Raw genomic sequence first — 65,556 nt, forward strand, 5'->3', positions numbered from 1 at the left:
CAGTTGAGTGGGTAAGAGCACCCGGCAGCTCTTAGCTCTTCTGAAGGTCCGGAGTTCAAATCCCAACAACCACATGATGGCTCACAACCATCCGTAATGATCTGACGCCCTCTTCTGGTGTGTCTGAAGACAGCGACAGTGTACTTACATATAATAAATAAATAAATAAATAAATAAATCTTTAAAAAAAATGAGGAAACTTTCTCAAAAGGGTTACCGGATGTGACAGGAATAGATGTTGTGGAAAGTCTCAGGTATTTTAGGCTCATTTAACCCTCTACACCATTTTAACAGCTCTCTTGCTCTAGCCAATTGTATACTTGTTTTTGCCGCAGTAACTTTACTGGCTGTAAATGTACTTTGGCTTACTTGTTTAAGGTTGGGAAACCAAATGGTAGAGAAAAAGCTGTATTTATTGTGAGGATGCATAAAAAAAACCCTTAACGTAAAGAAATGTAGCTTAAACAGAAGGGGAACGGTAGCAGAGCCATCGTGTCAGCATGAGTTCCAGTGACTGACAGCGCCTAGGCTTTAAAGTAGCCTTTTCTCAGTGATTTTTTTTTCTGACATTTTATGGGCTTGTTCTTTTGGCAGTCTTAGAATCTTTTCATAACGTAGTTTCAAGACATTCCTGACAAACCAGGAAGTCTCATGGCTGAATGTTGCTTAGGGATAAGTCTTTCAAGACAACTCATCAGATACTCTGATATTCAGAAATTGACCTGCTCAAAGTGCCGTTGTGTGACAATAAAGAGCTTCAAGGAAGCTGGCAGCATTCAGTCCTTGGGAGGCTGACTCGCTGCTGCTGAGAAGGCTAAATTCATCCTGCAGTGTCTCTTTTCTTTGATAACTCCACCCATACGACTCAGAACACAAAGAGGTGCACTTCTTGCAGGCACCGAACTGCGCAGTCCCAGCCCTCTTATGGGAAGATGGGGGTGGAGACAAGAGAATCTCTGGCAGGCTGGCTAGCCTAGTGTACACAAAGGGAAGGAAGGATAAAGATAGAAGGAAAATTTGTGTGTGAATACTGTGGGAATATAAAATGTAAAATTTCATAAGATTATTAGATGTGTATTGAGATTGGGCATGGAGATGCATGGCTGCTGTGGAGTTCAGGGCCAGCCTGATACACACAAGATTCTGTTTCAAAAATAGAACTAAACAAACAACCCCACAGTGGATTGCACCAAGGCTTAGACCTGTTGGCTGGAGCACTGGGTCCCCATTTGGTGATGACTGCTCCCTGGTGCAGCATCTTAGGGAGGTCTGAGGGTTGTGTGTGCGGCCCAGAGCTTGAGAGTAGAGGGTCAGTGCTGCTGAGTAGCACAGAGCACAAGATGGTCCTCACACAGCCCAAGACAGAACAGTTGTGTCAGCCAGGCTGAGGTTGAGAAACCCAGCTCTAAGATCAAAAGACCTAGGACACCCCTAAAGAATTTAAAATAATTTTGTGCAAAATATCTCATAATATGGAAAGAGGGAAACATATCAAACTCACCTCCTGTGACAGGATGTTTTACAGCTAATTATCTCCATAAAGGATCATGGCTTAATTGAGATGACGTAAGCGTTATCATAGATGAGGGAAGGTTCTCAGGAGAGTGGTCCATGGTGCACAGTCCCATTCACTAACAGTGGGCACAGAATGCTGGACGCTGCCTGAGCATCACAGCTGCAGCCCCTCCAGCCTCGCTGTGCTTCAGCCCTGAGTTTACACAGGAGGGGCCGCCTGGATGCTGTGAGCCCCTGTGAGCCTTGATAGGTGGGGTTCCAGTGTGAAGATCTGAGCTCTGCGCACAGTAGGAGGAGCGGCCCAGGTGCAGGGTGAGCTGGAGCTCAGGGTGGAAGATGGATCCCTTCTGCTGGCCTCTTCTGGAGGAGTTCAAGGCAGACATGTTTGTGCCCTGCACTCCCACACTGCCCCCTTGGCCGTGGGTTGTCTGGGTTAGGGGGGGATTGGCTTTGTGTAGACTCCTGTGTGCTTCCAATTTGTGTGTGGGAGGCTGTGAGCGGTGGGAGGGGAGAGAGTGAGTGGGGAGGCTTGAGAAATAAGTGTAGTCGATGACATCACAGTGACAGAAGTCAGCCTGGGGACATCAAGTCACAATGCAGTGAATGGCTTTCTTTTTGTCCCCCAGGGGAGGAAGCCTGAAGAAGAATGGCCAACTCTAGTTCTCAACACATGGTCTGTGTAAGTTGTTTTTCTCTCTTGGACATAGGGTGACTTCAGGTTAGGTGACTCCTGCCCTCTTTCCCTCTTGAAGCTTCCCAAGGATCCGGAATCCCCCAGCCCAATCTGCCCCTTTCCAGTGAGGGCTGGCAGGTCTGAGCACTTCCTGTCTGTGCCTCTTCCCAGCTGGCACTGCGGTTGACTTTGAATGCGTTCCTCCACGTGTGCTCTCTGCTTGGTCTGTGCTCAGGGAGGACTGTCCCTGCAGTGGAGGTGACAGTCCCACAGGGAAACAGGGGCCTTGGGGGCTTCAGAGCTTTGAGGGGATGGTCTCATCGACTGCCCTGGGAAACCTGATTGGCATCTGCTGTGTTGTCAGACTGATGACACAGTTTGTGTGGATGAATGTCCCCTGTGGGTGTGTGATGAGGTGACCTGCTCGAGGAGGCTTTAGGAGGGAGAGAGTTCAGGTGTCAGAGGGAAGGGTCATCCAGGCTGTGATAGAGAGGGGATTGCAGTCTCTAGAGTTAGGGAAGGCCTGACAAATACTATCATCTGGAAAGAATTTTTTTTTTAAAGTAGGAAGAAAAATTAAAACTAATATACAAACAATATGAACTCTTACATAGCTTACAAAAATAATTGGCTTTTTTGTTGTTCTTTTTGTTGATTGTTGTTTTGTTGATCTTTTTTGTTTTTGTTTTTGTTTTGTTTGTTTTTTTCGAGACAGGGTTTCTCTGTGTAGCCCTGGCCGTCCTGGAACTCACTCTGTAGACCAGGCTGGCCTCGAACTCAGAAATCTGCCTGCCTCTGCCTCCCAAGTGCTGGGATTAAAGGCATGCGCCACCATGCCCGGCATTTTTTTGTTTTTTTGAGACAGATTTTTTTTCCATGTAGCCCTGGGTGCTTGGAACTAGCTCTGTAGACCAGACTGTCCTGGAGCTCAGAGAGGTTCTACCTGCTCTTGACTCTAAGCTCTGAGATTAAAGGTGTATGTCACCAATGCCTGACCAAAAATAATTCTCATGACAACAAATCTTAATGACATCATGTGATAGTATGATAAACTCAAGGACTCACAGCATTCCTTATGTGTTTTACCCTGACCCCAGGTGACATGTCCCTTCTGTGGGTATAGCCTGAGGGAAGTGGGTGGAGTGGAGAAGCACAGGTATTGGCTATGTAGGTGGGCACAGTCGTCGTTTATGGGGGGCTCGTGCAGTCAGGTGCCTTGAGCATTTCCTTATGGCTTCCTTCCCACGCTGAGTCCTTTCCCTTCTGGTTTCCATCTTGAAAGCTTCCCCAGTTTCACTCTCCTTGTGTTTGCTCTTTCAGGGGTCAGTGACATTTAGGGATGTGGCTGTTGACTTCTCTCAGGAGGAGTGGGCCTGCCTGGATGCTACTCAGAAGGTCTTATACAGGAACATAATGTTGGAGACCTACAGCAACCTGGTCGCAGTGGGTAAGCCTGTGCCCCATGAATGGGGGATGTTTCCTCTACACTGTGGGCTTTCTTCATGTGAATTAAAAGTCATGGCTGTCTTTTAATGTTTAATTGAAGTTGGGTTTGGTGTCCCATGCCTGCCATTCCTTCACCCAGACAGCTGATGTGAGAAGATTGCTGTGAGCTCCAGGTCACTCAGATACACAGTGAGTTCCAGGCTAGCCTAGTCTACATGCTGAGTTCCCTGTTTCAAACAAAACAAACTTATCTAAATGAAATAAGTAAGTAAATATATCAATAAATATAATTGCGTGCTAGAGAGATAACTTGGTGATTAAGAGAACTGATTGCTACAGTGGGTTCAATTTCCACTGTAGTACAAACAATTTAAGCTAATCCGTTACTAGCTTACAAATAAACGAGACTTAGTCTATGGTTATTTTATTTGGCTTTGACAATTACTGGGGGTCACCCCTAATTTTCTCTTCTAATCGCAGGCCTGGCTACTCCCCAGTGGTGTAACCCCAGATACTTGCTATTTCTCCTGTTCGTGTGCTCATAGTTCCTCTCCCCTCATGGTGGCTTCTTCCTCCACTCCCCCCCTCCCCTTCCTCTAATCAGGTCACTCCAAGCCCACCTACCTCTCATCCCTCCAGTATTGACTGTACCCAGTTTTCTTTAATGGATAGTTTTAAGTCAAGGAACAAGGTTGGTACTACAAAAGCTTATAAACAAGAGAAGCCTCTCATAGGCCCAGACCTTTGAGTGACATTTGGGTATAGAATTTAGCATTACAGTACATAGTAGTAAACAAAACCTCAATATTTCACCACCACAAGATTTCTGAAAACCGTCTCTAACTCCGGTTCCAGCAGATGGGATGCCCTTGTGTGGATTCCACGGACATCTGTGTGGTGCTCAGTCATACATGCAGGCAGATCCTCACATGCACACAAATACACTTTAATCAGTAGACTGAGCGAGCTGAGCTCCTTCTCCATACCAATGGAACAGTATGAGATCTGCTGGGTTGAAATAGGACTTCACAAAGCACCTGCTTGCCCACCCCTTGTTGGCTCTCTCAGTGAGCTCTAGGTTCACTGAGAGACCCTGCCTAAGATCCAGAAGTAGAAAGCAGTCAATGAAGACACCAAACACTGGTCCCTGCCCTGTTCATACATGCATGCCTGCACATACCTACACATACCCTCATGGACACATATATACGTTGTACGAGCATACATACACAACTAATAAAAGATATGAATAGAATTAATTTTAAAACCAGAACTGGACATATTCTATTTCCCTAAATGAGTACTTTTCACCTGCTTTTAGTGGAAGTTTCAGGCTGTGACTTTGTCAGTTTCATTAAGCTAATCTGTAAGAGTGAAGTACTAGTGTGAAAGAGTCAGTGATAGTCGTGAAAACAGGTTTTATGGCTCAGGATGTAGCTCAGTTGCAGAACACTTCCCCAGCATGTTCAAGGCCCTGATTTCATCCCCGAGGTTACTAAATAAATAAATGGAAATAAAAATAAAAATAATCATTTTTGTGTTACTATAGGTCAGACTGTGCAAAGTATTTGAATATAGTATGTAATCTTAGCATCAACCCTATCCAATAGATAATAAGTCACTCTAAGTTATTATTATTATTGTCTACACTGGGTTTTAATTTGTAGCACAAAGAGATCTGTCTGCTTCTTCCTCCCGAAGTGCTGAGGTTAAAGGAGCGTGCCACCGCAGCCCAGCATTGGTGCTGAGGGCAGAGGCACACACCACCACGGCCCAGCATTGTCGTTACTATTATTACCGATATTTGGTTTTAGAATGACCAGGTCTTATGTAATGCAGGGTGGCTTTGAACTTGCTATGAAACTAAAGGCAGCATTGCACTGCTCATCTGCCTGCTTCCACTCCTCAGGCACAGTGATTTCAAGTGTATCCACCATGCCCAATTCGTAGATATGAAAAATGGGCATAGAATCTTACAGGTCTCACCTAAATGAATGTCACTATTAGTGAGCTGCAGCGCCGAGGTCTACACTAGGCAGTATAGCCTACAGATCCATGTTCTCACCACTCAGTCATACTTTCCTCTCTCCATTTGAAGATTGAAACCTTTTCCTGAAGCATCTGGTTTCTTACTTACCCAGGTTGCTTTTCCTCCTCTCTTGAAGTCTTTCTGCAGTGTTATTTTAGCTCTTAGAATTTTTTCTCTGTTTTTTGAGACAAGGATCTTGTGGAGTCCAGACCTGGCTGGCTCATCCTCCCACCTCCTGTGCTTGTAGGCTGATGCACCATGCCAAGCTGTATAGACCTTTATAATGAGTCAGTCTGTACTTTTAAGAATGTATGGCAGGGCATGGTGGCACACACCTCTAATTCCAGCATATGGGGAGGCAAAGGCAGGCAGATCAAGTCAGTTCAAGGGCAGCCTGGTTTATGTATCATATTCTATGATATTCTGGCATAATTTGAGATACCGAGTCTCAGAATAGCTAACAGTCTATACTATGATTCATTTCTTTCTTTCTTTTAAGTGGGACGTTGCATTCCCAAGCCAGATCTGATCGTCTTACTAGAGCAGGAGAAAGAGCCCTGGATGGCTGTGAAGAAAGAAACAGGCAGGCCGAGCCAAGGTAAGTAAGAGTGAGGTGAGCCTGCAGCCCTGTCAGGCACAGATGTGGTCAGAGAGGCTCCACAGAGGTGGCACAAGATGTGGCAAACTTTCTTCAAAGCCCCAGGGCCTGTGGGAAACAAGCCTGAGGCCTCAAAGGAAGTCAGAGTCACAGAGAAACTATCAGATGGGCTTCTGTTTCACGAGTCACTTTAAGTTCTTATTTTCTTCCCGTGGAGCAGGCGCCCTCTTTCTATAATTTTTAAAAGTATTTTATTATTGATTATGTGTGTGAATAAGTATGGATAGAGTAGGCAACCTTGTCCTGTTCCAGATTTTAATGGAACTGCTTTCAACTTCTCTCTATTTAAATTGATGCTGGCTATGGCCTTGCAGGATGCTACCTTTGTTATGCTGGTGTGTGTCCCTGGGATCCCTAATCACTGCAGAACTTTTATCAGGAAGTGGTGTTAAATGTTATAAGTTGGTCTTTCCCACACTTAATGAGTTGATTCTGTGGCTCATGTCTTTAAGTTTGTTTATATGGTGGATTGCATTTATCAATTTATGTGTTGAATCCATTTATAGATACACACATATTGATACACACCATCCTTGCATCTCTTCTTGATCATGGTGGACCATCTCTTTCATGTGTTCTTGTATTTAGTTTGCAAGTATTTTGTTGAAAACTTTTGTATTTAAGTTCATCAGGGAAATGATATATAGCTCTCTTTGTCGGGTCTTTATGTTGCGTGAGTATTTAGATGCCTGTTGCCTCGAGAACAGAGTTGAGTGATGTCCTTCTGTTTCTCTGTTGAGGAATAGTTTGAGGAGTATTGGTATGAACTCTTCCTTGGAAGTCTGGTAGAATTGTGTGTTAAAACAAGGACTTTTTTGGGGGGATGGGCAGGAGACCTTGAATTATTGATTGTATTTCTGTAGGAGTTACAGCTTTATTTAAATTGCTTCTCTTGATTTAACTCTGGTAAGTGGTATGTGTCACAAAAATTATGACTTCCTTTTAATTTTCCAATTTTGTAGAGTACAGGCTCTTAAGGTACATCCTTATAATTCTCTGGGTTTCCTTTTCATCTGTCTTAGATAGGGCTTTAGTACTGTGAAGAGACACCATGACCATGGCAGGTATTATAAAGGGAAATATTTAATTGGTGCTGGCTTAGAGTTTTGAGATTTAGTCCATTGTCATCATTGTGGGAAACAAGGTGAGTGCTTAGGTAGATGGTGCTGGAGATGGAGCTGAGAGTTCTACATCTTGATCTGCAGGCTTCAGGAAGAGAACTGATGAGCCATAGGCCTGGCTTGAGCTTCTGCTATCTCAAAGCCCGCCCCATTGGCACTTCTCCTCCTCCAAGGCCGTACCTAATGGTGCCACTTCCATGACCAAGCATTGGAACATATCAGCCTATGGGACCTTTCCCTTTTACACCACCACATTCCACTCCTTTCCCTACCACCCCACCCCTCCACTCTTGTAGCCAGCCTTGTCATAATGCATTCAGTCTAACTTCAAAATTCCCCATAGCCCTAACAGTCTCAGACTTGCTTAGATGTCTGAAGTTTGAAGTCTCTTCTGAGATTTATGCAATCTAATGCTAATCCCTTGTAAAATCAAAATCAAAAAGCAGATCACATACTTTCAACATATAATGTCACAGGATATATATACACTATGGTTCCAAAAAGGAGCATTGTAAGGAAATACTGGACCAAAGAAAGACAGAAAATCTGATGTCAAAGCACTGTGTTCAGCTCTCCAACTCTTCGTCTTCGTTGACTGCAACACATTTCCTTCTCTTGGTCTGGTTACACTCTCTGTTATCGGATCTCCTTGACAGGTTTCCCACTGCTCCGGCATCTCCAACATTTTGGAGCTTCCAAAGGCAAGCCAAGCTTCGCCTCCACAGCTTCACACAGTGGCTTCTCTAGGCCTCCATGCAGGGACACCAGTGACACATGTCTGGCCTCCGTGGCTTTCTTTAGTTGTGGAGGGAGATCCCATAACCCTTTCTATCCTTGACTCTAAAGCCAGAACCAAGTAGCCGAAGCTGCCAAGTTCTCCTGCTTGCTGCGGCTGGAACAAACGCGTCCTCATTCATTCAGTTACATCTCATTAGCTGTTTTTGTTTTCAGTGGTTTTCTTCATTGTCTAAGCTTGGCGGTCCTGGAACTCTCTCTGTAGACCAGGCTGCTTTTGAAATCGGAGATTTGCCTACCTCTGCCTCTGAAGTGCTGGAATTACAGGTGTGCACCACCACTTCTAGCTCTGAGCATTCCTTTAATTCCTTTTTACCTGGTGGAGGCTCAGCTGAGTAATATCTTGTCCCGAGGCCGCCATTCCCTTTATTCCCTCTAACATCAGACTTTTCCTTGTTTTCTTTATCTCCTTGAACTGAGGATTAAGCTCCACTCCACTTCCTGGTGTCCCTTTTCTCCTTGAACTGTACATTTTCTGTTTTCCCTTGTTCAGGTGGCTCCTTGTCATTAGAGATCAGCATAAATGTGAGCATTAATAACCACATGGCAGGCAATATGAGGCTCTTTTGAGATTTCCTCTTCCATTGCCATTAATCCAAAACATATTTTAGCTTCAGGAATATTTTTTCAGACAAGAGCAAAGACACATTCTTCATGAAAATATCTCGAGACCAGTCTCTAGGATACATACTAAAAGTCTCCTCTGAAACCTTTTGGGTTGGCCCTCAACATTTCAAATTACCCTCAGAACCACTGACTCCCATGTTCCTGCTAGGATGGTCCATTAAGTTCCACTTAAAGCATTCAACCATCTGTCTGTCTGTCTGTCTGTCTTTCTCTCTCTCTCTCTCTCTCTCTCTCTCTCTCTTTCTCTCTCTTTCTCTCTCTTCCTCCGTCCCTCCCTCCCTGCCTCCCTCCCTCCCTTTTCTTTCTTTTTTAAAAAACTTATTTATTTTATTTCTATGAGTACAGCATAGCTGTCTTCAGACACACCAGAAGAGAGCATCCGATCCCATTACAGATGATTTTGACCCACCATGTGGTTGCTGGGAATTGACCTCAGGACCTCTGGAAGAGCATTCCAAGCTCTTAACTGCTGAGCCATCTCCCCAGCCCCTCAGCTGCTTTTTCTAATCTCAAGTCCCAAGATCCACATTTCTCTAAACAAAAACTTGGTCTGGCCTATCATAGCAATACAGTGCCTGGTTACAACTTCTCTATTAATTAGAGTTTTATTGCCAGGAAGAGATACCATGACCTTGGCAACTCTTATAAAGGAAAGCATTTAAGTGAGGCTGGTTTACAGTTTAGACGTTTGGGCCGTTATTACCATGGCAGGAAGCATGGTGGTGTGCAGGCAGACGTGGGGCTGGAGGAACTGAGAGTTCTACATCTTGATTCAAAGGCAGCAGGAAGAAAACTGGTGAGCCTCTAGGCCTGGCTTGGGCTTCTGAGACCTCAAAGCCGACACCCATTGACACTTCTTCAACAAGTGCCAAGGCCTCTGACCAGCATTCAAACATCCAAGTCTGTGGGAGGCGATTCCTATTCAGATTACTGCAATGTCTCCTGTTAGGTCTTTCTTTCACCTCTAATTTTTCTTCTTTTGTATTGTCTTTCTTTGCCTTTTCCTTTGACTTAGGTTTTGATTTCACACTGATTTTCTTGGTTTGTTTGTTTGTTTGTTTGTTTTTGAGGCACGGTTTCTCTATGTAGCCCTGGCTGTCCTGGAACTCACTTTGTAGACCAGGCTGGCCTCGAACTCAGAAATCCACCTGCCTCTGCCTCCCCAAGTGCTGGGACTAAAGGCGTGCGCCACCATGCCCGGCAATTACCTTATTGTTAATGTTAAGGTGTACTTCTTAGATATGGCAAAAAAAAAAAAAAAAATGGATCTTGTTTTTTCATTCATTCTGTTAGTTTGTGTCTTTTTACTGGAGAATTGAGGCCACTGATGTTGAGAGAAATAAATGTGTTTGTTGATATCTGTTATTTTGTGGTGGTGGTGTGTGTGTGTTTCCCCTCTTTCGGTTTGCCGGGCTGGGACTATTCCTTGCATTTTCTTGGGCATGGCTAATCTCTTTAGGTTGGGGTTTTCCTTCTAGTGCTTTCTTTAGAGCTAGATTTGTAGATGGGTGTTGTTTAAAGTTGGTTTTATCATAGTATGGCTTATTTTCTTCATCTCTGGTGATTGAAAGTTTTGCAGATTATAGTGGTTTAGGCTGGTATCTTTAGTCTCTGTCAAATCTCTTCTGGCTTTCAGAGTCTCTATTGAGAAGCCAGATGTTATTCTAATAGGTTTTTCTTTATGTATTACTTGGTTTGTTTCCTTTGCAGGTTTTACTATTCTCTGGCCTGTATATTTAGTGTTTTGATTATTATGTGCTGGTGGTTGGGGGCAGATTTTCTTTTACATTCCAGTATATTTGATGTTCTGTATGCTTCTTGTACCTTGATAGTCTAGTCATCTCTTTCTTTAGGGGAATTTTCTACTATGATTTTTGTTGAAAACATTTTCTGTGCCTTTGATCTTCTTTTATTCTTATTCTTAGATTTGGTCATTACACCGCAGATTTTCTGGATTTGTATGTGTGTGTGCGTGTGCGTGTGCTGGAATGTTTTAGCATTAATATTTTCTTTCATGAAGGTGTCCATTTCTCCTACGGTCTTCCATGCTTGAGACTCTCTTTTCGATCTCATATTCTGTTATGAGGCTTGCCTCTGAGTTCCTGTTTGAGGTTCCATTTCTCTTAAATTTTTCATTTTCAGATTTCCCTCTTTTTTTTTTTTTGATATATTTCCACTTTGAGTTCTTGAAGTATTTTGTTTTCTTTCATAGTTTGTTTATATTTTCATAGATTTCTCTAAGGATTTTATTTCCTCTTTGATAACCTCTACCATATGTATAGTGACTAATTTCATGTGCCTTCTTTGTGCTTCAGCTGGGTTGCAGTACTCAGGGCCTGCTGTGGGGCGGTTGCTGAGCTCTAGTGCACACACACTGTTCCTGTGCTTTTACACTGACAAATAGGCACTTGGATTTGGGACAGTTTAGGTGCTGACGTCTGGTCTTGTTGTTGTTGGGTGGGTGTTTTGTTCCTTGGTTTCTGTAGGTTCTTAGGAGAGTGTGGTGACTATGTGTTGCCCAGTAAAAAGTTCTTGTGGGATCCTGATAGGTGTGGCCACGGGGTTCTAAGTAAAATCTGTTTCTCAGTATTGGGAGCTGATACTTAGGGATGGAGTGGGATAGGTGGGTGGTTTGAGGGGGTGCACAGTAGGGAGGAAAGCAGGTCTTGCTCTAGGGTCTGCTTAGTGCTCCGGGGATGGGGGTAGAGAGTGGGGAGAGGCTACAGCAGTGGGTCTGCTGCAGAGCTGGGGATGAGTGTGGGGATTGGGTCTGGAGGACCCGAGGGAGAGGTGAGGATCTGCAGTTAGCCTCCCTCTTTCACCAGGCAGAGTGTCCTTCACCCTTCCAGGGAATGTCTGTTGGAGTTGGGGGCTGGGAGAAAGCAGTGAGAAGAGAGAAGGCAGTTTGGAGGTGTGCATCGTGTGACAGACTAGTGATGAGGGCATGGGTGAATGGCAGGCCTGAGTAGTCGCTGCAGAGCTAAGGAACTGCATTTGGAGGAGTGGAGGGTAGGTAAAGAGCTGCAGTCGGCCTGCCTGCTTCCCTGGCTGGATAGCCCTAGTCTTCTTCAAAAGTCCAATGGATTCTCTCCTGTTTCTTTCTATTTCCTTTTTAGCTTGTTTTTGTTTTTCTTAGACATGAGTCTCACTATCTAGTGCAAGCTAGCCTGGAATCCATGACCCAGTCACCTCTGGCTCCTTGTCGTTAGTATCACAATTGTGTACCATTACCACAGATTTCTACCTCTTTCCTTTTTAAGAATTCCAAGTCCAGGCCAGGAATTGGTGGAGTGTGCTTTTAATCCCAGTATTTGAGGCCACTCTGGTCTACAAAGCAAGTTTTGGGACAGCTCAGGCTGTACAAAGGAACCCTGACTAGAAAAACCAAAAATAAAGTAAAATAAAATCCAAAACCAGGCCAGTTTTCTTAAAGAATGACAGATATTTTATATTCATGTTGAATAGTTTTTTTCTCTTCATTTTGTTTGTTATGGCATTTGAATCTACCGTGAAAGGCTAAAGACTGACTGAATTCAAAGTTAGATTAAATGAATTTATTTGTACTGCTAGCAGAAGGAAGACAGCCTAAGAGCCAGAGAGTGTGTCCAGTGGAAGAGGTGGTAAGGTGGGGTCTTACTCATCAGGAAGGTGGGCATTATAACTCTTCATCAGTCCACATCTGGGCAGCTGTTTGACTTCCCTCAGTTGTTCCTTCTTTTCTGCTGTGGAATAAAACATTCTTACAGACATCAACGAGTTCTTTTTGTCTTTTGGTTTTGTTGTTTCTTCTTCCTTCCTTCCTTCCTTCCTTCCTTTCTTTTTTTTTTTTTTTTATTTTTATTTTTGAAGAGATAAGCAGGTTTTACAGATGCACAGGCAGTGTTAACACCTCACAGCCCATTATCCTATTCTTATTCATTTGCAGGCTACTAGGATCACCTTTTGCTGTATGGTTTGTATGCTCTTCCAGAGCAAAAGGTTATTAGTCATTAAGGGAATCCTGGTTCCATATTAAGTTTCCATAGCCATCACAGAAGACCTGTATACATTATTATTCAGTTCTGACCACTCCTATTACTGGGATAAAGCAGTTCATTGCTGGACAGGCAACAAAATCAATGCCATCAGGTTAGGACCAGCTGTCATGTCCCCACAGGTTCAAAAAAAACTTCACTGAAGGGTGTGACAGTTATATATTTATGTGGTATAGATATTTTATTCTCCATGATCTGGTTCAGAAACCTTCACTAACTTGTATGGATTTCTTGTAGTATGCAAAGAAGCACTTAAGATTATTACAGTTTAGTTCATTATAATCCCATTAAGCAAACATGACTTCCCATTCCCAAATTGTTTTATTGTCTTATGTAAACTTCCCTTTTTGCTGCTCTCCTTGTTCCTATTCAGCTTCTCCGAAAATACTTCAGTCTGGTCATTCGTTTAATGGAATTTGTATGTACAGGAATTTGTATTACAGGAAAATAAAGTATTCTTGCTTTCTCCTTTCAGGTTTGGAGACAGGTTTTGAAGCTGAAAATAGATCTCCAAAGAATCATGTTTATAATAAAAAGTTACCCAAACAAACCATACAGCAATTAAGTAAAACTTCGGACGTCCAGGGCGTCAGTGTTAGTAATGGCCCTGGCTATAGTGTAATCAAGGAGCCACAGAATTATCAAGAAGGAGATGCTAATCGAAATATTACTAACAAGAAAGAAATGTCTACTTACACTAGCAAGACTCTTGCTCACAATAAAGAAAAACCGTATAAATGTAAAGACTGTGGGAAGTGCTTTGGTTGTAAGTCAAACCTTCATCAGCATGAGAGTATTCACACTGGAGAGAAGCCCTATGAATGTAAGGACTGTGGGAAGACCTTCAGACTCCCTCAGATGCTTTCAAGACATCAGAAGTCTCACAGTGATGAGAGACCTTTTGAGTGTAATATATGTGGAAAGTCTTTTCATCTTCCTACCCTGCTTCAGTACCATAAAAATATTCATACAGGTTTAAAACCATTTGAATGTGAGGAGTGTGGGAAGTCCTTCAACCGCATCTCTACCCTTTTTCAGCATAGGACTATTCATGCTGGTATGAAACCGTATAAATGTAATGTGTGTGGGAAAGCCTTTAATCGTCGCTCAAACCTCCTGCAACATCAGAAAATTCATTCTGAGGACAGACCTTTTCATTGTAAGGTGTGTGGAAAGGCCTTCACTGTGCTGGCTCAGCTTACTCGGCACGAGAACATTCACACTGAAGACAAATCGTTTGAATGTAAGCAGTGTGGTAAGATATTTAGTAATGGCTCTTACCTCTTACGACACTACGATACTCACACCAATGAGAAACCCTTTGAGTGTAATATATGTGGCAAGGCTTTTAGGCTTCATCTATACCTTTCTGAGCATCAGAAAACTCACACCGATGAGAAGCCTTTCAAGTGTAAGCTGTGTGAGTCAGCCTTCAGACGTAAGTACCAGCTCAGTGAACATCAGAGAATTCACACTGATGTGAAACCCTATCAGTGCAAGGATTGTGGGAAATTCTTTCGTCGACGATCAAATTTTACTGAACATCAGAGTATTCACACTGGAAAGAAACCCTTTGAGTGTAAGGACTGTGGGAAGGTCTTTAGACTAAATATACATCTCATTCGACATCAGAGATTTCATAGTGATGAGAAGCCCTTTGAATGTAAAGAATGTGGAAAGGCTTTTCATTTTTCCAGCCAGCTTAATAACCATAAAACCAGTCATACAGGTCAGACACCTTTTGAATGTAAAGAATGTGGGAAGTCGTTTAAGCGTGTCTCCAGCCTTGTGGAACATAGGATTATTCACAGTGGTGTGAAACCATATAAATGTAATGCGTGTGGAAGAGCCTTCAATCGTCGCTCAAACCTCATGCAACATGAGAAAATTCATTCTGATGAGAGACCCTTTGAGTGTAAGGACTGTGGAAAGGCCTTCACTGTTCTGGCTCAGCTCACACGGCACCAGACGATTCATAATGGAAAGAAATCATATGAATGTGAGCAGTGTGGGTCAGCCTTCAGACTCCCGTACCAACTCACTCAACATCAGAGAATTCATTATGATGTGAAGCCATTTCAGTGCAAGGAATGTGGAAAGGGCTTTGTTCGTAGTACAGGCCTTAGAATTCATGAAAGGATCCACACTGGTGAGAAGCCCTTTCAGTGTAAGGAGTGTGGAGAAGCCTTTCAGTATCATTACCAATTTCTTGGACACTTTAGAATTCATACTGGCAAGAACCCTTATGAATGTAGTGAATGTGGGAAGTACTTTACTTATGGTCGAGACCTTAAAGTACATCAGAGTATTCACAATCTTGAGAAACCGTAAGAATGTGGGAAGACCTTCAGTTGAAAATCAAAGGTGGTTTGACATGCTAAACTTAATATTATGAAGAAGAAGCCTTACAATGCTTATAAGGAATGTGGAAAGCCTTCAGTAATTCTAAGCTACCTGTATATCAGAGAATTCATACTGGTCTGAAGCACTGTTGATATGAAAATTGTGAGAAAGTTTAGATTAAGTTCAGCCTTCAGTGTACATCAAAGAATTCATATTGGTCTGAAACCCCATCACTGTAAAGAATGTGGAAAGACCCGCAACTGAAGCTCAGGCCTTCAGCATAAAAGTATCCATGCTGTCGTGAAACACTATGCAAGGAGTGTGTAAACATTTATAGAATTCATTCTGAAAACTCATGAAGGAGTCCATATAGGTCTGAAACCATAAGGATGTGAAAAAAATTTTATTGTTAAATGGTGAGCTTATACAGCATGAGAAAAGGAAGACGGATAAGACTTTATGGAAATTTTACTGAACATCAAAGAAGTCATTAACAAACTGGGACTGAAAGGAGTCTGGGAAGAACTTTAATCTATCATAGGATTTAACCAACATCTGAGTGTTCATATACTTGTGAACCAAAAAATCCTTAGAGAATGAGAGTGGGAATTCTGTTCACAGAAAATACTGTTGAGAAGGACAGAAAGAGATATTGTAGCCTTCATGCTCCTAAGTTAGCTCATCTTTAATACTACTGTTAATTGCATAAGCTTAATTCACCAAACACAATTCAGCTCACTTAGGAAGAACAGTTATTGAGACTATTATTATTCGAGGCACCTTGCCACCAATTACATCCCATGGCTCCTGTGCTATTACACTGGATGTTTGCTTTCTTTCTGCATAGTTCATGGTGAGCACGGTACCAGGCGGATGTGTGGAAACGGGGTCATAATGGATAGAGAATCCTTGAGAGTATTTGGTATGTTCTGTGAAGTAGCTTCTACAGTGTTGGTGCTCTCACGGGCGTTACTGTAACGGATATGAAAGACAAGCTGTGTCGTAGATAGTTTAGAAAAGCCTCATGCAGCCCTCCAGTATTAAATTCTAAATATTTCCTTCTGGGTAAAATCTAATAGATGAACAGGTACATGAAAGCATTTTTATTCTCAATCCGTTTCTTTAGCTTTCGTGCAGAGATGTCTATAAACTAGCTGTTGGTGAATAAGTACTTTTAAACGGGGATAAACACATTTAACTTTCAAAAGCTAAAATCCTGTAATTTATGTTCTCTGCCCAAACATTAAGATAAAATGCATTTGTGACTCAGCAGGACAGTGCAGTCCCCTCCATCTCATGCTGCTGAGACCATTTTAGGTTTGACTAGAATTTGATTTTAGATGGAGGAGATTCTTGGAGATTTACCCACCTCTAGTCTGTGAGCCAGCGGTCAGGATGCTCCTGCTATTTTATTTTGGCTTCTCTTAGACTGCCTGCCTGTGCAAACTTTCCCCTTCCACTTAACTGCTTACCCTGGCTTCTGTTAAACTGCCTGCTTGGGCAAATGCTCCCCCTGTAGCTGCTGAGCAAGATATCAGAATGTGGTTCTTGTTTTTAATAGCCCCTTGCTGTAAATGCTTGTGAGTGTATATGGATCCCGAATAAATGAGTGTAGTCCCAGCCAACTGGAATAAAGACTTTCAGTTGGCTATAATTGTGTCTGGCTCCATTTTCTCTGGTGGACTCTCCATAAACATGAACAAAAATAGCCCAATTTGAAGCCAGGTGTAAAAATACATGTGAGAAAATCTTCATACATATGTAAAAGAAGAGTCAAAAACACACTTGTGTTTCATCACCTGAATTAAAAACTGTTAGTTTGCTGGGCAGTGGTGGCACACTTTAATCCCAGCACTCGGGAGGTAGAGGCAGGTGGATTTCTGAGTTCGAGGCCAGCCTGGTCTACAGAGTGAGTTCCAGGACAGTCAGGGCTACACAGAGAAACCCTGTCTCGGGAAACCAACCAACCAAACAAAAAAAACCTGTTAGTTTACCATGTTAACCTTGTTTTTCTGTATATATGGGTTTGGGGACTGTAGTGTTAAGAATATGTTTTAGGGGCTGGAGAGATGGCTCAGTGGTTAAGAGCGCCGACTGCTCTTCCAAAGGTCCTGAGTTCAAATCCCAGCAACCACATGGTGGCTCACAACCATCTGTAACGAAATCTGATGCCCTCTTCTGGAGTGTCTGAAGACAGCTACAGTGTACTTACATATAAAAAATAAATATATTTAAAAAAAAAAAGAATATGTTTTAGAATCTTGAGTGTGGTAGTGCATTCCTAAAACCCAGTTCTAGGAAAGCTTATGCAGAAGGATCAAGTTGGACTTTAAGTTGTGATTTTAAGTCCAACTTTGATTGTGTAGAGATCCTTTCTCAAAAAAAAAGTTGTAGATATGACTGACATTTTATCCCTTATGATATCAGCCAAGATGGCATATCATTTATACCACAGATCCATCCTTACTCTTAAGGAAATGATTCAGAATTATAACTTTCAGAAATCTGTCATTGGTTTCTAAAGTGTCATTTTTACAAATGTGTGCATCCTAAGAAGAATCTAATGCAGATTTGGCCTTCCTCTTGCCTTTATTAACATTTCAGAGTTGATTGAACCCAGGGTCTTGTGTGGGGTAAGCATGAACTTAAGTCACCCGGCTGCATTCCTGCCCTTTAGCCTGTGTCTTCTATCCAAGAGAAGTTAGGTTCAGTTGAAACATTTGAGGTAAGAACACATTGTAGATGGCATGTTTTGTTGCCAGCGTGTCCAGAAACACTAAGGTGGCAGCTACCACATTAGGTCAGATGGTAGCTGTCAGAGGCCCCCTAAAAAGTCTAATATATATTTATAGATATGGAGACTTTAATCCTGGGTCCAATATGAATAAAAATTGAAATCAACTTAATGAATAGCATAATGCTATCATAATTCAACGTGTTTGGTTTAACTGGTACAATACTCAGTAAAAAATTAAAACTATTCAGTGCAATCAGAAACTAAGATTTTGGCTGGAACCTTGTTTTTGTTGGCACTTTAGCTCCCTTTAGTGTCAAAAGAGAAAAATCTTTCAAGAGCATAAATTTTTGATTTTTTTTCCACTTAGGTTTCTCTAATCATTTGTATTTGGTATTTTAAAGGATTCTAAAGATATTATGGTGCCATCTTGAAAATTCCCTCATTTTGTTAGTGCCTATCTTGAATGATAGCGTCATGTGTATGATCCTTTTAAGAGGGATTGCTCTGAGTCAACTTCATCATGGTGAAAAAGCCTTGTCTAGTAGAAAATTCAGTAATGGGTATATATTGAGCATATTATTGTTTCCACCTGTATTAAACAGGGTTCTCTTGAGTTACAGCACTTATACAATGCTTCTCTCCCCTGTATATGTAGGTGTGTGTGTGTGTGTGTGTGTGTGTGTGTGTGTGTATCACACCACCACCAACAACAAAAATAACCCAGCCAAACAAAACAAAACAAACCCCAACAACTGGAAGACATTTGTCATCCTGCAAGATACTGATAGTCTATCTCATGCTTGTGTTACATGGAAGCACAGATGAACTCATCACATGCATGTTACAGGATACTGTGTGGTCATGTGGAAAGATGGATCCATGTGTTTGTACAATGTCAGTTGTTGAATAAGCAATAAATTTACAACCTTTTGTCTTGCTGAGTATTTTGTCAAGTTATCCCAATTTTGCTTGCTAATGGGTTGTTGACAACAATAGGTTTTAGTCCATATTTTCAATATTTTAATTGGTTTTTGGTTGTGATTGTTGTTTTTGGTTGTTTGTTTTTTGAGACAGGGTTTATCTGTCTATCCCTTGGTGTCCTGGAACTCTCTTTGTAGACCAGGGTAGCCTTGAACTCAGAGCTCTATATGCCTATGCCTCCTGAGTGCTGAGATTAAAGGCACATGCCACCACACTTTGCCTTTTTATTCTGATCTTAATTACCAATACGAAGTCTTCCATTGCACTTTAAAGATCTATTTTTATGTATATGAGTACACGGTAGCTGTCTTCAGACACCAGAAGAGGGCATTGGATCCCATTACAGATGGTTGTGAGCCACCATGTGGTTGCTGGGAATTGAACTCAAGACCTCTGGAAGAGCAGTCAGTGATCTTAACCGCTGAGCCATCTCTCTAGCTCTTCCATTGCACTTTAACACGCTACACAGTAATATACAAATGTGCAGGTTACAAAATGGCTCAAAAAGGACTAAAGAAGTTTCAGGATTCAAAGAGGCTATGCTAAAGTCTAGACACAGCTGATACAGGCCTTTGGAAGAGTCTGGAGAGACCAGAAAAAATGTTACATGCTGCAGGTGTTTTTCAGGAGCAGAGATGCCAAAGGCAAGTCCAGATGGCAGGTCATCTGAGGGCTAGTCTGTGGTGATTGGAGTGTCAAGGACAGGAGACACTGCACTCAAGGTCCAGCCTGGCTATAGAGGCAGGTGGTTTAATTGTAATTTTCTTGAGAAAATTATATGATGTGATTTCATGATGAACTTTCTTGAGAAAATTTCATGATGTGACAGAATGTCTGCCACATTTTGGTCTTGGGATGGTCTGAGATGAGGTGGTCCCATCTTCCACAACTAGTAAGTTCATGTGTCCAACATGATCTGGTAGGTTTTCACATGTCATTACTGGTACAAATAAATTATCCACAGCCAGATGGTTGTACACTTGTGTTAGATATGTAGTCTGTTGTTTGTCTGTTTTTTTTTTTTTTTTTTTTCGAAAGACAGGGTTTCTCTGTATAGTCTTGGCTGTCCTGGAACTCACTTTGTAGACCAGGCTGGCCTTGAACTCAGAAATCTGCCTGCCTCTGCCTCCCAAGTGCTGGGATTAAAGGCGTGTGCTACCACTGCCCGGCAATGCCTGCTTTCTTAGATAGAGCCATTCAGTGATAGGCATGGCCAGAAAGTTGATATTCCATAGAATTCAGAATAGCCCAAAGGCAGCCCAGCTGTTCTCCATGTGTGCTCATCAGGTGTCCGGTGTGAGGAACCTCATTGCATGTCAGTGACTCTTTTGCACAAGTTATGGTACCTAGGTTTCTGTTGTCGTTAGTTACCATCCATCAAAGTGAAAGCAGTCACTCTGAGTTCCCCAGTGAGTACTCAATTTTTCAGCCCTCTCCCCACAGTCAGTACACTCTGCTTATATAGTTACAGAAATGGTGATATTTAATAATTGGCTATGGCTATCTGGAATAGATTCTTTTATTTCACTAAGGTTCTGCTGTGTGGCTGGCCAATGGGAAGTATTTTGGCAATTCTAGAGTCCTTTAAAATCGCTTAGTATTTTAATCTGGGTTTAAGGCATTAAAAAGCAACAGAACAGTTTTCTAAAACTTCTGTAAGTTTAGTTGCCTTATTTTGTCAGCAGTAGCAGGGCGATACAATCCAACACCACCAGCAGACAGAGGAGTCTCTTCACCCTTTGGGACCCAGGATACAGTTTTGTTTCTTAAAAGCTTACACTGAGAAGGGCTTGGGGATTCACACTAGGATCCATATCACCAGTGCAGCTGCTGGCCAGCTAATAAAGACTTAATATTGGCTTAAGCCTGCCTCCAAGTAGTCTCTGGTGGATAGGTCACAACACTTCAGGAGGTTCCACTAAGATCCCTAGAGACCAAACCTCAAGACACGGGAGGCCTCGGAGGCTCTCAAGAGCAGGAAGAGTGGTGTTGACATAGTATGCAACCTGAAGACTTTCCGGGTCCCCCAAGACTCCCCTTGATCAATCACTGCCTAACGCTTGGGAAGAGTCTGAGGCCTCGACTCCCAAAGGAAACAAATTAAAACGTTGCTTGGTCTGTCACCTCCAAATATAAGTCTGGTTAAAGCATGACCCGTCCAGCAGGTCCAGTTATTCGAGGGTCTAGAGGGGACCTTCTCCTAAGAACCAAATGGTGGGTAGAGAGAGACGAGGGTCTTGTGTGAATAACGACACGGAAATGTTCTGAATTGCATCAAGACCCCACTGTATTGAGAAAGGCCCAAGGCTTAAATGCACAAGCAAAAGGGGAAGTACAGGTACTTATCAGTGGGAGGGGTGGGGCAATACAAGCAAAAGGAGAAGTACTTATCAGTGGGAGGGGGGCAATAGAAATTTCTTCTTTTGGCAGCTACAGAGTAGCTTTTGGTAAGCAGGAACTTGGTGGTATCAGGGTGTGGTCAGGACATCGATGATGACTTAGGGCTGGAACATTCTGTGGTTGTTCTTGGAATCGGAGTGTCGGTGGCCTGCTTTTGACCCCCTTTTCTTCTGGGGGGGGTGGGGAGAGGCCCAATTCAGAGATCAGGACAATTGTGTTGTCTTAATAGCTCCCAACAAAGGCACCTTCTGTTTAGGACACAAAGGAAAGGCCAGATGTGGTTAATGACCCATTGTCTTGAGCCAGTGTCTGGGATCCAAAGCTTTGCACACCCCCTAGTCTGATCAGGCATATGGTTGTTAAGTGGCTACTGGTTGTCTTTAGTTTGTGTGCTTATGTGTGAATCTCCCTGTGTGTTTCTGTTAGTTCCGTTTATTGGAGAAACATCTAAAATGAAGGAGTGATCCAACTGCTGCCCGGGAGTTACCCCCTCAATCTCAAATGCAGAGCCACCTCGAATCCCTTTTTAGCACAGTGACTGTGGCTGCAGCAGCGGCTGTTGCTGTTGCTATGGAGATGGATGACTGCAATGGCAGCTGTGAGCTGCTTGGCCCAAAGAAGAGTTTTGCAGATGAGAACGGGTTTGATGTCTGTTTCTTGTTTGGAAAAGCTCTGGACCTTCTTTGAAATCAACTGGCCATCTTTTGGAGTCAAGTGGCCCACTAATGGTTCACTCCTAAAATATGCAACCCCAGCCACCTTGAACAGTTTCCCTATAATGACTAGTTGGCTTTCTCTAGTGGAAGACATCCCACTCCCAGCTCAGGATCTGTGCTCTCCTGTTAGGGGACCCAAACACTTTAGGCTCCACCAGGTCTTCCAGAAAACAACAAACAAAACAAAACCCTGTTCTCTCAGCCCTCCAGGCTCCTGGAGCACCTGCTTGCTTCTTTTCTTTACTCCCACCCTTTGTCCTGATCAGCCCCTTTTTCTGTATGGAGACACAAAAGAGTCCCCAGGCACCTAAGTGAGTTGCACACAGGGAGGGAGGAATAGTCTCTCTTTGTTCCCTTCTTACTTGCTGTAAGCCGCCTATTGCACCCATTGGACAGAGAAAGGAAAAACACTCCCTCTTTCTTCTTTCATAGTTCATGTCTTCTTTTCAATCATTGACCTACGATGTGTTAGAATAGCGGCTAGCAAGCAGTTCCACATGTAAGAGCTTTTACTGGGGACAAAGAGGGTAAAGAGAGAAAGACAAAGGGGAACAGAAAAAAAGAGGTGGAAAAAAGTGGGGAAAACTCTATCATTTATATAGGCTGTGACTAATCTGTTTGCAAGTGAGTGTGGGAAGTGGGCTCTGGGAAGGTATGTGGTCGCCATAGCAACAGGTGACATGACACCTAGGTGCCACATCTTGAGTTTGGAGTGGATCTGCAAAACTGGTCTTTTGATGCCAACAACCTATAGAATTGGAAAACTTAAAACCCACTATTCTCAGAAAAATGCATCTGCTTAGGTAGAAGGATTGCTACCAGATAGTGCAGCCAAGATAGAATGGATTTTCCCTTCTGTCCAACACTGACCAAACAGGTGATTTTCTCTAGGCCCTTTTCAGAAGGGTTAAAGACAGCTGCTAAAAAGATTGCCTTGTCACATAGCAATCCCAGGTATGAGGAAAATGTTTATGCAAATTAGATGAATTTCAATGTATAAATAGGTCCCAGTTTCTGGAGGTAGCTCAAAAGGTAACAAAAACAACTGATTGAGAGAAAAGACCCTTTGCGTAAACTGAAAGCCACAATCACCTTCTTGATTGATGAGACAGTTAGACTACAGATACCCAAGAAAATATTGGTGTCTTGCCCTCTGTCAGAAGAATATCTTCTAGCTGAAAGTCTTGCCACCAATCAAAAGATACAGTTGGACTATCTTTCAGATTGACAACAAAGATTCCTGTGGGTGAGTCCTAGGGAGAAACCGAATCCCTAGGACTGGCCCAACACCAAATTTAACTAACCAATTTCTACTCTACCAGATTTTTAAAAAATTACACAGTTGCCCTAGAAACAAAAGAAGGAAATCACAGTTCATACTGCCTGGTTTAGAGAAACCGACTTAGAACATGCCTCTTCTGCCAGTGAAGAAACCTGGGACCTCTGACTAGAGAATCGTCCAAACTCCAAAGAAAACAAACAAGAGAATAGTGATCAGCCACCCGATGGTCCTGAAACGGTATACTTTCATGAGTCTAATTCCTCCAGAAAAAGAGGTGTACATTGTCTTGGACCTGAAAGATGCATTCTTCAACCTCCCATTGGCAGAGATGACTCAACCTGTATTTGTTTTAAAATAGAACCAAGGGAGGTTACAGAGGGCCAGGTTGCCCCAAGAATTTAAATGTTTTCCAACTATGTTTGATGAAACTGAAAGAGTAGTAAACTCAGTGCTCCAAGGTATGCTAATCATAAAACAGATAGCAACATTCCTCCACCCACCCGCTTCCTGGGTTCAAGGAGTGTTCATTCAAAGAAAGTCACCCTGACCCACCCTGACCATTGCTGGAACCCACTATGCAAAGGTGCTATTGTTAGGGGGCTCTTAGAAACTGTCTTGAGAGTTAACAATTACCATTCCTTGTGACACCTGTGACTTTGTACTTCCTTGTGACTCTTAACTGGTATTTTTGGTATTTTCCAACAACGCCCTTCCCACCTCCTTGAGTTGTGGTTTCTTCTTTAAATACCCCCTTATCCAGCTACTCAGGGCGCCACGGTCCTCTACCCCTGCGTGGTGTATGACTGTGGGCCCGAGAGCGCTCTTGAATAAAAATCCTCTTGCAATTTGCAGCAAGACCGTTTCTTGTGGGTGATTTTGGGGTGTCGCCTCTCCTGAGTCAGAACGTGGGGGAGTCCTCACGTTGTGGCTCTTTCAAAACATTAAGTGCTGACTTCTTGCCCTTTTGTCAGCTATTTCCTGGAACTATACTGTTATGATATATAGATGACCTCCTCCTAGCCTCTAAAACTAAAATAGATTATAAACTAAAATTCTGTTATAAAATAGATTAAAACTAAATAGATTGTAATCCCACTGATGAACTGCTAAAAGAGTTACAAGGCTTCAAAATGTTGTTTCATTTGAAAGCCCCACTTTCTACATCAGAGGGGACCTGATGAGGAAAGCAAATGGGAGCCTATCAGAGTAGGATTTCTGCTATCCTTCAGATCCCAAATCCAAAGACTAAGAGACAGGTTCAAGAGTTCCCAGGCAGCTAGGAGTTGCTGCCTCTGAATACCAGTGTTTTTGGAAATAGCAGATCCTCTATACACTAACAGAAATGAGAGCACTGAGCCCCTAATTTGGACTGAAACTAATCAAAGGCATTTGAGGCTTTAAAACCAGCTCTGACTTCGGCTATAGCCCTAGCACTTCTAGACATCTCAAAACCTTTGCATCTGTTTGTCCATGGAACAAAAGGCATTGCAAAGAGGGCTTTGACTCAAACACTGAGGCCATGAAAATGTCCTGGGACATACCTGTCCTAATGATAATTACAGGAAGCCTCACCTGTCTAAGAGCTGTGGCAGCTTTTGCTAGTCTAATGGAAAAGAAAAAACAAAACAAACAAACAAAACCAGAGACAGGATCTTACACTCACAGAACCCTAACTTGTTGAGTCCTTCCTCCAAGGAACACCAGAATTCTGACTATTTAGTAACTGCATGACCCACGCTCTCTGCTCTTGGACCACTCTCATGACCAGCTTAGGAAATCTATGATCAACAATCTTGCTACACACTTTCCTGATGATAACCTGTAGGTGGTCATCTATAACTGTCTTGAGATGACGTCTCCACATAAGATCTTGGTGCAGTGCTCTACACGGAGGGGAGCAGGTTAGTGAAGATGAAACCCAGTGCATGTGGCTGCAGTAATTTGTTTAAGTGAAATGAAGGAGGGCCCAAACTGTAGGGCTGGGTACCTCAGCCCAGAGAACAGAACTAATGGATCTGATCAGGACTCTCAGCTGGGGCAAAGGAAAGTCCACCACTGTAACCTCCTACAGCCTAGGAGGCTGGTTCAGACCTTACACCACTGAGGCAGGGACACCTGCTGTGCTGCTTCTCCACTCTACTAGTTTCCTTTGATGTTACACTGCCTGCCACCTGCCATGAGGTCAAACCAGTTCTCCAAGACTTTCCGGAGTTAACTACAACCTGTGAATCTGGCAAATTGCTGCTAAAAGGCTGTGCTGACAACATCAAGAAACTTGGCATGACTGGGGATGGGCTTCCCTCTTTATAAGCACAGATTTTATTATTAAACATTTGAACTTTGAGCAGACTAGCATGTCTTAGTTCCATTATTTCTCGACCTGCCTAGGTTCCCTCTTTTTTTCAGCTCCAGGCTGCCTCCCAGACTCAAACCCGGACATGAGAGCTGCAGGCCGGCCCCAACACACCACCGTATAGATAAATAGTCACTACATCTTTACTACCATGCATATCCACAACATTACCTATGAAGACAGAGGGTTTCTCACTGCTGGGGAAAATGACACTAAAAATCATGAGAAATTCTTGGTCTGCCTAGAGGCTCTTTGGCTTCCCCCTACATTGCTATCCTCTACTACCAAGAAAAAAGTTCTGGCCTATGGGAAACAGGGAAAACCTGGGTACTCAGACTCTATGCCATAGGAAGGGGCCCTTGGGATAGAATTACCATCTGGATAGACTAAACTGCCCTCTCTTCTTGGTTTCCCAGGTCTTTGGGTCCTAACAAAGCTCTACATATATCAAAGTTCCAGCCAACTCACCCATTTAAAGAAACTACCTCACTTAACAACATACCTGGAATCACAGTTCTACTTCCACTGTTCAGGATCCTGAGGGATCCTCCATCCCATTTCCACTCTTGAAAAGGTCCAACACTCAGCCAGGATCACTGGTTGTGCTTCGACCCTTGGCCCCCATACCACACAGGGATAGGAACTAGCCAGACTGTCAGCCCCTTCACTGACAAACCTCACTATGACTGGACAACCCAATTTAACATTAGATGACTGTAAGTGCCCACACTCAATGGACCAAAGTTACCTGATGCGACCATCAGGAATTAACAGGTTGGAGGGGCCACATCTGTCACGGGTTGGCCTGTTGTTGCTTGCATTCTAATGCTAATACTGGTTCCTCAAGACCTGGTTGCTCCGGAGAGAGTCCACACACAGACCTAAGTGACACTGTGTGACCTTGCCACCAAATTATTTCTAATTGGTGAATAAAGATTCTGACAGCCAATAGCTGAGCAGAATAGTCATAGGTGGGTTTTAGGGTTCCCGGGCTTGGGGGTGGGGTAGGGTCAGAGACCATGGGGAGGAGAAGACAGGTGAGGAGGAAGAGAATGTTGCCATGGGTTAGGAGTCAAGAAAACATAGCTCTGAGGGCTGGCCAAGTGGAGTTAAGAGCAGCCCAGATGAAACAGGAATAAAGCTCGGGGTTATTGATAGAAAATAGTTTTTAACAGCATAGGGATTGATATCTGCCCAGGTCTCGTGCTGTGTAGACTTATTGTAGATATAAGGCTGTGTGTGTGTTTTTATCTGGGAACTGAATGGTCAAGGCAGGGTAGAAAACCTGGATTGGATTAAAATTTTTCTTCAGCATATTGGCCCCCATTTCTACAATACTCATCATGACTAAGACTGTGTCAATTTTACTGAAAGAAATCAGAGTTTTTATATTCTTAATAAACAAAATATAGTGGTGACTGCCACGATCCATACAGTTGTAGTAGCAAGAATACAATGATGTTTGCAAACTTTACAGGGTACTCAAGATTAACGTCTCAGACCAACTGTCATGTCAAGCTTCCATGCTTCCTTGACTTCCAAGGGAACATACAGAAAAAAAGCCAAATCGTTATGAATGCTTTGTTGCCTGAGGGAGGGCATTGGTCTCTCAGGAACTGAAAGGCACACAGTTCCCCATGGACTGTAACCTGAGAAACCTCTGAGACAAACCTCTCAAGGCAGGTAGACCAGGCCACATCCATGCTTCCCTGCAGATACCTCACAAAGGGATGGAACTGCCTACTATCTAAAACCTTTAATCAAGACAAAAAAAAAAAAAAAGTTGCCAGTATTCTGATGCCTGCTATTCTGCCTTGTGGGTACAAGAGCTCCTGAGACTCCTCAGTGGGTGAGTACTAATGATTTGATTAAATGTGCCTCTTCTGACGCTCTATAAACTGTGAACCACCTTTTATGTGTCTCAGTACACATTCTGTACCATGTATACCCCTATATTGGGGAAGAAGGGAAAATACATTTCAATATGGAACCTAGACCCCAGACGAAAGGAGAGTTCTTGCTTGGGCTCATCCCATTCCTGGCTGGAGTGAGCATAGCTGGCTTAACATCCATAGGCAAATCAGCCTTTATTGTGCAGATAAAAACTTTAAGAAGGCTGGTGAGATGGCTCAGTAGATAAGAGCATTGACTGCTCTTCTGAAGGTCCTGAGTTCAAATCCCAGCAGCCACAAGGTGGCTCACAACCACCTGTAATGAGATCTGATACCCTCTTCTGGTGCGTCTGAAAACAGCAACAGTATACTTATTTATAATAAATAAATCTTTGGGCCAGAGTGAGCAGGGACTGAGTGAGCAGGGCTGACCAGAGTGAGCAGAAGTCCTAAAAACTCAGCTCCTAATGAAAGACCCACAACGTGAGGACTCCCCCACGTTCTGACTCAGGAGAGACATCACCCCAAAATCACCCATAAGAAACGGTCTTGTTGCAAATTGCAAGAGGATTTTTATTCAAGAGCGCTCTCGGGCCCACGGTCATACACCACGCAGGGGTAGAGGACCGTGGCGCCCCGAGTAGCTGAGTAAGGGGATATTTAAAGGAAGGAACCACAACTCAAGGAGGTGGGAAGGGCGTTGTTGGAAAATACCAAAAATACCAGTTAAGAGTCACAAGGAAGTACAAAGTCACAAGTGTCAGGTTATCTCTCAAGACAGTTTCTAAGAGCCCCTAACAATCTAAGAGCCCCTAGCAATAGCACCTTTGCATAGTGGGTTCCAGCAATGGTCAGGGTGGGTCAGGGTGACTTTCTTTGAATGAACACTCTTTGAACCCAGGAAGCGGGTGGGTGGAGGAAGGAATGTCGCTATCTGTTTTATGATTAGCATACCTGAGTTTACTACTCTTTCATTATCTATCTGACTGACTTCAGGGTGAGCTTGCTCCTCAGAGTGATTTCCAGGAATGCCTAGGCTACGAAGTAAACCCCGTCTTGAAAAACAAAAACAACAGAATGAAAGCATCTGTCTGTGATGGTGGATTTGGCTGTCATTCCTTATTGCTCTAGCAGATCCCCCAAGACCCCCCCTCTGGGTCATGTTTGAAGTTGTGCTATTGGGAGGATGCTCTGAGTGTATTTTAGTTCTTAGACAGGGTTTCACTGTGTAGCCCTTGGTGGCCTCTTCTCACAGAAATCCACCTGGCTGTGCCTCTCCATTGCTGGGATTAAAAGCCATTGCTACCACACCCAGCTATGTTTATTGTCACTTGAGGACTTGCCCTCTTTATTATCACTGATAATGTCCTTTGCCCCCCTAGTCACCCCCATTTTATAATCCACTTGAGTTTTCTTTTGACTGTTTTGAGGATGGTCACTGTGAATCTGCAAGAGCACGCTAACATATTTCTGTAGTTAACACATGGTTGGGGTTGACTAATTTCAAATCTAATCTGTCTATACTTTAGGCGTTTAGAACATTTACAAAGCATTTAATGTGATTAGTGGTCCTAGTAGGATTATCACAAACCTTGACATTAGTTTTCTCTCACATTCTGGAAAAAAATGTATAAATATAAATAACAATAAATAATAAATAAAGGTGGTTTTGAAAGCTCATGTCATGTTACACTAAGTACGTTTTCTCTACATAAACAAGGCATTTGTCGGTCGTTGTTTAGATACTTCCACGTGCTAGCCATTTACCTTTCAAAATGGGCGCAGTCCTGTTGATATTTATCCGACTAGTCCTCACTCAACGTTTTCCTATCTAGATAACAGGGACACTGAACCTTGGAAGGGTCCAGAACAGCTGACTCTCTGAAATAGCTGATGTAAATAAACTACCATGTCTATAGTTCAGTAATTTTCAAATTTACCATAGTCCCTACAAAAGCACAGCGAGGTGGAATCACATTTAGTGGGTCGCAGGCAAAGTGGAATCTCAATCTGATTTTACTTCTTATTCTGCACTTTAAAATTTAGGTTCCTGGGAGCCTCTTGCTTTCCTGGCATCTGGGACTTTCGGGTAGCTACCCAAGTTCCCCACTCCCCATTGCTACACACCTCTGTTCAATTTCCTGACCCTCTGTACATCTCCTCCATCTCCTCCCACACCCGATCCTGCCTGCCTTTTCCCCCTCCTTCTCTTCACTTCCTCCCAAGTCCCTCCCATCCTCTACCTCCCGTGATTATTTTGTTCCCCCTCTAAACAGGACTGAAGCATCCACACTTTGGTCTTCCTTCTTCTTGAGCTACATATGGTCTGTGAATTGTAGCCTGGGTATTCTGAGCTTTTTTTCCTAATAGCCAGAAAAGCAAGAGGCTCCCAAGACCCAACGAGGGTGACATTAGCTGAAATACCCAACAAAGGGGACAGACCCCCCCAGAGCTCCCACCCACTTCAAAAATTTTAACCCAGAATTGCTCCTGTCTAAAGGAAATAAGAGACAAAGAGTGGAGCAGAGACTGAAGAAAGCCATCCAGAGACTGCTCCACCTGGGGATCCATCCCATATGCAGCCACTAAACCCAGACACTATTGCTGATGCCAAGGAGTGCTTGCTGACAGGAGCCTGATATAGTTATCTCCTGAGAGGCTCTGGGAGAGCCTTACCAATACAGATGTGGATGCTTGCAGGAGTGAGCACCAGGACCCCAATGGAGGTGTTAGGGGAAGGACTGAAGGAGCTGAAGGGGTTTGTAACCCCATAGGAAGAACAACAATATCAGCCAACCAGACCCCCCAGAGCTCCCAGGGACTAAACCACCAACCAAAGAGTACACATAGAGGGACCCATGGCTCCAGCCGCAAATTTAGCAGAGTATGGCTTTATTTGGCATCGATGGGAGGAGAGGCCCTTGGTCCTGTGAAGGCTGAATGCCTCAGTTTAGGGAATGCTTGGGCGGGGAGGAGGGAGTGTGCAGGAGAGCACCCTCAAAGAAGCAGGGAGCAGGGGGTATAGAATGGAGGGGTTTGCGGAGGGGAAACCGGAAAGGGGGATAACATTTGAAATATAAATATCATAACCAATAAAAATATAGTATTAAAAAATTAAAAAATGAAATTTATGTTCGTCGGCATGCTCCTTAGTACGGAAAAATCAGTTAAGGGCAGAACCGGAAGTAGATTTTGATCACGGGCAGGAGCCTCTCCTTAAGTCCGCGACCCCGCCCCCCCTCCCCCCAGCCCCCAGTGGGAACGCCCACAAGCCACTGGGTGCAGCTCCCAGATGGACCGGCCCAAGTTTCACGCTGGGATCAGAGCACTAAACTGCCTGGAGTTCTCCCTGGAAGACTGTGTTTCCTAAGGCCCACCCCTCCAGAGGTAACATACCTCTAGTTTTGGGGGTGAGGGTAGGGTGGAGAATCCTTGGCAGGCTGGCTAGCCTGATGCATGCAGACGCAAGGGGAAGGAAGGATAATGAAAGAAAGAAATTTGTTTGTAAATTTTGTGGGGATATGAAAATGTAAAATTTCATAAGATGATCAGATGTGTACTTGAGAGGAGAAGGAGGAAGGAGCAAGAGGTGTTCAAGGCCAGCCTGGTATACAGGAGACGATCTCAAAAATAGATGGACAGTCCCAGAGTGGATTGCACCAAGGCTTAGACCTGTTGGTAATGTGTATCTCCCTGTGCTTATTTAATGTGTATCTCCCTGTGCTTATTTAATGTGTATCTCCCTGTGCTTATTTTTCATATACCTAATAATAGGTCATATTGATGTTCCATTTGGGAAAATAGGTTTTTGTGGGTTTGCCTATTTTTTTAAAATCATTTTTATTTATTTAATGATATACGAAGTAATTGAATTATAGTGTCCTGGCGTCTCTACCTCTACGGAGTTCTCTAGTCGGAGGAAGAAAATTCTAGTTTGTTTCCGTCCCCACACCAACAGGCCGCCTGTGGGTGTGGACGGTGGTGTAGGGTGGATGAATGTCGATGTTTGTCTGTCTGTCTTTGTATACACACCGTGAGCTCTCAGCGTGATCTGTCTCTGCTTGTCGCTTTCTGCTCCTTTCTCTCCTGACCATAGGGGCTGAAGCAGAGGACCAAGCTTCAGGAAAGGGAGGTCAGGTGTGGAGTTTGAAGGGAAGCTTTTCTTGAAGTGTCGACTTGAGTTTGGGAGGAGCATTTGAGGCCGGGATTGCCTCCGAGGGAGGTTCGCATTCGGGGGCAGCTACTAAGTTTCCCAGAGCTCTATCCATAGTGAGTGTTGTGGGGAGTGATGGAAAGTGCTCACTGAGGATGCTCAGGCTCGCCGCGTTGGCCATTATTCCAAAGGAAGGTCTTAGGGTTTTAATGTGTATCTCCCTGTGCTTATTTAATGTGTATCTCCCGGTGCTTATTTAACGTGTATCTCCCTGTGCTTATTTTTCATATACCTAATAATAGGTCATATTGATGCTCCATTTGGGAAAATAGGTTTTTGTGGGTTTGCCTATTTTTTAAAATCATTTTTATTTATTTAATGATATATGAAGTAATTGTACAGTAGATACTCCACTTAATTCTCCCCCCCCCTTTGGTTTTTTCGAGACAGGGTTTCTCTGTGTAGCCCTGGCTGTCCTGGAACTCATTCTGTAGACCAGGCTGGCCCTGAACACAGAAATCCACCTGCCTCTATGCCTATTTTTTTAATAGGAAGTTTCCTTGTCACTAACTTGTCTGCATTCCTTAAAAGTCTCAGTGCAGTTTAGAAGTTAACACCTTGTTGGATGTACAGTTTTCAGATATTCTCCCCCACTCTCTAGATTATCTCTCCTCCGCTGACTGTTTCCTTTGCTGTGCAAAAGTTGATCTAAGTCTGACTTGCTGTCAATGCTTGTGTTTTTAGATAATACCCCAAATGTCCACCAGTATCATTGAAGATTTCCTCTATATTTTTTTCTAGTAGTATCACTTTCAAATCTTTTTTTTTTTTTTTTTTTTTTTTTTTAAAGATTTATTTATTTATTATATGTAAGTACACTGTAGCTGTCTTCAGACACACCAGAAGAGGGAGTCAGATCTCGTTACGGATGGTTGTGAGCCACCATGTGGTTGCTGGGATTTGAACTCTGGACCTTCGGAAGAGCAGTCAGGTGCTCTTACCCACTGAGCCATCTCACCAGCCCATTCAAATCTTATATTGTTGATTTTTTAGGAGTGGTATGACTGAAGGTCTAATGTCATTCTACTAAATGTTAAAATTGAGTTTGACCAGCACCACTGATTGCAGAAGCCAGCCGGGAACTCACATAAAGCAGGCTCTCCTGAACTTTGAACAAACCTCTGTCTCTGCCTCTGCCCAGGTGTTGGAATCACATAGATCTATGGTACCACATTCAGCAGGACTTCTGTACTTTATCTATGTTCCTCGGAACCACAAAATTCATGAAAGGTAGACAGTTATAAATGTCATGAGGTCACACACTAACCTTTCGCTGAAATATAAAAAATGTGGTCTTCGATGGTTCAGTGGGTGCAGTACCTGCAAGCATGGAACAGTGCAGTGCCAGATGCAGCAGTACATGTCTGCAGTGCTAGCCCTCCTATGACAAAGCGGGGGTGGAGGGTGGGGATGGTTTTGGGGGTGAGGGTAGGGTGGAGAATCCTTGGCAGGCTGGTTAGCCTGATGCATGCAGACGCAAGGGGAAGGAAGGATAATGAAAGAAAGAAAATTTGGTTATAAATTTTGTGGGGATATGAAAATGTAAAATTTCATAAGATGATCAGATGTGTACTTGAGAGGAGAAGGAGGAAGGAGCAAGAGGTGTTCAAGGCTGGCCTGGTATACAGGAGACTGTCTCAAAAACAGATGGACAGTCCCAGAGAGGATTGAATAAAGGCTTAGACCTGTTGACTGGAGCACTGGGTCCCCATTTGGTGATGGCTGCTCCCTGGTGCAGCATCTTAGGGAGGTCTGAGGGTTGTGTGTGCGGCCCAGAGCTTGTGAGTGGAGGGTCAGTGCTGCTGAGTGTAGCACAGAGCACAAGATGGTCCTCACACAGCCCAAGACAGAACAGTTGTGTCAGCCGTGCGGAGGTTGAGAAGCCCAGTTCTAGGATCAAAAGACCTAGGACACCTGGAATGAATTTAGTATTATTTTGTTCAAAATATTCCATAATATGGAAAGGTGGAAACATATCAAATTCACCTCCTGTGACAGAATATTTTACAGCTAATTATCTTCATAAAGGATCATGACTTAATTGAGACAACATAAGTGTTATCATAGATGAGGGAAGGTTCTCAGGAGCCTTCCATGTGCATGGTGCACAGTCCCATTCACTAACAGTGGGCACAGAATGCTGGACGCTGCCTGAGCATCACAGCTGCAGCCCCTCCAGCCTCGCTGTGCTTCAGCCCTGAGTTTACACAGGAGGGGCCACCTGGATGCTGTGAGCCCCTGTGAGCCTTGATAGGTGGGGTTCCAGTGTGAAGATCTGAGCTCTGCGCACAGTAGGAGGAGCGGCCCAGGTGCAGGGCGAGCTGGATCTCAGGGTGGAAGATGGATCCCTTCTGCTGGCCTCTTCTGGAGGAGTTCAAGGCAGACATGTTTGTGCCCTGCACTCCCACACTGCCCCCTTGGCCGTGGGTTGTCTGGGTTAGGGGGGGATCGGCTTTGTGTAGACTCCTGTGTGCTTTCAATTTGTGTGTGGGAGGCTGTGAGCGGTGGGAGGGGAGAGAGTGAGTGGGGAGGCTTGAGAAATAAGTGTAGTCGATGACATCACAGTGACAGAAGTCAGCCTGGGAACATCAAGTCACAATGCAGTGAATGGCTTTCTTTTTGTCCCACAGGGGAGGAAGACTGAAGAAGAATGGCCAGCTCTAATTGTCAGGACATGGTCTGTGTAAGTTGTTTTTCTCGTTGACATAGGGTGACTTCAGGTTAGGTGACTCCTGCCCTCTTTCCCTCTTGAAGCTTCCCAAGGATCCGGATTCCCCCAGCCCAGTCTGCCCCTTTCCAGTGAGGGCTGGCAGGTCTGAGCACTTCCTGTCTGTGCCTCTTCCAGGCTGGCACTGTGGTTGTCTCCTTTCCTTTCCCCTTCCCTTCCCTTCCCTTCCCGTTCCCGTTCCCGTTCCCCTTCCCCTTCCCTTCCCTTCCCTTTCTCTCTCTCTCTCTCTCTCTCTCTCTCTCTCTCTCTCTCTCACTCCCTTCTTTTCTTTTTCTTTCTTTCTCTCTCCCTCCCTCCCTTCCTCTCTTCTTTCTCTCTTTCTTTCTCTCTTTCTTTCTTTCTTTCTTTCTTTCTTTCTTTCTTTCTTTCTTTCTTTCTTTCTTTCTTTGGTTTTTTGAGACAGGGTTTCCCTGTATTGCCCTGGCTGTCCTGGAACTCACTTTGTAGACCAGGCTGGCCTCGAACTCAGAAATCTGCCTGCCTCTGCCTCCCAAGTGCTGGGATTAAAGGCGCGCACCACCACCACCTGTCTTGGGGTTGTCTTTGAATGCGTTCCTCCACATGTGCTCTCTGCTTGGTCTGTGCTCAGGGAGGACTGTCCCTGCAGTGGAGGTGTCAGTCCCACAGGGAAACAGGGGCCTTGGGGGCTTCAGAGCTTTGAGGAGATGGTCTCATGTGTCAGTGATCAGACAGAAAGGTCATCCAGGGTGTGATAGGGAGGGGATTGTAGTCTCCAGAGTTAGGGAAGACCTTAGACACATTGTCACTTGGAAAGTTTTTGGTTTTGTGAAGGGGAAAAAGTTAAACTTTATATGCTAGTAAAAGGGATTTCACATTCTTTTTAGACTCTTATAATTTACCAAAATTGTTCTCATAACTTTTAAAGCCTTTAGGATATCATCTGATACCATAATAAGCTTGAATGATGCACGGCATTTCTTGTGTTTTACCCTGACCCCAGGTGACATTTCCCTTCTGTGGGTATAACCTGAGGGATGTGGGTGGAGTGGCTATGTAGGTGGGCACAGTCGTCGTTTATGGGGGGCTTGTGCAGTCAGGTGCCTTGAGCATTTCCTTATGGCTCCCTTCCCACGCTGAGTCCTTTCCCTTCTGGTTTCCATCTTGAAAGCTTCCCCAGTTTCACTTTCCTTGTGTTTGCTCTTTCAGGGGTCAGTGACATTTAGGGATGTGGCTGTTGACTTCTCTCAGGAGGAGTGGGCCTGCCTGGATGCTACTCAGAAGGTCTTATACAGGGACATAATGTTGGAGACCTACAGCAACCTGGTCACAGTGGGTAAACCTGTGCCCCATGAATGGGGGATGTTTCCTCTACACTGTGGGCTTTCTTCATGTGAATTAAAAGTCATGGCTGTCTTTTAATGTTTAATTGAAGTTGGGTTTGGTGTCCCATGCCTGTCATTCCTTCACTCTGAAGGCTGATGCAACAAGATTGCTGTGAGCTCCAGGTCACTCAGATACACAGTGAGTTCCAGGCTAGCCTAGTCTACATGCTGAGTCCCTGTTTCAAACAAAACAAACTATCTAAATGAAATAAGAAAGTAAAGAAATAAATCAATAAATATAATTGTGGGCTAGAGAGATAACTTGGTAGTTACTTCCACACCTGGTATTGAAACAAAATTATATTCACACAATGTATCTGGATTTTTAAAGAAACCAAACTCACTATATTTCTCCCTTTTATTCAAATTAATAACTTTTTTTTCTTAACTTCACTAAACCATATGCAATAAGAACTATTATGAGAACTATCAAGTAAGAAATATATTACAATTTCCAGTCCATATATATTTGGCAACCTTGGAGAAAGTACTTGACTGTCTATCCTGTCCTGGTGAGTCCAAAGTTCTGTACCTAAATCACTTTCTTATCCTAACTTGCATTTATCAACCTAAAAGCATCAGTTTAGACCCTAAAACTTTCCCTTAGATCTTATGTCTTTTGTCTTTAGTAAGGAAAACTGTAGTCTTCAACCCCATCAGAGACCTGAGAAGGATAAACGTTACCCAAGTAAACAGGAAGTGCAGAGCCAGCAGCTCCCAAAGCCGTAGACATGACAGACTGCTGGCTGCCTGGACATCCCCCAAGGTTCCTCTGTATCACTCGGGCATCCATCTTTGGCCTACATGCTCAGAATATCTGCCAGACTTATCTGTGAAACAGCAACTTTGACGGACTGGCTTACCTTATCTCTGCAATGTTGGACAGTCAACTTTCAAGTATGCTGCTTCTCCACAGTTTGGATGGCCTGCTGTCAGCGGTCAAGGTGAGGCAGTTTTTTGCCCAGTACCCAGTGTTGCCATGCTTCAAGTAACCTTGATTTGGAGGCTTTTTGGTGCCCATCATCTTTGAAATAGATTGGGGGTGCTGCTAGGAAGCTGATGTATCTCTCTATCAGAAAAGCCTTTTATTATTAAACCATCTTAGATGCCATATTCTGTAGATATCTGAAGTGTTTGAAGACCATCCACTGTATATCTTAATACACAAATATTGCTTGTTTCTCACTATTTACTACTTGATTAGCTTTAAAAATATATACAAGAGACTAAATAAAGCTTATTTGTATCACTAACTAAACTGGTACCTAACAAGACTAGAAGTAAGATAATTTACAGATGACTAACTACTCCTTGCATTTCTTTTTTTGTTTGTTTGTTTGTTTGTTTGTTTTTGTTTTTTCGAGACAGGGTTTCTCTGTATAGCTCTGGCTGTCCTGGAACTCATTTTGTAGACCAGGCTGGCCTCAAACTCAGAAATCCACCTGCCTCTGCCTCCCGAGTGCTGGGATTAAAGGCATGCGCCACCATGCCCGGCTGCTCCTTGCATTTCTAATTATCCTAGTGTTTTTTGCTAGTAGTGATCATAATAATAGAACTTTACATTACATTTTTAAATGAATTGCATATGTATAATACCTTAACCAAGAGCTGAACAAAATAACTTTAAGTTTCTATCAATATACAATAATCTACCAATGTAAAATATTTGTGACATGTTGCTTTCTTTGTCTAACAGGAGATACAATAATACACCTTTTATCCTACCATCCTATATCTGACCCCCCCCATATTTACTTTTATCACCTCCTCTCGACCCACCTTCCCCCTAATATTAGATAGAAGAGAAAGAAGGACAGAGGGGGGAGAGAGAGAGAAAGATCTTAACCTCTTTTACTTTGCTTCTTCCCTGACCATGACCAATAACAGCTGGTCAGCGATCCATCTAAATGACAACAAGCATCCATAACATACTGAATGACCAAAAACTGCCCACTCCACCTCTTGGGAATGGGAGTGCCATATTCTCATGTTTGCTTCCTGCTGTCTTGGCATGAAGGCATAGTTTGGGAACCTAAGAAAATGGGATATAGACAGAAAGCTAGCTGTATCTTTTGCTGTCCAGTCTCTGTGGGGGGATAGGAAAGTGCAGGGCTTAAGTGCTGGCTGAAACAGTCTCCGCGGTTGGACCATCTAAGCTAGCTGTTCTGAAGTTGCCCTGGATGCAGATTTTTGAGGAAATAGTAACTGAGGCAGTCTACGAGGCTGGATCACCTGGGCTACTTGGTTAGTCTTTTTGTTCTAAAAACACACAGACTTTAAAAGGTAATAATAATGTAGGTACGTTTCTGCATTAACATATGTATGGAATGTGCAGTGTGCACAAACCAGCTAAAGATGAATTTCTGCTCTATGTTTGAGCAGGTGTAAGACATCTACCAACTTTATAAGTCCATTTGGACTATATAACCAAACTAAGATAAATATCCATTCATGTAATATAGAAGTATGGCATGTAATAGTCAGTCATGAGGACCAGGTAACCAAAAAAAGATTCACTGGCTATGGAGAGACATTCATTTCTCAACTAGCAGGACTTCTTCTCTGGTCAAATATAATCTTTATTAGTTTTAATGATAACCATATTTTTTCATTCCATGTAGAAACATAAACTGAACCACATCCCTAACGCAAAACTACTGCAGGCTGTGGGAAGCCACATGTGCCGTTGCAGGGTGGTGCTGGCTACCGCTGGCCACCATGCATACATAGGCAGTAAAGTTTTTTTTTTTTGCCAAGATGAGGTTTTGAGAATTAACCAATCAGATGAGAGACAAGTTAACCAATCAGATGAGAGACAAGTTAACTAATCAGATGAGAGAGAAGTTAACCAATCAGATGTAGGCATGTAAATGAGGTGGTAAGCATAACCCATGCATACCCAATCCGGGTGTGAGACACGCCTCTACTAGGCCTATATAAGCAGCACCAGTTCTGGGCTTGGGGTCACTTTGCCTCTGCAATCAAGCTCTCCCAATAAACGTGTGTGGAAGGATCCTGTAGCAGCGTCATTCTTGCTGGCGAGTCAGGGCGCGCGCAAGAGCAGGCCTCCATTCTCATGTTAGCATATATCCTTATAATATATAAGTTGCTTTAATTCCACAGTGTTTTCTATAACTCAGTATCGCTCAGCTGCTCTTGTCCCTTTTGTTACAGCTCAGAGGGGAAAAGGCTTCCCCAGTGGGAACCCAAGGAGAAACTTTCCCTGCTGAAGGTGTAGCAGCTTTGATGGGGAAGGCTTCCCTGATCTAAGTGTTAGAGCTCTAAGGGAAAAGCTATCCTGGCAGCCAGGAGCAAAGGAATATGAACAACAAAGCTCACAGAAGAGACTTACTGGGAGGGAAAACCCCAGGAGAGCAGCGGCCTCTGTTTGGGGGACAAGCCGCAAAGAACTGAGCAGAAGACAGGGTGCATGTAAGATTACTTGGGGAAGGAGAGCTTTCCAGGGGTTTTGGTGGGATTTCAAATCCTGAGCTTTGGGAAAAGCCAAGAGATTGGTGGGATTTCAAGGACAGGGATTGATGAATTTTCAAATGCTGGGCTTGATCTTTATACTCTGTAGGGCATAACTAGGCCACCTCTCTCTTCATGTAAGAGCAGTGGCTCAGTAAGGTTATATGGCCACTAGCAGTTCTGTGATAAGCCACCTCTCTCTTCATGGGCTCAGGTAAGGCTATATGACCACTAGCAGTGGATCCTGGTGGTTGGAAGTCCTCAGGAATGGGGTGTGGCCACTCACGAGCCTCCAGAGTCTTACATTAGAGGCAACCAAGCCTGAGGACCCCATGATCGTCTACTTCAGAAGCCTGAGAGAATGCCTTCCTGCTGAGGAAGCCTCCCAGTCTGTGGGGCTGCAGTACAGCAGACAGGGCAGACAAACACAGCCACCAAGGCTGTAATTTCAGACACTAATTTAACCTGGATGGGGCGCTATGATTTGACTCAGGACTGTGGGAGCAGCTCCAGCTCTGTCCACATCACACCTAAATTGCAGCCTCGTCTGGCCCATGGATGTAAGCAGCCCAGGTGTTGGAGATCATACCGTGAGAACGTAGGCCTTTCACAGCTTCCTACCCTAATAAGCCAAATGGCCTTGTGTTAAGGAGCTGGTCACCCCCTCCTCCTTATTCCCTTCCTGGCACCTGAGGCAGTAAAAAGCAGAATTATAGTCCCCTCTTTCTTATCTCTTCCTGACTCCCAAGACTTCTAAGGACATGAGTTATGTGCTGAGCCCAGCCTGACACCCAAGGCTGTTAAGGAGGGATCTACATTCTGGAGATAAGACTCAGAGTGCCTCTCACCTGCAGTTTGAATTTGGCTTTCATTTCCCCAGATGCCCACTTCTTTGTTCTTAGTTAATTCCCCCTCAACCCCTCCCTATTCCCATTGTTTTGTCCTTAAAACCTGGCATTTCAGCCTAATAAACTGAGACCTTGACAGGAATCCTCCTTGGTCTTGTTTCTCTTTCTCGCTCATTTCTCTTCAGGTTTGCGGTCCCCCTCACACCCATGAATAACTGGGTCCTGCTGGACGGCACAAGTGGCGCCTCAACATGGAGCTGAGGTTCAGATCATTTACCTTAGGTGGAGATTACAGAGTTTGACTCCCCCAGAGAAGTTCGTCGCGACCCCAAGAAAAAATAAGTAGTGAAGGACCACTCCCACAGCTCATGGGAGAGAGTAGCCCTTGGTAAGTGATTTATCTCCATTGAGAAATGGGAACTAAGCTTAAGAGGCAGCCTTCATTAAAGGCTTAAAGATGTCTCTCAGGGAAAGAGGAGTTAGGGTTAAAAAGAAAGATTTGATAAACTTTTTTATTTTCATAGACCAGGCATGTCCATGGTTCATTATAGATGGAGCAGAGATACACTTTAAAAAATGGCAAAAGGTAGGCAGAGATTTAAATGATAAACTAGCTAATGAGGATCCCGATGTGGTCCCTGCAACCATCTTTTCTTATTGGGGAGTAAGTATCAGAAGCTACTGAAAGACTCTGAGAGGAGCCCCTTGCTCAGGCCTTAGGACAATAGCGGACACCCAAGAACTCATGATAGACCAAGCTTGATGCAAACCACATGAGGCTTTATTCGGGGAAAGCCAGTGCTCTGGGGACGACTCATATCCCACGCAGGGGTAGAGGAGTCGACCTCGAGGGGAAAGAGGTCCCAGTTTGTATAGGCCCTCAGTGGGGAAAGGAGAAGGATGGGAGTAGGGGATTTCCAGATCTAAACAATGTCTATTCTCAAGAAATGGGTATGGGAGGGGTCCAAGGAAAGAGTCTGGTGCAGGTGTAGCAACTCAGGATTGGCTCTGCTGTGGTTGCTGGGGAGATTTTCTGATTCTTTCTCAGCAACCATTATCACAAACACCTGGCAATGGGCTTCATCAGTGGGCACACATATGGGTCAAGGAACGGTCAAAACATTGGCAGACACATGGGTTCAAGGAGTGGCCAGAGCATTGTGCACCTCTATTTTTCTAAATCAGTGAAGCTAGTTCTGCTAACAGTGACATCTATCTTGCCAATTTCAGGGCTTCTGTGACCTTTTACATTCTGTCAGGATCTTTCACTACCGCTGTGCCTCCTCTCCCTTCTCTGGCAGAATTCCCAGAAGAAGGAGATAAAGAATTAGAGTTTGAACATGAAAGAGAGAGAGAATAAGTTTTAGAAAAGCAGTTATCCCCTGTTTGGGACCTTTTAGCAAAAAAGAGGGAAAATGAAAATAAGGTATTTCAGAGCTCTCCTAGGGACAGAAGGAAATTGGGAGATGTCCTCTCTGGCTCCTATGGAGATATTCTTAGTTCTGGTTAGGATATCTGGGTTCCTTTGAGACATTAAGTTCTATTTCCTCTCTGTCTATTGTCTGTCCTTGGTGTACCATTTGTCCATATGTCTGTCTATTTATGTTTGTTTTTGTTTTGTTGTTTGAATGATTGTTGTTCTGTGTTTCATGTTGAAAAAAATGGTTAAAACTTTATCTGCTGGCTGTCCATCCTTTGATTTAGTTTAACTTGTTTAAAAGGCAGTCTCAATTTGCACCGCAGAAACTGATAAGTTACACTGCACTGTGGCTGGGAGTCAAGTACAGCTGGAAAAGCCCTGCTTGGAGCTGATTGCAAAGGAAGCTCTTAAAGGGGCAGGCAGCCTTTTGCCTGTAACAGAAAGTTAGCTTAAAATTGGGAACTCAGGGTTGGAGTCATTCTAAACAACATGATTGAACCCAGGAAAACAGGCCTTTAAAGATACTTCAAAATAGGGATAATCTTTGGGCCAGGACTCTGGCAGAGTGCTCAGATTGAGAAATGTTTGCATTTGGGTTGACGCTGAGCTCAAAGGGGAGCAGCCGCAGTGAGGCTTGTGTGGCACTTCTTTTGTTTCACAAACCGTGACTAGGGAAATTCCTGGGACCTCACCTCTCCCTCCCTTCCTTTTAGCTAAAAGAGCCTTGTTGCAGACCTAGCCAGATGTTGTTCTAAATAAAGTTTAAATTCAAAGTTTATAAAAGGTCAATCAGGCTGTGGAATTTATCAAGACATTGCAATTTGACTTGCCTACTTTATATAAAGTTATAGTGTACAGAGTTTACTTATATGTATATGTATATTGTTTCCTAAGTGAAAAGTATTTTATTAACTAATGCTTTAAATCCTTGCTCTCATGCAATGAGCTTTTAAGTTCTGGGGAGTAGCTGTAACTCCAGATAAGATTCAGAGGCAATATCTTTTAATACTTAGGGTCTTTAGCTATATTAGAAAATCGTGGTACAGAAAATCTAAGAAGGAAAAATTGATTTGCTTCAAAATTTTATTTTCAAAAACTTCCAGGAGATGTTAAGTGGCTAAGACCTCACCTTGAGGCCTTAAAGAGACTTAAACCTTTGTTAGGTGCTATCTAGTGAGATTCGAAATTACTGGTGAGAAACAAAAAGGTTTCACAGAAAGCAAAGGAAACTTCTGTGATCAATTGTTATCAATTATAATCAATGGTAATTAAATATTACCTGCTCATTTTATTTAGGTGCCCACAACAAATCTTTGGCAAGAGAAAACATTGTTGTAAAATCATCCTTCTTCACCTCAAAGTAAAGTTTTAGCATCCTATTAGGCCACTGTGGTGCTAATAAAGAATTGTAAGATAAATTCATATATCTTAGAAAAACTATAACAAAAATTGTGTCTTAAGAACCTGTCTGTTCCTTGTTCCAAACAGCCATTAATTTGGTTATTGCAGAATATTAATATTTGATCTATTGCATACCATCATATTAAGTAAAATTGATAATCATTATCCTAAAGATAAGTTAAAAATTGTTTTTATGCATGCTTCTGTACCTTCTATAAATTCATGTATGCATGCATCCCATTTACTGTGTTTAAAAACAGCCCTTCTATGGGAGAAAAATATATGTGAATTGGATCACACACTTATTCTTTTGAGTTTCCTCCTGTTTCAGCACAGATAATTAAATTGTGTGCTGTAGATGGTGTTTTAAAATGTTTTAACAATCAAACTTTAAGTTGTATATTAATAGTCAATATTATATCTCAGAGCTTACAATTGCTTAAAATTGTTCAACCCTCAGATGCTATTAATTATCAAGCTTGCAATTGCTTATACAACTTATAAGAAAAAAATACTGTTCCTTTAAGAAGACTGTTTTTGGACAGTTAAGAAACTGTCCTAGGTTGCCTGGAAAAGAACCCCAGGATTTGCTTTTGTGTTATAGAGGTTTACATAAAGCTTTAACTGATAAGGATTACAGATAGCTCCTGAAAAGATACAAACTCAGGATCCTTATAATTAGTTGGGTTTTAGACTTACTAATCAAGCTGTTTTTCCCTAGAAGATAGTTATTCGCAGAGACAACTTAAGGACTTTGAATGATTTTCAAAAATTGTTAGGTGATATTAATTGGTTTTGCCCCTATTTAAAGTGTACTACAAGGACGTTAAAACCTTTGTTTGATAGTCTTAAAGGGAGTTCTGATCCAACTTCCCCCAGATCTTTAACCTCAGAAGGATTGCTGGCCTTACAACAAGTGGAAAAAACTATTGAAGAGGAATTTGTCACTTATATAGATTATTCTTTGCTTTTACACCCGTTAATTTTTAATATGATTCATATGCCTACGGGATTGTAATGGCAAAAGTCTCTTCTAATGTAGATACATTCGAGGATTTCTCCTAAACGTAATATCTTGCCACGTTATGAAGCAGTAGCTCAGATGGTTATCCTTGGAAAGAAGCAGGCACTAACTTATTTTGGCAAAGAGCCAGATATTGTAAAACAATGTCCTAAATGTATTACATTATCTCCAGTGCCACATTTAGGAGTTAATCCACGAGGTCTTATGCCTAATCATATTTGGCAAATGGATGTAGCCCATTATGTGGAATCTAGAAAATTAAAATATATACATGTTTGTATTGACACTTGTTCGGGATTTCCTTTTGCTTCTCTGCATACAGGAGAGGCCTCTAAAAATGTAATGGATCATTGCCTACAAGCCTTTCATACCATGGGATTGCCTAAACTTATTAAGACAGATAACATCCTATTCTAGCAAGAATTTTACTTCATAGTATACCTGAGATATAAGATACAATTTGCAAAACACATGAAACTGAAGAAGAACGAAGATCAAAGTGTGGACACTTTGCCCCTTCTTAGAATTGGAAACAATCACCCATGGAAGGAGTTACAGAGACAAAGTTTGGAGCTGAGACAAAAGGATGGACCATCTAGAGACTGCCATATCCAGAGATCCATCCCATAATTAGCCTCCAAACGATGACACCATTGCATACACTAGCAAGCGTTGGCTGAAAGGACCCTGATATAGCTGTCTCTTCTGAGACTAAGCCGGGGCCTAGCAAACACATAAGTGGATGCTCACAGTCAGCTATTGGATGGAGCACAGGGCCCCCAATGGAGGAGCTAGAGAAAGTATCCAAGGAGCTAAAGAGATCTGCAACCCTGTAGGTGCAACAACATTATGAACTAACCAGTACCCCGGAGCTCTTGACTCTAGCTGCATATGTATCAAAAGATGGCCTAGTCGGCCATCACTGGAAAGAGAGGCCCATTGGACATGCAAACTTTATATGCCCCAGTACAGGGGAATGCCAGGGCCAAAAAATGCGAATGGGTGGGTAGGGAAGTAGGGGGGGGTATGGGGGACTTTTGGGATAGCATTGGAAATGTAATTGAGGAAAATACGTAATAATAAAAAATATTTAAAAATAAAAATAAATGAAAAATAAAAAAAAAGAATTTTACTTCATTTTGCAAAGACTTTGGCATCAAAAATAAAACTGGAATTCCTTATAACCCCATGAGACTAGAAATAGTTGAATGCACTCATTGTACTTTTAAAAATTGGCTATATAATCTTGTTCTTTATATATTCAAAATAGTAATGGTTTAAGATAATTAAGATTTTGGTATTTTTAGAGAATGTGCATGTCAAATTGTAAAAAATATGATATTGGTGTCCTCAGTTCCTACCTGTTTCCACATAATGGTATTAATTCTTGAGGACCTATACTTAATTGCTACAAATGAATGCTCTTATTTCTGATTAATAAATAACTAAATTATACACATGTGACTATAATAACTTTTCTTTTTATATATATTTTTTATTACGTATTTTCCTCAATTACATTTCCAATGCTATCCCAAAAGTCCCCCACACCCACCCCCCCCACTCCCCTACCCACCCATTCCCATTTTTTGGCCCTGGCATTCCCCTGTACTGGGGCATATAAAGTTTGCATGTCCAATGGGCCTCTCTTTCCAGTGATGGCCGACTAGGCCATCTTTTGATACATATGCACCTAGAGTCAAGAGCTCCGGGGTACTGGTTAGTTCATAATGTTGTTGCATCTACAAGGTTGCAGATCTCTTTAGCTCCTTGGATACTTTCTCTAGCTCCTTATAATAACTTTTCAAGCATTCTAGTTACAACTGCTCTTCAAGAGAAACAATTGAAAGTGTAATTAGTCACTGCCCATGTTATATTAAAACTGACTATAACAGTCAAGTATTTAAGTGGTTTTGTCAACAATTTAATAATTCTCAAAGACAAGGTATTGTGGAACTTTAAAAACTCTATCTTCTTAAAAACAAAGAAGGGGAGAAATTATACCCCCATGCACATTATTTAAATCATACTTTTATTTTTAAGAATTTTGAAATTTAGATGTCAAAGAACTTAAGAAATGCCTCATAGTATCCTAAAACTAGACATAATCATGTCTAGGTGAGATGAAAAGGATCCACTTAATGGCACATGGCATGATCCTGAACAGAAAGTTAATATGGGGGAGAGAGGGGTGTTTCTGTTTTTTCCACAGAATGCTGCAGAAGCATGCTAGCTTCCAGAATGATTTGTGTGACAGACTGACCTGTGAGTTCCTGAATGCCCTGACAGTGGTGACAAGAAAGCTGTGTTGAGCGCACAGAGAAAGAGGAATAAAGGAGAGCAGTCACTTGCAAACAAGATGAAGAAACTTCCTATCTCCGCCATGGGCTACAACAAGGAGAACCTATTTCTGCAGTGATCTTGGCAGTAATCCTGGGCTTAGTTGCCGCAGGTGCAGGAACTGGCATTGCCTCTTTGGTCACCTCCCAACAGCAATACACCCAGCTTAGCCTTGCTGTGGACAGAGATATACAAGAGTTATAAAGGGGCTTGAAAAAGTTAAAAGACTCCCTGGTCTCTCTGTCTGAGGTAGTGTTACAGAATAGACGAGGCCTTGATTTAATGTCCCTACAAGAGGGAGGGCTATGTGCAGCCCTCAAAGAAGAATGTTGTTTTTATTCTGATAAGACTGGCTTAGTTCAAGATAGCATAGACAAAGTTAGAACTAGTTTAGAAGAGAGAAAACATAACAGAGAGAAACAAGAATATTGGTATCAAAATTGGTTTTATACTTCTCCTTGGCTCACTACCCTACTTCCCAGCCTTTTGGGACCTTTCGTGAGCATTTTACTGCTTTTGTCTTTTGGCCCTTGGGCCTTTAATAGATTAATAAGTTTTGTTTAGTCACAGATTGAAGCTCCTTTAAGCAAGCCGGTTGCAGTTCGCTACCATCGACTGGATAACCAAGACTCAGACGAAGATCTCCCTTCCACCGATGCAGAAAGAGCAGCTGCTGGCCTTCAGTTTTTCACCCTTGCTGCAAATGCAGAGTCCCCTTGGTTCCCCAAGCCATGGAGACAATAGAGATGAGGAAGGTGACCTCCAGCTTCTAATATAGCCTAAGAGCCACAAATTGTGGTGTTACAATTGGCATAATTCTTGTAGAGGCCTTGCTGAATCTGAGGTTGACAATTCTCCTTTAGGAGCTGCACAGGACTCAGACCTGTGCATACTGGTTTGTGATAAAATGAATTCAGTATGGGCACCAGCGTAGGTACAAGGCTAAGCACTGCAGGGGAAGGTCTAACTAGACCGTTTCTGAGTTCCCTGAGAGACACACACGGTTAGCACGGAGGTTAGTATCTAGTTCCAGTTACAACCAAAGAATCTTTCTAAGGCTCTGCCTCCCCTCCCCAAAAGATACCAAGAGCCATGAGTGTGGGTCGTGATAGCACCCACGGGAGGAATCAGGTCAATGCTCCCCCAGCAATGGTTAATGCCCACTCATCCAAGGGTGAGAAGATCATTTGATCACCTCAGTTAAGTGTGACCTTATTAAAATTAATTCAAAGGGGGGAGATGTTGGAGACCATACTGTGAGAAAGTAGGCCTTTCACAGCTTCCCATCCTAATAAGCCAAATGGCCTTGTGTTAAGGAGCTGGTCACCCCCTCCTCCTTATTCCCTTCCTGGCACCTGAGGCAGTAAAAAGCAGAATTATAGTCCCCTCTTCCTTATCTCTTCCTGACTCCCAAGACTTCTAAGGACATGAGTTATGTGCTGAGCCCAGCCTGACACCCAAGGCTGTTAAGGAGGGATCTACATTCTGGAGATAAGACTCAGAGTGCCTCCCGCCTGCAGTTTGAATTTGGCCTTCATTTCCCCAGATGCCCACTTCTTTGTTCTTAGTTAATCACCCCTCAACCCCTCCCTATTCCCCTTGTTGTGTGCTTAAAACCTGGCATTTCAGCCTAATAAACTGAGACCTTGACAGGAATCCTCCACTCATGAAAGCCAGATTATGGAGCCAGCTAGCATTTGGAATGAATAAGGAAAATGTGTTCTATATCCATCATGACATTTTATTCAGGCACTTTGAAAGAAGAAATCACGTCACTTTGGGAAAATGGGTGGACTGTGAGACACTCAGCGAAAGTAAACATGACTTAATTCCAAGCTACATTGCAGGCTGGAGAGATGGCTTGACGGTGAAGAGCGCTTCTCTGCAACAACTCCCTGCTTCTGATCTGTTGGACACTGGCTTCATAGAGTAAACTCCTTCACCAGGTGTGGTGACTCACACCTGTAATCGCAGCACTGCCAGCCTGAGGCAGGAGATTTGCTGCAAGTTACAGTTAGCCTAACCCCTACCCTAACTGTGCTGGTGTATGAGGCCCTGACTCAAGAAAGAAGATCTTCTTCTTTAAAAGAACAAAACCAAACCAAACCAACCAAACAAACAAACAAACAAAACGAGCTAATTGTTTAGAGATGGCTCTTTTGGGAGACTAGGGTTCAATTCCCAGAGCTCACAGGTGTCATTAACTCAAGTTCCAAAGTATCTGACACCCTAATACAGACATTTATGCAGGCAAAGCAATAATACACACGAAATTAATGTAAATTAAAAAAGAAGAAGAAGAAAAGCCAAGTTAAGCACTGTCCTTTGTTAAAGCAAACCCAGAAAGTCCTTAAAATAGGAATTCCTGAAATTGGGCAAAAAACCCCAACAAATTGTATTATTTTCACGTGAACCACATAGAACCACTGCCAAGTCAAAAATAGAATTTGCCAGCCGCCGAGACATTTCTCCCTTTAGCTCACTCAGCCTCAACTCCTCTCTGCACCAAAATGAACTAGGGACTGACTTCCTCGGTTTATTCCCAGACACTCTCCTCCCATGTATTTATGTAGGAGAAGGAACTCAAGAAGTTGTCTATGGCACACCCTCATTCCATCCCTGGGAGATTCTGGGCTTGTGATTCACTGCTGAGCCACATTCCAAGCCCCTCACAAAAAGACTTCAGGCAAAGGCTCTACCACTGAGCTATGCCCCCAGCCTCTCACGGGGTGGGGGTGGGGGGATGGGGGTGGGAGTGGGAGATTTTAGGCAGGGCTTCTAGCCACGTCCCAGCCACTCACTGGGGGATTCGAGGCGGGGGCTCTACCCCTGAGCCACACCCATAGTCCTCACGGGTGGTTTCTAGGCTTTCTCTCCATTGTTGAAACCTTCCCCCCAACCACAGTGTGATATGTACACAGCATGTTATGGGAAAATCAGGGTAATTGGCTCACCCATCTCTTCAGGCACATATGGCTTCTGTGGAGGCAGGCAGGAAGGGACAAAGAATCCCACCTCCATGACTTTGCCAGCAGTGTCGTCCAGCATTAGGACTTTTGCTGTGATTAGGTGACAAGACAAATGGGATATCAGGGAAGTCTTTACCTTCTTTTCGTCCCCTCTGTGGGTGCTGCAGTCCCTGGAGGAGTGGTCGATGGTGAGGGAGGCTTCCATACAGCCCTATTAACACGAATGCCGGTATCTGCTGACATACCGAGAAACAAAATAGATGAGTCTAAGAAACTAGTGAAACCTTGGAATCGGTCTCAGAACAGGATGGTTTATGGAAGCTCCCGTGAGTGCTGACAGGCTGGCATCTCCCCGTTGTGACAGTGGGCTGGCTGGCTACTCTAGAGCTTGTATCAATTTCCAATGGTCCAAAAGTATATAAAAAAAATGCTTCCTGTTGTGCAATACACATGATCTCGATGCTGGACTCTGGAGTGTTTCCTGGGTTGATGACAATGCCTCCCTTACCCTCTATCAGATCCCAGCTCCCCGATTCTCACACCCTCTTTCCTACACCCTCTTTTATTTTTTCTTTTGAGATAGGGTCTCTAGGGTCTCACTTTGCATCCCTAACTGCCTAGGAACTCTCCCTGCAGAGTAGACGTAACTTGACCTCACAGAGGTTTGTCTAGGATTAAAGGAATACCCAACACCAGCACACCTGCCTCCGTCCTTTAAAAATAAATCTTTATTTTTACATTTAATTGTTTGTATGTATGCTTATGTGTATGGTCTCTGCACATGAGTACAGATTCCAGAAGATGGTGTTCTATCTCCTGGAGTTGAAGTTACAGGCAGTTGTGAGTCATTCAGTTCGGTGCTAGGAACCATACTTTGTTTGTTTGTTTGTTTGTTTCTCTCTAGACAGGTTTTACCTTGTAGTTCAGGCTGGCCTTGAACTCCTGGTCCTCCTGCCTCAATATTTCCAGATCTGGGATGCTGAGATTGCAGGGCCTTCCAGACTCACTAACTGTGCTTCTATCATCATGCATAGTATGTACATATAGAGAGTATAACTTTATGTGTGAATTCTCATGTATCCTGTTCACTTTTAATAGGTTTCCATGTGTTTTCTTATATTTTTATAATTAGTATTACTATTGTTTCACTATTATTTGAAGTTTTTAGAGACAGAGTTTATTTAGCCCAGGCTGGCTTCAAACTCCTGATTCTCTTGCCTTGTTCCTGAGTGATGAGATTGTTAAGTGAGTATGCATCACCATGTCTGGCCCATCTCCTTTTAAAAGCAGGTATCCATCTCTGTGTCTCTGTCTCTGTGTCTCTGTGTCTCTCTGTGTCTCTCTCTCTCTCTGTGTGTGTGTATATCTGTGTGTGTGTGTGTGTGTTGTGTTTCTGTGTGCCTCATCCCATGTGTGTAGATCAGAGGACAACTTCCTGAGTTGTCCTTTCTCCTCCTCCATGTGGTGCCAGGGATGGAACTTGAGCTGTCGGGCTTGGCTGCAAGCACCTTTATCTGCTGAGCCATCTCACTCCCTTGTTTATATTGCTGTAATATGTAGCAGAACTATCTTGCTTGTTGCCACGGGCTGGACTCAGTTGGTCCCTCAACCTGGGGGAGAAATCAGGTGGGCAAGGAGTCAGCGAGTGACAAACAGACATGAACACAAGAGAGTGTTGGATCTGAATGTAATTTCTCAAAGTGAGCATCAGACTTATATTACAGAAGAAAACAAGGAGGAAGAAAACACATTAGCCAAGGTACATTTAAGTCATCGATGCATAATGGCACAAAACAGAGAAATGCATACATAAAAGTTAACAGGAACCAGGTAGTGTTTACAACTGAGATAAAAATCAGCCCTACCTAAGTTCAGCTTATTCTTAGAAGCCAGGGGCAAGAACTTTAAGCCCTAGCCATAGTTCCAATTCTAGTCTATTGTATAATCCACCTTCTCCCTAGGCCATTGTAAATTCTTGCATGTGGGAGTAACTCAGCTGTTATTCTAAGTACTCTAGTTCCTTCGTAAACCACAACTCACCTTCTTTCTTCTTTCTACTATTGCGTAATTTAGTCTGACATACATGATTGTAATGAGAATTCTTTTTTTTATGGTTTTAGAGCTTTATTGTAGAAAGGCAGAGAGAAAGAAAGAAGGTAGAAAGAGGGAGAGAGGCCAGCCATGGCCATATGGAGAGAGGGGAGAAGGGAGAGAGAGCTGTAATGAGAATTCTAGGTTTACTTTGTTGAACTTGCCCTGAGATTTCTAACTCTTATCCAGTAAACTGCTATGCCTGATTTCTTTCACTATCTCTCTATCAGCACTGGAGGCATTTCATCTAAATAGTAACATTCTTAAGAAATCCAAAGCCCAAAGTCGGCTCAACGATTGCCTAGGATATTGGGACACTGGTGGAGGCCAGGAAGCAATGTTCAATCTAACTTAGCTATTTGTTAAATCATTCCTTTGAGGTACTTATAATAAAACAATACTGAAAGAAAGCATGCTAAAACCTTCACCGATTATTGCAAGGACAAATCTGGACCACATCTATGTTATGTGAAGCCAAAGACTCCAGGAGACCAGTTTTCCATGAAACTTTTTGTCTCAGGACTGTGGCCAAACTTTTGGACTTGTCACAGAGACTCCACTGGAGTGGGTGTGGCAGCTTGTTGCTTTCTAAGTTGTTTCATTTCCCCCATGATTTGCTTGTTGAACTTAAAAAGGAACTTCCTAGAGAAGTTGTCTAGTTCTAGGAAAAACAAAAATCACCAAAACCGTGATCATTCCCTAAGTCCCCTTTCTCCATTGCTGGGGTAAGGGCCACTTGATCATCTCCTCCTCTCCTTCCTCCTCCAGCTGACTTCCACCTTGTTCCTTCTTCTGTTCCACTCCTCCATTCTTTCTCCTTGCTGACATTGGTACAGGGATGGAGATGGAGAACTGAGGGAGCAATGAATCCCTTTCTATAACCAGCTTCAGCCTCTGCAGACAAATTGAGCAGGCACATGAGTTTCTCTGTACTGTATGAAACAGAATTGTCACTGTCTTTTTAAAATACATTTCTTAAAAAAATAGGGTTTTTTTTTTTTTTTGGTGTGTAATTGTTTTGCCTGTTTGTATATCTGTGTGCCACCAGCATACTTTGTGACTACAGAGATTAGAAGTGGTGTTGGATCTCTTGGGACTGAAATTAAAGTTGGTTGTGTGCTGTCACATGGGTGTTGGGAATTGAATCTGGGTCCTTTGGAAGAACAGCCAGTGCTCTTAACTGTTAATGCACCTCTCTAGCTTCCTAAGTATCTAAGTATCTTCAGATTTTTCCTTTCCTTTCCTTTCCTTTCCTTTCCTTTCCTTTCCTTTCCTTTCCTTTCCTTTCCTTTCCTTTCCTTTCCTTTCCTTTCCTTTCTTTCTTTCTTTCTTTCTTTCTTTCTTTCTTTCTTTCTTTCTTTCTTTCTTTCCTTCTTTCTTTCTCTTTCTTTCTTTCTTTCTTTCTTTCTTTCTTTCTTTCTTTCTTTCTTTCTTTCTTTCTTTCTTTCTTTCCTTTTTTGGTCAGCTGTTCCTCTATGTAAGTCCATACCATATGAGTGTGTGCAGGTAGAGCCTAGAAGGGGTCAGTCAGGGTTGGTGAGATGGCTCATTGGGTAAGAGCACTGACTACTCTTCTGAAGGTCCTGATTTCAAATCTCAGCAGCTACATGGTGGCTCACAACCACCCATAATGAGATCTGATGCCCTCTTCTGGTGTGTCTGAAGACAGCTATAGTGTGCTTATGTATAATAATAAATAAATCTTTGGGCTGGAGTAAGCGGAGCCAACCGGAGCGGGCAGAGGTCCTAAAAAAATCAATTCCCAACAACCACATGAAGGCTCACAACCATCTGTACAGCTACAGTGTGCTCATATACATAAATACATATATCTTAAAAAAAAAAGAAGGAGTCAGTCAGATCCCTTGGAGTTGCAGTTAAGACAGTTGAGAGACACCTGATGTTGGTACTGAGAATTGAATGCAGATCTACTGGAAAAACAGTAAATGCACATAACACTTGAGACATTTGTCCAGTGTCTGAGACTCAATTTTATTTTGCACTTGGAGAGATTTCTCAGTGGTTAGAGCACCTAGCACCCACATCCTGTAGCTCACAACATATACCAACTCAGCTACATGGGATTAGATGCCTATTTTTTACCCCTAAAACACACATGAGATATTAACTCACAGAATCACAAAACACAAAAAATGCATGTGCACATGAGCACACACAGTCAGACTGGGCATAACAACCAACAGCAGCATGATCACATACCCAGGAGTAGTTGGTCAATACAAAATGACTCAGTAGTATTTTTGTGAACTTTAATTTTCATTTGCTTCGCCATTTTTTTTTTGTCTTATTGGTCTTTTGCTAGTGCATGAGTCAAGCTCGCCAGTCTCCTACACACATGCAACATGCACACTACACACAAAAAAAAAAAGGAAGGAAGGAAGGAAGACAGACAGACAGACAGACAGACAGAAAGAAAAAAAGAAAGAAAGAAAGAAAGACAAGAAAGACAAGAAAGACAAGAAAGACAAGAAAGGAATGGAATGAACAACGTTCCCTCAGTTAATATTGTAGTTACAGGCCATCCATGACTTCGTGGGATTTAGAGAGAGTTAAGCATTGATGGGGAGGAAAGGCAGCAACCCAGGCTCACTAATTATAGTAGGCATGCTTCATATTCAGTAGATTCAGGTCTGACATTATTTAAAACAAACAACCCAGCCGGGTAGTGGTGGTACACACCTTTAATCCCAGCACTTGGGAGGCAGATGTAGCAGATCTCTGAATTCTAGGCTATCCTGGCGTACAGAGAAAGTTCCAGGACAGCCAGGATATACAGAGAAACCCAATCTTGAAAGAAACAAAACACAAACCAACCAACCAACCAACTAGAAAACACACACACATAAAATCCACACAGGATGGAAATCTGTCTCTACTGTGGAGAGGCATGGCTCACTCACATGAAATAGAATTAGAAGAGGTGAGTGTAAAGTCAGAAAGGTAGAAGGGAAAGGAGGAATTCTCAACACATGGCTACAAACTCCTTTCTCAACCTTGAGGTTCCATCTAGCCAGAGTCTGATATAAATGACTTCATTTTGGTCTGACAATGTTCACACCTGCAATTTTTATCACTTGGCGCATAGCAGAAAATTATATTTTGTAAAGGAATGACTCAAACATTATATGATTTCAGTTATTTTAGTGCTCATACATGTTCAAGTTTCCAGTATCTTAGGAAATGTGTTTGTGATATTGTCAGCTTGGCAGGATCTGGAATCCCCTGGGAGAGGAGCCTCAAACCATGACTACGAGGATCTCTTAGATGAGTCAGCCTCTGGATGTGTCAGTAAGGGATGATCTATGTGAGGTTAAGTGAGGTGAGAAGACACATCTTGAAATCGGTATCCTAGACTACATAAAAGGAGAAAGCTGGCTGAAAATGAGCATGTCACTCTCCCCTTGCTACTACCGTGTGACCATCAGCCCCAAACTCCTCCGACCATGACCTCTTCTTACAGTGAAGGACTGAACACTAGAATCAAGAGCAACAATAAACCTTCCCTTCCTTCTGTTGCTTTCTCAGCTATTTGTCCTAGGAACAGGGAAATTAATATATTGCCATACAGTTATCTGTCCTTGATTTTAAATTTAATTCTGATTTTCAAACTTCATGTGCATAATTTAGATTAATTTACATGTATTGAAGCTTGTTTTAGTATCTTCTGTAGGGCTGGATTTGTGGATAGATATTGTTTAAATCTGGTTTGTCATGGACTATCTTGTTTTTTCCCTCTATGGTGACTGAAAGTTTTGCTGGGTATAGAAGTCTGGGCTGGCAACTGTGGTCTCTTAGAGAGTGCAAGACATCTGTCCAGGCCCTTCATTCTTTTATAGGCTCTGTTAAAAAGTGGGTTGTAATTCTGATAGGTCTGCCTTCAAATGACACTTTGCCTTTTCCCCTTGCAGCTTTTAATATTCTTTCTTTGTTCTGTACATTTAGTGTTTTGATTATTATGTGTGTGTGGGGGGGAGGGACAGGGATTTTCTTTTCTGGTGGAATCTATTTGGTGTTCTGTAAGCTTCTTCTATGTTTATAGGTATCTCTTTAGGTCAGAGAAATTTTCTTCTATGTTTTTAAAAAATATCTATTTATTTATTTATTTATTTATTTTATGTATATGAGTACACCATTGCTCTCTTCAGACACAACAGAAGAGGGTATCAGATCTCATTACAGATGGTTGTGAGCCACCATGTGGTTGCTGGGAATTGAAGAACAGTCGGTGCTCTTAATTGCTGAGCCATCTCTTCAGCCCAGTTTTCTCTTCCTTCCTTCCTTCCTTCCTTCCTTCCTTCCTTCCTTCCTTCCTTCCTTCCTCCCTCCCTCCCTCCCTCCCTCCCTCTGTCTCTCTGTCTCTGTCTCTGTCTCTCTCTGTGTTTCTGTCTCTGTCTCTGTCTCTCTCTCTCTCAGACAGTTTTCTGTACCTGGCTATGCTGGAACTCAGTTTGTAGACCAGGCTGGTCTCAATCTCAGAGATCTACCTGCTTCTGCCTCTCAAGTGCTGGACATAAAGGCATGCATCACCATGCTCTCTCAGTTTGCATCTTTTTAATTGGAGAATTGAGACCATTGATGTTGATATACATGAATGAGAAGTGTTTGTTGATTCCTGTTTTGTTCTTTGTTGTTTTTTTTTAAATGGTGGTGGTGGTGGGTGTGTCTAGGTGTGTCTCTTTTGATTTGGTGGTCTGCGACTATTTATTCCTTGTATTTTCTTGAGTATGGCTAATCTCTCTAGTTGGAATTGTTCTTCCACTGCCTATTTAAAGACTGGATTTGTAGATAGCTATTGCTTAAGTTTGGTTTTGTGATGGGCTGTCTTATTTTCTCCATCTGTGGCAATAGAAGGCTTTGCTGGCAGTAATAGTTTCGGCTGGCATCTGTGGTCCCTCAGAGTCTGTAAAGTATGTGTTCTTTCTCTTCTGAATTTTCAATCCTCCATTGAGAAGCCAAGTATAATTCTAATGAGTATACCTTTATTCTTGGTCTGTGTCTTTTGTGGCTTTTCATATTCTTTGTTTGTCCCGTATGTTTAGTGTTTGGATTATTATGTGCTGAGGGGACCTTGTTGTGTGGTTTAGTCTATTTGGTGTTCTGCTGGTCCTTGTACCATAATAGGCATCTTATTCTTTAGACTACAGGAATTTTCTTCTATGATTTTGTTGAAAAGTATTTCCTGTGTCTTTGACCTGGGTTTCTTCTCCTTCGTCTAGTCTTATTCATAGCTTTGGTCTTTCCATTGTGTACCAGATTTCCTGGATGATTTGTACAGGAACTTTTTGAGAGTTATCATTTTCTTTGAGCATGATATTCATGTGTTTTATTGTGTCTACAGTACCGGGGATTCTCTTTTGCATCTCTTATATTCTGTGGGTGAGGCTTGCCTCTGAGGTTCCTGCTTGAGTTTCTAAGGTTTTCATTTCCAGATGTATTTGAGTTTTGGCTTTCTTTATTGATTCTAACTCTGCTTTAAGGTCTTGAACTGTTTCATTCTCTTCCTTCCATTGTTTGTATTTTCATTAGGGGATTTCTTCCTTTTTAATGACTTCATTCACGTTTATAAAAATCTATTTTAATGTTTTTCCTGTGCTTCTGCTATGTTACAATACCCAGGGCCTGCTGTAGGGTTGCACACATACTGTCCTAACTTTTATTGTGTGTTTTCACTGAAATTTCAGCATCTGCCTTTGGAAACATTATATCTAAGTGTCTGGTCATATCTTTGTAGGTGGGTCTTTTGTTCCTTGGTTTTTTGTTGTCCTCTCTGGTTCTTAGGAGAGTGTGGTAGCCATGTGTTACTTGGGAGAAAATTCTTGTGGAATCCTGAATGATGTGGACACTGGGAGTCACAGGTAAAATGTATTTCTTGGTATTGGCAGCTGACACTTAGAAATAGGGATGCACTAGGAGAGGGATGTTGAGGGGTCCAAAGGAAGGAAGAAAGCATGTCTTCTACTAGTAATCTGCTTAGTCCCTTGGAAACAGGGGCAGGGTGAGGAGAAGCGACATTAGATGGTCTGATACAGAGCTGGGGATGAGCCTGGAGATTGACTTGGAAGAGCTGAAAGAGAGGTGAAGATCTGCAGTAGGCCCGCCTACCTGTTTCATAGTTGGGGGCTGGGCTAAAGCAGTGAATACAGAAAGGGATGGTTGGAGGTGTAGATCAATGTGATGGGCTGGAGATGGGGCAGGAAAGAAGGAGAGGCCAAGCAGGTGATCTGCTACAGAGCTGGGATGAGACTGGGGAATTGTATCTTCCTTTTAACTTGTTTTTGTGTTTTCTCACACTGAGTCTTCTTATATAATCCAAGATGATCTGGAATTCATGATGCTTCCACCACTGGCTTCTTTTTGATGGAATTACAGTTGTGTACCACCACTACCACCACCACCATGACAGTTTTTTTACCTCCTTTTTAATTTTTTTATTTTTAAAGAATTCCAAGTCCAGGCCAGTTTTTGTATAACATGACAGATATGTATTTTTGTGGTATAGGTCTTTTTTTTTTTCTCTCATGATCTGGTTCAAAAACCTTTACACAAGGGTTTGTATTAGGATAAAATGGCAAGGTTTGAGTACATTTGACAGGCCTGTGCCAAGGTGTGTCACTAAAAAAATGACACCACACAATTGATCAAGAGGTTCATTGGAGGATTGGGGAGAGTGAAAGGCTGTCTCAGACTGGGGACATGGATTCAGATAGAGAGGGAGAAAGCAGGAGAGAGAATATGAACAAGACAATGATTGAGAAAGAGAGAGAATGGGGGCAGGGAGGGAGAGACAGAGAGAAAGAAAGAGCTCTGCATTGGTTGTTGGTTGTACCTTTTATGCGCTGCACCTGACATACTCTGAGGACCAGGTGGCTCTGCGTGATGCCAGAAGCTGCTGCAGCTGGGTCCCTGTTGGCAGGCTGGTGCACATGTCTGATTGCTAACAGTTTGTATTTCAAATAGTATGAAAATAAGCATGTACAATTATTTTAAAACAGTTAGTTATAATCTTGTTAAACAGACATATTGTCCCATTTCCAACCTGTTCTACTGTAAAGAGTACCTTCTTACATAAACTTTCCTTACTGCTGCTCTCCGTGCTCCCATACAGCTTCTCAGAAAATACTTTAGAGTCTGGCTGTTCATTTAATGGACGTTATATTACAGGAAAATATGTGTTTGTATGTTACAGGAAAATGAAGTATTCTTGCTTTGTCCTTTTCTTTCAGATTTGGAGGCAGGTTATGATGCTGAAAATTTATTTCTGGAAAATCATAGTTATAATAGAAATTCACCCAAACAGAACATAAGACAATCAAGTAAAACTTTTGACTTTAGGGGCTCCAGGTTTAGTGATGGCCCTAAATGTAGTACATTCCAAGGACTGCAGGGCTGTCAGGAAGGAGATGCTGGCCAGCAGATTACTAAGAAGGAAGGAGTGCCTCCTTACACCTGCCAGACTCTTGCTCACAGCGTACAAAAACCATATGAATGTAAACAGTGTGGGAAGTGCTTCGATTGTAGTTCAACTCTTACTCAGCATCAGAGTGTTCATGCTGGAGAGAAGCCCTATGAATGTAAGGAGTGTGGGAAGGCCTTCAGACTCCCCCAACAGCTCACAAGGCATCAGAAGTCTCACAGTGGTGAGAAACCTTTCGAGTGTAATGAATGTGGAAAGGCTTTTCATCTTCCTGACCTGCTCAAGTACCATAAAACCATTCATACAGGTGAAAAACCATTTGAATGCAGGGAATGTGGGAAGTCCTTCAACCGAGTCTCCACCCTTGTTACACGTAGGATTATTCATGCTGATGTGAAGCCATATGAGAGTAGTTAAGTGTGGGAAAGCCTTTAAATGTTGTTCATACCTTATGCAACATCAGAAAATTCATTCTGATAAGAGACCCTTTCAGTGTAAGGAGTGTGGGAAGGCCTTCAGACTCCCCTAACAGCTACAGGACTTCAGAAATCTCATGGTGAAAAACATTTCAAATGTAATGAATGTGGAAAGAAATTTTGTACTGGCCCATACCTTGTTCAGAACCTGCGTATTCATACTGGTAAGAAACCCTTTAATACAGTAGGAAGGCTTTCAGGCTTCAGGCGTGTCTGAGCATCAGAAAACTCACACTGAAGAGAAATCTTCCAAGTGTAAGGTGTGTGGGTCAGTCTTCAGACATAAGTACCAGCTTAGCGAACATCGGCTTACTCATATTGATGTGAGACCCTAGGAGTGAAAGGAAAGTGGGGTTTTATTGCAATGAAGGTCAAATTTTACTGAACATCAGAGTCCTCACACTGGAAAGAAACCCTGTGAAAGAATGTGGGAAGTTCTTTAGACTTAACACACTTCTCATTCATCATCAGAAGTCTCACAGTGGTGAGAGACCTTTTGAGTGTAAAGAATGTGGAAAGGCTTTTTATTTTCCCAGCCAGCTTAAGAACAATAAAATCATTCATAGAAGCAGAATACCCCTTGAATGTAAGGTATGTGGGAAGTCCTTCCAGTGTGATTCCAGCCTTGTTCAACATAGGACTTTTCATGCTAGTGTGAGACCATAGGAATGTAATGAGTGTGAGAAAGCTTTTACTCATTGTTCAAACCTTTGACAGCATTGCAAAATTCATTCTGGTGAGAGATCCTTTCAGTGTAAGGAGTGTGGGAAGGACTTTGTTCATGGAAGAGCCCTGAGAATTCATCAGAGAATCCACATTTGTGAGAAGCCCTTTCGATGTAAGGAATACAGAGAAGCTTTTCAATATCATTACCTATTTCTTGTACATCTTAGAATTCATACTGAAGAGCCTAGAGCATTGCTCTGCTGCCCCCATATACTACAAGCTCTACATTATTTTTATTTACTATAAAAAACCACCTGGCCTGTGCTAATCTCATAAAAGTTGATATAAAACTATTGCATTAGAGTAGCCTTGGGCCTAAATTGTAACAACAACAACAACAAAAATCACATCATATTGTGAAAAGTCTCATCCTAGGACTAGCTCTCAGTCTATGAATTCCTTCTTTATGGTCCCCTGAACATCTATCTGCTTGTGATTTTGTGCTTCAAAAGGAGACTTGATCCTGCTTTCTTAGGGTTGTTGCTGTCAGCTCCGAGCCTGACCTCCATTGTACATAATCAGTTAGAAGCATTTTCCCATGATGAATAAAATTGCTTTTGGTTTAATTCTGATTTTGGTCGTCCTTTTCTCACTATTTGTGTGCCCTGTGACCCCAACATTTTGGTGCATGGGTCAGGAAAGTGTAGAGTTCTCCCCTGCTGTGTGAGAGGCCCAAGAAGCTCACAGTTTGAGGAAGAGAGACCTCAAGTCTCTGGCAACTTTATTCTTTTGGTCCTGACCGATTGGTAAGTTTTTCTCTGGTTTCTCTTTCTGGTATCTGGATAAACTGGGCCTCAATGGAGAACAGGCAGGCATGCTGTTGATCTCAAAGATGCAAGTGTTGAAGGGACCTCTTGACCCTTCACTTTGGCTGTTGGGTTGCTCATTTGAAGCCCTTTGGAATTTGTGCAGGTCTGCCAATTCCTGGCAGACTAACAAACAGTGCTCGTCCTTCTGTGTCAGTTAGTTTTCTGCCTGGCGCCTGCCTTCACTTTCCTTTTGGTGTCTCATTCACTGTCGATTTTCTTGTCATTTTAACCACTGAGCTGGTTCTAATTAGGACTCAGGTCTCCTCAACCCCTCGGACCCCTCTGGAAATTGTCCTTTGTTCCCATTTTCAGAACTTCAAGGATGCTGCACTTGTCTTGGTCAATAGGTGTCAAGCCAGAGTGGCTTAAAACCTTTTGTTCCTGGAATGACTAGTCTTCCGAGTAGGCTGGCCTTCTGAGGCGGTCCTTTGAACTCAGGCTCATTCTTCAGGTTAAAGATATGGTCTTCAGCCATCCTGGCCACTTGAACCAAGTCTACTTTGTGGCCTTGTAGCTATCTCCTGGTTGACCCCCTTCCTGCTTCTTGGTTAAAGCATCTTATTTTCCCTCCAGGAAACAGGACCGCAATTCTTCCCAGTCAGCCAAAGGAATCAGGAAGGAAATTTAGCCAATCTGCCGTCCCTGTGATGTGACCAGCATTGTCAGATCCTGAATTAGAGGACCTTCTCCCTCCCTACAACCCCCAGTCTTGCAGGCAAGTGAGACCTGTTATCCCCACTGACTCATCTTCTTCCCCTTCCCCTAATCCCTCTGCTTCATCACAGAGCCATTCCTCTTCCTCCTCTCCTCAGCATCCTCTGTATGACACGAGCCAACTTCACACTCTAGGAAGCGCCAAACTGTGGCTTCTATCACTCTTCCTCTTCATGCCATTGGGCCGCTGGATACAGATGGCCCTTCCCTACCAGTGACCTATATAACTGAAAGCTCCAAACTCTCATTGCTCTACTTGACACTGTTCTCTTTATCTACCAACCCACTTAGGACGAAGGCCAACAGTGCCTCCAGGTTCTTTTCACTACTGAGGAGAGGGACAGTATCCAGCAAGAATGGAAACTGGTCTTGGATGAGATGGTCATTCTATGGATTATGAATCCCTCATTGATATGCCCTTCTCTACCTTTCTACTTGAGGAAGGATGGGACTACCATATTGCTGATGGTAGGGAACAGCTAAATGTCTATCACCAGGTTCTTACAGGGGACCTCTGAGCAGCCAGTAGATAGCCCACAAATTTGTCTAAGGTAAGTCAGGTAATACAGGAACAGACTGAGTTGCCAGGCACATTCTTTTGAGTACCTGATGGACGCTTACCACACCCACACCCCGTTGGACCCCAAAGCACCTAAAACTCAGATGGCAGTCAGCATGGCTTTTGTCAAGCAGGCAGCACCAGACATCAAAAAGAAATTCAAGTGCCTCGATGGATTTGAAGGTAAAACTCTCCCTGAGTTAGTGGCTATAGCTACATAGGTGTACAATAACAGAGAAACACCCGAGGATGAGCAAGTCCAAGGTTAGCCAAGGTGCTTCTAGCAGCAGACACATGGTGTTTTCTGCATCTTGCCTGGGAAAAGGGCATGTGATGTTTTGCTAGAACGGATACTAAAGAGAACACATGATATTGGTATATATACCCAACGGACAGTAGGCAACAGCGTGGCATTGGTTCGCCTTGCCACTCTTTGCTGGTCCTCGATGGTCTTTGCTGACATCACTGTGACATTGGTTTACCTTGCCTTCTTTGCTGATCATCATTTGTTGTGACTTTATAGAGCAAAAACGCACCAAAGAAATTCGTGTGATATTTCAATCACTTTTTGCCACTTCCAAGCCGGGCGTGGTGGCGCACGCCTTTAATCCCAGCACTCGGGAGGCAGAGGCAGGCGGATTTCTGAGTTCAAGGCCAGCCTGGTCTACAAAGTGAGTTCCAGGACAGCCAGGGCTACACAGAGAAACCCTGTCTCGAAAAACCAAAAAAAAAAAAACAAAAAAAACAAACAAAAAAAACTTTTTGCCACTTCCTTGGACTCCCTGCTTGGGTAAAAGCTGTCCCTGTGGCTGCTCAGTAGGGTAACAGGAGACAAGTTTTGCCTGAGTGCTTGGGTCCCAAATACCTCAATGTGCTCACAGCTGGCTGGAATGAAGATCTGCAGTTGGTTATACACTTGTGTCTGAGTGGTCTCTCTTACCTGTAGCTGAATGTTAGCAGAGCCATTATATCTGGCACGAATTCTGAAGTGATGGCACCCAGGCTTTGAAGTACAGTTTGGTAAAGAGTCAGCGGTTGTTATCTGAGACTTATGGAGTTGTTCTTCCTGAAGGATTCTCAGAGCCTTTACACGATTTAGTCCTCAGACAAACTTGGTAAACAAGGAAGCCTCCTGTGGCTGCAAATTGCAATTGCATGGGTAATTGTCCCTTGAAGACAAGCTCTAGATCAGAAAAGAGGTTTTGATACTTGGTAAAAATAACTTCTGTGTAATAAAGAGGCCTCTATAAAGTGGTTTGCAGTCCTTTAGAGACTAATGCACCCTGTTCTCAGAAGCCCTATTCATCCTGCAGTGTCCCTGTTCTTTCACTCAATCACCCATGGTAAAGAAGATCATCTACCCTTGGTGCCCAGCTTTGTGAGGCTCAGATAAAAGAGAGATCCGGAAACTCCAGGACTGGAAATAATGTGCACTCAGAGGGTAAGCAGGACCGCAGGATTTGTCAGGGACTCATGGGATTCCCCAGCTCAGGAGTATGCACAGTTGCTAAAATACTCATTGAAAGGAAAAGGGTTAACTGTTGGCATTTTGTCTAGGCTCCACCCTACAGTTGCCTGGCAACAGCCAGGCATGCCGGACTCACTATTAAAAGGGTTGCTTGCCCTCTCCTCTATCTCTTGCTCTCTTGCTCCTGACCCCCCTCATTCCCCATTCCCCTCCCTCTCTCCCTCCAACCCGCCCCCGGCCCCATGCTCATGGCCTGCCCCCCCCCCTCTCTCTCCTTCCTCAGCCTCTCTTCCCATGCCCTGGTCCCTCAGGGGGAAGGGGTGCCTCAGCATGGGCCCACAGAGGCACCCCTCCCCCACACTTGACTGCTCCTCCACCAAACACATTCCTTCTCTCTTTATTTTTATAGAACACAACATTAACAGTGCAATTATAGCAAATATTGCAGATATACATAGGGAGGGTTCTGAGACAAAGAATTAAAAAAGAGAAAGGGGTTTTTGTTTTGTTTTGTTTTGTTTTTCTGATAGAAGGGAAATGTTTATTCAAGGCCTAGAAATAGAAAGACTCTAGAAACAAAAAAAATAAAAGGAGAGACAATCTCTTTGCTGTAGGAATAGAGGAAGAAGAAAGGCTCTTACTGCCTGTCGGCTCTTTCTGCCCAGGACTCAGCAGTGCACCTGAATTCCAAGACTGCAGGGCAGGGCTTTGCTGCTGCAGAGTGAGCCAACAGTGAGCTCTGCTGGCCCTGAACTTAGAATTTTCTTGTTGTTTGCTCCATTTGTGTTTGACTGTTTTTTGTATTTCCCTCATAATGGGAATAACTCAGTATTAGAAGTCCCTTCATGGGAGATGATTTTTGGTTTTTCCTAATAGCAGGAATAACTGAATATCAATGGTCCCATCATAAAGGAAGAAACGTAAAAGAAGCCCAATATCTAGTAGAAAACACTTGCAATAAAGCACTAAGCAAATGCTGTTTAAGATCCCAGAGGTAGGGGCTGAAGAGATGGATCAGAGGTTAAGAGCCCTGCTCTTCCAAAGGTCCTGAGTTCAACTCCCAGCAACCACATGGTGGCTCACAACCATCTGTGATGGGACCCAATGCCCTCTTCTGGTGTGTCTGAAGACAGCGACAGTGTACTCTCATATATAAAAGAAGTCAATCTAAAATAGATACATAAAATGAAAGCCTAGAGGTATTAGTTATTATTAGGTATTCATTATATGAAGGATGTTTCCTTCTCTTGGATGTCTAATGCTTAAATTAATGTTTAATTTTCATAGTAAATAAACTGAAAGAACAAAGTTCCTGCTTAGCATGACAGTAAGCAGGCAGGTGCTGGAGCGGTGTAGAGAGTTGCATCTCAATAGATAAGCAGAGGGCCTAAGTCTGATAACTCCCTCTCCCCATCTCTCTATCTCAATTTTTTATTTATTTTTATTTTTTAATTTATTTAGTGTGTGTGTGTGTGTGTGTGAGTGTGTGTGTGTTTCACATCAGGTATTCAAATTCCATTCATCTCTTCCTTGTCTTGTACTCACCCTCCACCCTTGTGACCTCCCCGAAAAGGAGAAAAAAAAAATCTCATGGAAACTGTAGTGTGTCAAAGTCTGTCTCACAGTATATCCCTTTGTCCACACTGTTTTTTTTTTTTTTTCTTTTTTCTTTCTGAGACAGGGTTTCTCTGTGTAACCCTGGCTGTCCTGGAACTCACTCTGTAGATCAGGCTGGCCTGGAACCCAGAAATCTGCCTGCCTCTGCCTCCCAAGTGCTGGGATTAAAGGTGTGTGCCACCACTGCCCAGCTTGTCCACACTTCTTTGCTTGCAAATGTTCATTGTAATGACTCCTTGGTCTGGTATGAGGCCCCTGGCTTCTGCTATACTATCAATACTGGAACTTCACTGGGACTCCTC

General features: G+C 42.9%; 1 protein-coding gene, 1 long non-coding RNA gene and 1 pseudogene across 3 annotated transcripts in view; all 3 read left to right on the top strand.

The window, feature by feature from the left end:
- Positions 1–16,895, top strand: part of Zfp60 (zinc finger protein 60) — a 20,281-nt gene extending 3,386 nt beyond the window's left edge. For both annotated transcript variants that reach the window (NM_009560.2, NM_029531.2), the window contains exons 2-5: positions 2,142–2,194; positions 3,509–3,635; positions 6,163–6,261; positions 13,374–16,895. In NM_009560.2, the coding sequence (NP_033586.2) occupies positions 2,162–2,194; positions 3,509–3,635; positions 6,163–6,261; positions 13,374–15,229 (2,115 nt within the window). In that variant the 5' untranslated portion in view covers positions 2,142–2,161 and the 3' untranslated portion in view covers positions 15,230–16,895. The remainder of the gene's footprint in view (positions 1–2,141; positions 2,195–3,508; positions 3,636–6,162; positions 6,262–13,373) is intronic.
- Positions 16,896–30,878: 13,983 nt separating this feature from the next.
- On the top strand, positions 30,879–36,178 carry Gm10046 (predicted gene 10046). The gene is made up of 3 exons (NR_033484.1): positions 30,879–30,989; positions 34,446–34,498; positions 35,711–36,178. It is a non-coding gene; the product is annotated as a predicted gene 10046 (long non-coding RNA).
- A 13,404-nt stretch (positions 36,179–49,582) lies between these two features.
- Gm29810 lies at positions 49,583–60,689 on the top strand (annotated as a pseudogene).
- Positions 60,690–65,556: the final 4,867 nt, after the last annotated feature.

The sequence above is a fragment of the Mus musculus genome, chromosome 7 (genome assembly GCF_000001635.26).
Source record: "Mus musculus strain C57BL/6J chromosome 7, GRCm38.p6 C57BL/6J".
Classification (NCBI taxonomy): domain Eukaryota; kingdom Metazoa; phylum Chordata; class Mammalia; order Rodentia; family Muridae; genus Mus; species Mus musculus.